Source organism: Boleophthalmus pectinirostris, unplaced genomic scaffold, assembly GCF_026225935.1.
Source record: "Boleophthalmus pectinirostris isolate CB_2022bp ecotype Guang Dong unplaced genomic scaffold, ASM2622593v1 HiC_scaffold_10, whole genome shotgun sequence".
Taxonomy (NCBI): Eukaryota; Metazoa; Chordata; class Actinopteri; order Gobiiformes; family Gobiidae; genus Boleophthalmus; species Boleophthalmus pectinirostris.
The window spans coordinates 12,980,787-13,052,875 of record NW_026570971.1 but is presented as its reverse complement, the minus strand read 5'-3'; the positions used below and the strand labels follow the sequence as shown (position 1 = coordinate 13,052,875).

Below are 72,089 nucleotides of genomic sequence, written 5' to 3'. Positions count from 1 at the left end.
GAGGAAGACGATGGCACAAAAAGTTGGACTTCTAGACACACTGAAGGAAGGTAGAAGTTACGCAGCTGTAGGCGCCATTATGGAATAAACGAATCTTCCATTCATTACATAAAGAAGGAGGAAAATAACATGGACCACAGCAGCAATAGGTTTTAAGAAGGATGCAAAAAGGGTTGTAACTGTCCTGTCTGAGAAAAGTATATAAAGTGTGTGGTGAGGGGTTTTTACAGCTTTAAAACATATATCATAATAAAGCTGACTACTTTGTGGATTTTGCCTATTGTGGGTTATTTTTAGAAGGTAACGAATGTGATAAATGAGAGACCACTGTATATAGATACATCAGCCCATAATATCGATACTGTATCTTCACATTCAATGATACAATATATCGATATTTCAATATTTTTGCACACCCTTTAAGTCCTTGGGCAAGACACTTCACCCGTGTGCTATGTGTGAATGTGGTGCTGGTGACGGAGAAACCTGATGACGCAGATTTCGCCACAACTCAGCTACGATTTGAACAAAAACTGCACTTTGAGTACCGTACACTGAAGCCTGCTGGGTCCATAAGAGCACGCCTTCTGAAAAGATCATTCCCACGCTTACATCCAGCATCTCCAACACTGACATATGACTCTGTGTATATGTCCTTTACTATCTGTGTGAGACTTTTGGAGTGACCCACAGCCCAACACAGGAGCAGCAGCTGTTGTGCCGTGAGAACAGGGAAAGCACTGCTCCCACTTTGGCCCATAATGAGAAACACGGGCCTGCTGCACACGGGCTGCTGCATAAAGCCCACCGCGTCACTCACTTTCACATGTCTGAACACATTATATGCATGTTATATCTGTCCACATGAGTCTGATTCATCATTTATACTGTTTATTCAAGTTATGAACCCCAGATTTCAGCAAAAAGTACTTCTCACGATGAGCTAGTGGGATTATTGTCTGTATAAGGAAGATAACTCAGTAGTTTTACCCACAAGGAACATAAAAAACTACTGGGCTTATGGCTGGCTGTTTTATAAGTTATAAAAAGAAACACAACTTACTTCATGTTGAGTTGTTGCACAATTTGGAGTATATGCACCACAGACTTTATCTTATAATATATTGATTGCAAAGTAACAAAATGGTTTCAAAATCCAATAAGCTTCTTGGAAATTGTTTGGCCAAATATATTAAAAAAAGGCCCATATTACACTATTTTCTGATGTTATAATGTTGTTTCCTCATCAAAAACAGACCTCGAGTTGTAGTTTTTCATTCACACATTTATAACACACAAACCCTGCATATTTAAGCTGAGTTCTTCACTCAAACAGAAAAGCCTCTCTCTTCTAAACTAAAGGTAAAAGAAGCTCTTAACTTCTTAACTAAAACTACTGCTTCATGACATCACAAGGTGGAGCAGAGCATTTTGAGCTCTGGAGACGTAGACAGATGAGTAATAAAGCATTACTCAAATATTACTCCAAGTAAGTTTTTGATGAGGTAACAACATTCTAACATGGCTAAAAGCTCAAAGAAGTCAATTTTGCACAATATAGGACCTTTAAAAATTACATATTATGCAAAAAAATGTACCATGTTAGAAAAAAAAGTTATCATTAGTCAAACTTAATTCATGCATGCTTTAGTAATCCTGTTAAGATGGCTGAGAAAAGATTTGTTTTCACCTACCCCCATCTCCATTTAGCCTGATTCATCAGCCGATTTCACTTCAGGGAAAAAGCCTGACCTCGCAGCATTAGGATTTATTCACTCAATGATAAACGGGTACTTTTTTTATTTAACCAATCGCTGCTATTTTGTCGTGATGCATGTAATGCATCAGATCCCATAGGATGAAGGGCAATAACGTCTTTCCCCTTGATAAAATTCCCCAAACATTCTCTTTCTCTCGGGAATCGTTGCCAACACAGAATCTATGGCTTCGTCTGCCATCTGAACCACTTTGTTTACTGTTGTGCTGAACCACAAAAAGGACCCAAACAGGCGCTTGAGTCTTGGCTTCACAGCTCTTCTCTAATTGGCCGGTGCGCTGTCTGCAATTTCAGGGATTCTTGCAAACCGTCTAGTGTATTCAGATTCCTGACCTAGTTGCTGGAGAGAAATGAAATTGAGCGGAGACACTAGGTGGCGCCAGCCGGGCTAATCTCCACTCATTTCTCTGTACCAATAAAAAAAAAATCTGAGGTTCAAAAAGGGCCTTATCCACATGCAAAACAAAATCTTAGTGATGTGATTTCTGGACTTTTAAGATGATCTAAATGACCTGTAAACCACTGTGTGACGTGAGTGATCAGAGGAACCGTGATCAAAAAGAAATAACATGATTTTGTGGTTTGCATATAATCCAAAAATCTGACAATAATCTCATTTGGAGTGTGCATGTAAAGGCCACTGCCAAGACATGTTTCTCCCATCTTTTTTGGCTTATGATGAGATAAAATGCACAATAATAATCTAAAACATATTAACATGTTTTATAGGTTTCAGTTCAGTTTTTGACGTTCTGAGTCTCCCCTCCTTCCCTCCTTTGCTCCTTGTGTTAAATCACTCCCCCTTCAGAGCACTGTCACATTACAATTGCCATGATTTCCGCTAATGAAACTATCACTCATCGCATCAAGTTTGCAAAGTTGTTGTTTACAGTTTTGTGTCATGTTTATGTGTATTTATCGAGAATTGTTGTGTGGGAGCGTGGGTGATGTAGGTTTATAGGCTCGTTTAAAGTTCTTAAACGTGCATGGATGACATTTAAACCTTCTGGCATGTTTTTGATGAGGAAACAACATGATAGAAAACAAATCGATTTTGGATAATACGCCCTCTTTAATAGGCCACTAAATGCCCAGAAAAACACCTCTTTTTAAAATGTTTTATTACAAGCCAAATCCTGCAAGTGCAACTAAATAAGTAATTAAGTAAATAAGTAAATAAGTGCATCGCTCATTACTGTAATTGTTGCAAGCTGACAGGAACAAAAATAAAATGATTACAATAGTCGGCTATGCATTAAAACAATTATTCTCAAAGATCACAGCCTTTTCATTTGGACCGTATTCCAGGCCAGCTGCATGTTTTCCCTGGGGCGTGTGAATAATGTTTCAACCAGAAGGGGGCGCTTTGGGCACTGATTTGAAACTGCTCGTAGGACGGCTGCTGTGAGAGAAGACCAGTTTAATATGCTTATCCTCTGACATCTCAAGTGTCACCAGCAGACGGCTACAGCAACTTTACATAAGCTCGCCTCGCACATAGAAATAAGATCCTGCTTTTGTCCTTGTCGAAATGCAACACTGTCTGGAAAGCAAAAAGGTGGTAAAGTTTTGTGGTTGGGCAGGTGAACTGTTTTCTGGTTTTCTGTGTTTTACATTAAAGGGCCCATATTACGCTACTTTTAAATCTATGTTATAATTTTGCGTCCTTATAACAAACATACCTGGAATTGTGTTTTGTTTCATTCTCATATTTAAAGGTTGTATGGAGGATTTTTTTTTGTTTTTTTGTTTCAAGTTGTCAATGATAGCATTATAGAGGTGCAGTAGCCTTGTAATTATGATGACCAAAAAAAAGAGAATAAAAATTCATCAACTCTGGACGTGGTGGGGCCAGCTAAACATTTGCCAATAGATAACGACACTGCCTCGTTATCTGTTAGCTGACAGGCTATCAATCAAACTCCCTACGTTTCTAGCGTAACTGACCTGCCTGCGCGCCGCCGGTACGTGGTTTACGTACGCCTGTCACGCAGTCCACAGACGCAAGACGCACAGACGCTGTTTACTCCACCAACGCAACAGTTCTTAGCGGCTTTTTTTTGACCTATATCTTCCTCGCAGTTAGCACAAAGTTTGTTGCAATGGCAGACAAGAATCCAGGAGCAGTTAGCCGCAAAAGAAAGTCCGTTTTTGAGGTCGCTGAAAGAAGAAGACAAGGGGAAAAGCAGCGAAGCCAAACTAAGGTGATTCTTGTAGATTCATTCCAGCGATGGCGCGACTGAAGCAGACGCAGGGTCTAAAGACTGACGCATTGGTCGCCAAATTACTCCTGGACAGGTAACTTCTGCTTATTATGAAAACGTACTTTATTTCCAAGAGCTAGTCAAACGTTTTTCAGGACACGAAAAGCGATATCCTATGTCTGAAAACGTAATTTTCAAGGCAAAGAAAGAGTCCGCTTGCTGCTGCGTGTTGTAGCTAGTTCATTCGCACTGAATCTCCGCGCAACCTTCTCTGCTCCCCTTTCCTACTCCTGTCCCCGCTGCCCGTTCCGCTCTTCCCCCTTCTCCTCACTTCTACGGGCACGGAATCTCCGCGCACCGCTCCCCTCTCCTCTCTCCTCTCTCCTCTCTCCCTGCTCCGCTCTTCTCCCTGCTCCTCACTTCTCGTCCGCGAACGAAATGTCCGCACACCCGCTCCCCCCGCTCCTCACTTCTCCGCCTTGCCTAACCAACACTGTAGTTAGTTGTTTACAAGTCATGTGCAGCTCACCGGCTGTAAACAAACCTGTTTCTGGCGTAGTGAGGAGGCGGGAGAAGGCGTTTCTACGTAGGGAGCTGTAGGGGAGGGGGGTGGTTTCACGCATGCGCAACATTTGAAAAAGGACAAACAGTCGCTGGATTTCTCGTTCCTTGGAAAATCCTCTATACAACCTTTAACACAGAATTAATGCACATCAGTGTTCTTCTCTCAAACGGAAAACACACTGTTCCACCTTGTGATGTCATGTGGTAATACAGGGAGAGCTCCACTGTGTTTTTAAACTCCATACACCTTCATTGAACTCATTTGGATGATTTCAGCCCTGGAATTGCCGATCTCTACTGAACTAAAGGTGAAAAGTAGATAACTTGAAAACTACTGCTTCTTGATATCACAAGCATTTGAGTTTTGAAGATGTAAACAGACTAATAATAAAGAGTTACTCAAACGTGTGAATGAAACAAAACACAACTCCATGTACACTACCGGTCAAAAGTTTTAGAACACCCTAATTTTTCCAGTTATTTATTGTTATTCAAGACATGCAAGTCCATTGAAGAGCTTGAAATAGTACAAAGGTAAGAACTGAACAGCCAGAGGTTAAAAAAAAAAAGATGAAAAACTAATAAAACTCAAGTCCAAGCTCTGCCAAAACTACTTCAGGAAAAAAGAACAAGATGTTAAACTTGAAAACATGGAGTGTCCAGCACAGTCTCCAGACTTAAACCTCATCAAGCTGGTTTGGGATGAACTGGACAGAAGAGTGAAAGACAAGAAACCTACAAGAGCCACACATTTATGTGAACTTCTGCAACAGACTTGGGAAGAACTTTCTGAAGAATATTTGATTTCTATTGTAAAAAGAACGAGCCACTAGTGTGTTCAGCTTTTATATTTGCCAAAGGTGGACACTTTGATGAATCAAAAGTTTAGAATATGTTTTAGTCAACAGTAAACAGTAAAAAAAATGGAAAAAAGTGTGGTGTTCTAAAAGTTTTGACTGGTATGTTTTTGAGGAGGTAACAACATTATAACAAGACTTTAAACTCACAAGAGTAAATTTAGCCTAATATAGGACCTTTAAGTATTGGATTGTTGTTATTTTAAGGAGACACTGTTGATGAAATGTTGTTGTTAGAGGTGGCTTAATGTAAATAGTTTCTTTATTGTCTTTTCTACCTGCCCGAGGACTGCACATAGACAGTGGCTTGTAGCTAAATCTGGCACAGAGTATCTTTTCTGAGATTAATGTTTCACGGTGTGCACGGTCTTTGTTTTAAACCAATCGATAAATAAAATAAGTCAATGGATGCAGTCTAATGAAGTGTTTGCAATGTTATTTTTGATACCAATACCAGTACTGAAATGGCACATTCCTATTTTTGAGTCAGGAAGAAGAGTGTTTAAAAAATAAAATAAAATAAAACTTCTTCTGTTGCAAATCATTGGAAGACTTACAAAAAAGCTCTCCAATGCTGAGCCAGAATCTTGGTTAGGACTGTAGTTCTGGATGATATGCCTATTTTGATAGAACTAACCAGAGTACCATATTTCCAGATAGACACAGGCTTGTACTAAACTGTCTTGATTTAACCTGCCCCTAATATAACGACCTCCAAATAGCCAATGTATTGGTCCAGTGCAGGTTACCGGGGTCAAACCATTAACCCTATAAGTAGCAGACACTTAAGTCAATGCTGATGAACTACTGTAAATATACTGCATTGACAAAACTCTCCTACACCCGCTGCTTTCCTCCTCGAAGTCCTGTATGATACTGGGACTTGTTTTTAATGTTGAAAAAAGATTACACAACATTTTAGTACCCTACATGTGTCAGTTAGAGTTTATTGGCAGGGATAGGGGGTAAGTGAAAATGGTAATTTTCTGTGCAACTAGACAGGATTACTCAAAATACAACTTTGAGTAACATAATAATGAGGGAACGCTTACAAAAACGTGACAAAAACCTAACAAAACTTTGTGAAGATGTGTAGGTTTGTATCCGTTTCTTGTCTCCCTGATTAGAGTTGGGTGTGATTGACAGGTGGATTAACCAATCAGACAAAGTCACAGCGTGGACTTCTGCAGAATCAAAAATCAAAAGCACCAAACCCTTATTTATTTTAGGTAAAACAAAAGTTATATTGATATTTTGCAGCTGAAGTCATTAACATTTCCTGGGGGTTTGATGCTGACTGTAGGCATGTTCTGTCTGAAGCTCTGTTACTCACATTTGACTTTAATTTGAGCTTTGTTTTAACACAATCTAACCAGTTTTTCCAACCAACAGTTTTTCAGTGAGTCACTCTCACCTTTTTGTAGAAAATGAAACACTTAAACAGGACCCTGAAAGTTCGTATTGATCACAAGCTCCTGAAAATGTGTTTAAAGCCAGTTTGTATTTTTTCTTGCGTGCTCAGACAATCTAAAAACGTATTTGGTAGTTATTGCTAATGTGTGCATTGTGTCACCATGGTAACTGATAAACATTCTGCCATAGAAATACATAGAAATACACCCCCAGCTGGATGTCACAACAAAGTATCAATATTTTGTTCTGAATGATACAAGAATTTTAAAGAGGAGATGTCTCTTGCATTTGAGAGACACAAGTTACTGTAGTTGGACGATCCCAAATGTTGACATATTTTCACGGTTTATGGTCCATTTCCAGACTCTTGGATTTAAACAGAATGTAGAAAGGACCAGCTTGTCAGGCAAAGGGAACTTCACTTTACTACAATACGTCCCCTTTAAAGGTGCACTATGTAACTTTTTGATTTTATTTCTATGGAGATGTCATTGCTCTGCCTGGAATGTTCCACAGTATGACATTAAGCATCTCTACCTTACATTTATTACATTACAAGTGGTTTTATAGCTTAAGAATACCTAAAAACAGACATTCTGACTGTGAGTGGGGTTGCCTCTCCACAGATCTGACCTGTAAGTTGGTCTAGTTGGGTTTCTGTGATAGATAGAAAGGTGTTAAACCAAACATGTGAAACATTTCAAACAAAGCAATAACATCTCCATGAAGAAAAGCATTTGATGGACCCTCCACTAGAAAAGTTACACAATGCACCTTTAACCTACAGTATGTGTGAAGCTCAATGCACCTGAGCATCGTCTCCATTAGCTACAGCAGAGGACACAGCTGGCAGTCTATACACCTGGTTTGGCAATGTTTTGACCAGTGTTCAGCTGCACACTCCATTGATCATTTATCTAGTGAGTACGAGCGTGCCTTGGCCTACAATTCCCAAACCCCTTTAACGGATCCTGCTCCATCGATATCCATTTAAAGCTTGGATTCCCAGTGTCAGCGCGCCGCACATAGATCACAGACGAATGGGCTGAGAGGCAGACCAGACCCAAGAGGCCTGGAATGAACGGGGGGCTGATTAGGAGTGGGAGGAGGAAGACAACATCGGGACTGTTTATACAACACAACACAATCACCGCAGTAACAAAAGCTGTAAATTAAAAGGATTGCCTGATGTTACAGTGGGGAAATGGACACACCCTTGTAAACCGAGCTTAATGATGTAATAATGCATACTAATAGCTCCACATGCTAACTCTGCACCATTGATTCTGTCTTATTGAGAGTGAATGTTCCAAGGATAAAGTCATGGCTTCCAATCAAGTTACCCTCCTCTTTTTGACAACCTCATAGACTATGATAAATGGACACGTTTAAAAATGCACTTTCCAATTCTCTCTGACGTTCAAAACACACTTAAAGGGCCCACAATACATAACTTTATGCCCTACATTATAATGCTGTTTCCTTGTCAAAAAATCTCTACTAAATCCAAATTAAAAGGTACCTGTTAAATTTAAAACTACCGGCTTTATAACACGGAACAGAGAATTTGAGCTTCGGAGATGTAGACAGACAAATAATAAAGGATTAGTTTACTCAAACACGTGTGAATGAAACAAAACACAACTATGTGTATTATGTTTTTGATGAGGTTACAACATTATGAAGTCTGCTACCTGTTTGTCTGCATGGAATGTTACACAGTGCGGCATTAAATCTCCATGGTGACAAGGAGATCTGTGAAGAGGCATCCCCACTCAGACTAAGACAGAAATTTTAAGGAAATTTGTAAGCAAGAGGTTAAAAAAAGATAAATGAAGAACAAAACACAAGTCCAAGCTCTGCCAAAGCTACCTCAAGAAAAAAGAACAAGATGGTAAATTGAAAACATGGAGTGTCCAGCACAATCTCCAAACTTAAGCCCCATTGAGCTGGTTTGGGGTGAACTGGACAGAAGAGTGAAAACCAAGCAACCTACAAGTGCCACACATTTATGGGAACTTCTGCAACAGACTTGGGAAAAACTTTTTGAAGAATATTTGATTTCTATTGTAAAAAGAATGAGCCACGCATATCTGCCAAAGGTGGACACATTGATGAATCAAAAGTTTAGAATATGTTTTGGTCAACAGTAAACAGTAAACATTAAAAAAAATGGAAAAAAGTGTGGTGTTCTAAAACTTTTGACCGATAGTATACATGTTGAGGGGAAACAACTATAACATGGTTGAGAGCTGCTTGAAGGTCTGCTTTAATGCCATACTGTGGAACCTCTGGGTAAACCACTCCAGTTGCGAACCCCTACCAGAAAAGTTACATAGTCCCGCTTTCACCCGTGCCTTTTCTGGCCACTCATATAAACGCACTTTTCTTTTCTATCCTCTCTCATAGTCTACAGCTTTCTCCATCACAGCAGCAGAACCGTCAAATCCCCCAGCCTCTTCATCTCATCTTCTTCACCTCCACATATTAGTGCAACAGCAACAAAACAATCTTCAGGTTATTTCTCAACCAAATTACCACAAAGGCCTTTCCTTTCTGCAGCTTTATCACGTGCGTCTTCAGACAGAGCCTATAGGATGCCATTATTGTACAGATTACCCAGAGTCCCTTGTGGACAGGCAGGCTCATGGTGTTGCGTCGAGGTGAGCTTTGTCTGATCTTCCTGTGCTGTTAGCCACTCATTCATCACCCTGACTGCAGAGAGGAGGCCGGAGGGAGAGAGAGAGTGAAGGAGAGAGAGAGAAGGGAGCAGGGATGTGACTATTTCCTCATGAGCCCTCCAGAGAACACAACCAAAACGCAACAAGAAGTAAGCCTCAAAAATGCTTCAATAAAAAGTAGTCTGCATTAGTTAAAAAGTAGTGCAGATTAGTTAGAGTGCATGAAATCACAAGAGATTTACATTTTAAAGCAGTGTAACCTTCACAACCCAAATCCGTAGACATTATTCGTAAATCACAAAATAAAGGTGGATTTGATCATTATCGAACATTAATGAGAATATTTTATTGTTGACTGAGTGATCATGTCTCTCTAAACAATTAGTATTACTCAAGTTTTAAACTAAGTAAACCAGTAATTGAAGCAGCAATAAAAGGATCAATAAGTCGCCTATTTGGACATTAAATGTAGCCCTTTTTTTTTTCTCTCTCCTAGAGATGTGTTTTGTTTCCTTCACAAATGTCTGAGTAATCCTGAGCAGTAATCCTGCTGTCCACATCCCCAAAAATCTAAATGCTCTGATCCACCTTGTGATGTCAAGAAGTGGTAGTTTTCAAGTTAACAGTGACCTTTTAATCTTTTGTTCAGTGGAGATTGGCAAGAAATAGAGATAGGGGACCTTTATTTGAAGCATACACCACCTATAAAACTACACTTTAAACATATATAATTTGCATGTATTGAAATCTTTTTTTTTTTTTTTAATTGCTCAAACCTTGAAATTCATGTATTCTAAATGTGACTCTCCACAGATCTGACCTGTATCTTTGCCTGGTGGTATCCCCTACACGTCTCCATGAAGACAGATAAGCTTAAACTAAATTTCTATGGGGTATTATCAGTTGACACATCACATATTTAGATCACCATGTTACCTTTTATTGTTTTGAAAATGCTATATTCAGTTTTGCTTTTGTTTTTTTTTCTCTATGCTAAGTCACTCTCCCTTCACAGCGCTATCACATTACAATCTGTGTGAAAATCACTAACAAAGCTATTGCACATCGCATCAGGTTTGTCAAGTTGTAGTACATACTATTACCTGTTTCATGCTTTTGTACATTTATGTGTGAAAAATTGCAAGGCCACTAAAATTAACTGAATTTTGTGAACTCCTCAATCAAAAAACATTGAAATTGATTGAAATCTGATGTATATTTTTCTCAAATTTGACAAAACTGGTACATTATTTATTTATTGGATTTTTTCCAATTTGCCACATTCACAAACTTGGGTCAGACATTTTGTTTTTCTCTCCCAAACACACTGAGGATGAGATTGGGGTTTATTGATTATTTTATGGGACAAGGTCAAATGTTAAGTGCCCCCTTATGGATAAGGTGCAGTACTTATTTCCATTTTGCTGAGTTATGATCTCTCGAGCCAACATCCAATCATGTGTACACACCTATCCACTGTTTACTCCATCTGGGATGACTGACCTTCAGACAGAGACACCTGCAATGCTTCTGATCAAATTTTCATGTTTAACCCCACATTATTGATTCTATATTAGGCTAATTGCTTATATGGGCATGTAGAGGGTAAATGTAGCAACACATATATACTGTTGTGTTGAGGAAAGCATGTGTAAAAAGCAAGAACATAGCAAGGCAAAGCAAAGTGTAGCGTGATGTAGGATTTCTATTTCTGAAAGTGCAGTCTGGTCATTGAATGTTTTATTTACCAGAGGACTCAGGCAGCACGGTCAGCAGAGACTAATCCAATAGCAGAGAGCGAGGAGCGACGTATCGACAGTGTAGGAGAGTGTGCATGGTGTGTGCTTATAGCAGGTGTAATGCACGAGGGACAACCAAAAGGTCATGACAATAAAGGAGAGGCTTTCAACAATGTGCAACTGCACTGCAGCAGAAAATATCTAATGCAAAAGGGTTCAAATGTATTTCAAAGTCCATTCATTTTCTTTCTGCTTTCCCAGGGCTGGGTGGTCGAGGCAGCAGTCTGAGCAGGGATGCCCGAAATTCCTTTTCCACACACACTTCTTCTAACTCATTCCCAAGACGGTGCCAGGCCAGTCAAGAAACATAGCCCCTCCAGCATCTTTCCTGGGGCTTACTCTCAGTGGGATGTGCTTGGAACACCTCTCCAGGGAGATGTCCAGGAGGCATCTTGAACAGGTGGCAGAGCCTTACCTGGCTCTTCTCCACATAGAGAAACAGTGGCTCACTCTGAGTTACTCCTGTGTGACTCCTCACCTCAATCTCTAAAGGAGCATTCAGGCCCTCTGTGGAGGAAATGGAGAGATTTGCCTTTGGACTCACCACAATGGTCTGACACATCGACCACATCACTGCAGATGCTGCATCAATCTGCCTGTCAATCTCATCCATCCATCCATTTTCTTCTGCTTATCTGGGGTCAAGGGGGCAGCAGTCTAAGCAGGGACTCCCAGACTTCCTTCACCCCAAGCACATCCTCCAGCTCCTCCAGGGGGACCCCAAGGTGTTCCCAGGCCAAACGAGAAACATAGACCTTCCAGCATGTCCTGGGTCTTCCCTGAGGCCTCCTTCTGGTGGAACAAGCCTGGAACACCTCCTGAGGGAGGCGCCCAGGACACATCTGGAACAGATGCCCGAGCCACCTCAGCTGGCTCCTCTCGACGTGGAGAAGCAGCGGCTCTACTTTGAGCTCTGAGATTGACCAGTAAATTGAGACCGGTCAATCTCACACTACTTCTAAATAATTTGTTATATATGTTAGAAAAATCGAACCATAAAATACAACTCACTTTTTGTGCTAGCCCCAAGCTTACACAAAGAGAACTGTGGAATATTGTGGCAGTGAAGTCGGTCAGTAATCCCCATGGTGACTTGGAAGGAGTCACCAAGGGCACTTCCCTCCTTGACACATAGTTTAGTTTTATTGAGACAAACCCACAAAGCAAATGTTTTACTGACAGGGCTGTTTCCAGCACAGAGTTAACATGCCAGTATATAAGCATTTCTTTTTGACTATTAAATCTTTTTTTTTTTCCCCAAATCTTACATAAAACACTGGAGATTACGTGTCTTGGGATGAGCTGACTGATAGTTCCCGGTAATTGAAGCCGGTCTCATTAGTAGCTTATTTAGCTAGAGGACGATTAGAGGTGGAGTAATAAAGGATTTCACAAGAATTGAATGGGTATTTTTTAATCTAATATTTTTCTGTTTTTACATTTCCAGTCCACATGCATTTCTAATCTCAACATTTTCTCCTTGTGTAGTGCCGACTAAAGCTGTGAAGATTTTTAATGAGCCCTATTTTGTTTTTGTTTTTGTTTAGTTTTTTTTCCATCCTCGCACTGAAGCATAAATGCAATCACACGATCACAAAGACAAAGACAAATGAGTATGGGGTAAGGAATACTTAAACTGCGTGGTGGAGAGAGACTGATTGAATTGTAAAGATCTCCCAAGTGTGAGTGAGGAAGAGGAGATGGAGAGGCTGAAGGCTGGTGGTTTTGCTGCTGCTGAGCGGATGAGTCGAGGATGTGGAGGGAAAATGGATCAATGAGTGTAGAATTTGATTACCATTAAACGTTTTATACTAGACAAACTGGACTTTTGTGAGCTTTAAGACATGTTATAATGTTGTTTCTGCCTCATAAATATACCAGGAGGAAACAACTTTATAACATAGATCAGAAAATGGCGTAATATAGGCCCCTTTAAAGTCCCACTGTGTAACATTTCAACAGATAAATCTTCTAAACCCTTAATTTTCATTACTGGAGTTTTTGTTGGTGACAAATACCTTGAAAAACTTGTATCACGTGACTCAATTTGGCTTTGGTGGCGACTCTTGCAACCTGGACAATATTTAAAGCCCTACTGCGGAACCTTCAAAGCTCCACTTATGATGAACTAGGCCAACAACTGAGAGAAAACTAGGCAACTGAAGTTTACTTTCCCGGCCTGTTTTGGACCGCTCGCGAGTGTCCAAGTATACATTAGCGCAAGGCGTGAAGAAACTTTCTGGGCATTGATATTTCATTGTTGTAGTCGCAAAGCTGTCCCTGAACTGAATGTATGAGATAAGTGCTTTGGAGCGAAACAAAAGAAGGCGAGGTGGAGATTGGTTTAGTGCGTGTGTGCGGAGAGAGGGGGGAGGCAGGAGGAGGGGGGCTGTGCTGGCGTCCAAGGGCAGCGTAAAACCCGGGCTGCACAATGCCAACGGGGCCGAGAATTCTCCACACGCCGGGAATCAATTTCACACGGAGAGCGGAGGATCTGCGGCGAGCGGAAACACTGCATCTACTTTTATTGGATTGGAGAGAGAGTTTTTGTAGCTGCCACACGGGCGATCCAGTCAAGTGCAGTGTGCCTGAGCCAGCGCGGAGCATGTGGCCAGCTGCGGGGACCAGATTGTCCCAGAGCAAGGGAAATGTCTTTAGTGTAAAAGTGAAGCGTGCAGAGTCACATAAAGTCCTAACTGTATTATATTTATATAATTCTTTATTTTTAGTGGAGCTGTGAAATTATGTGATAACACATTATAGTCCCCATCTGAGCTGTGCTCTAGTCTGGCATGTGAGATGGTTTGGTATAATTCATGGATAATGTTGTGGTTTGCACAAACAAGATATCAATAGACTTAAGTCTCTCCAGGATTCAAACCAGTGCAGAAGTTCGGGGGTAAATGCTTTATTTACTTAGGCCAAACCGTTATGCCCGGAACCCCCGCAGTACCTCCCCTGTTATGTTTGTTTAAGATGCTTCTGAGTGACACTTCTGTTCTGCGGATATACACAACATGAAGAACATGTTTATTAAGACAACAGTGTTCCCATAATAAACGATTCATATTTGCTCTTATATTGCACATTGACACATGACATTTATGCGTGTGTAATTTCTGCGCAAATCGGCTGTAAGTTCTGAAGTTATTAATGAAACGACGCTTGTGAATGGCAGCATCATTGATCTTGAGCTCCGTTCTGTCTGCTATCGTCAGAATAATGAGCCTTTATAATATAGGGTAATAACACGCCCCCTAGTGTGCGCCGCGTGCCAGGCGTGGAGCGCGGTAACCTTGCTGCGTCCGAAGCTCCACCGGAGGAATGAGCGCGTACCTTTGATGTCCTGCGCTTGTTGCTAATTGTTGATGCAGCCGTTGGAGTCGCACCGTGCGCTCTGGTCTCGGTTTCCTCACCTTTCACAATGACAACCTCCGAAGGTGTTGTGGAGAGTGCAGAGCAACCCGGTATACGCCTGGAGCCCATCAAGAACACACATTTACCGGGGAAGACGTCGCCGTCCCCGGGAAGACGCGCAGTCTACGGGGACACCGACTCCAAAGTGTCCGCCAACGGTGTCCACGACATCGAGGACAGGATTCTGAGAATCACCGGCTACTATGGGTACAACCCGGGCTACTCCAGCCACAGAAGTGAGTGAACATGTTTAAAAGTGCGCTCATTATCGGATGTGACATTATCGTGCGCTGTGCAGGTGCGTCAGTTTAGCATCTTTGTGAAAAGTGCATGTTTGGGTTCTGCTTCATGCGCACATGGATCAGACTTACAACATAATTTGCCGGGGCATTTTAGAAATGACTTTTTAAAATTCACTGCATTTTAAAATTTAATTATGGATGTGTTATATATTCACGGTGCGTGCACTGTGCTCTGAGCTGCAGGCGGCTGCCCCGGCTCCGGGTCATTCATCTCCCACACCACAAGATGCTCCATGCGTCCGGCACAAATAATGACCCAAACACTAATCTATCTCAAAGTTCATTGGTGCATCCTCTCACATTCACATTGGTCTACCTCCTGTGCTCTGACCGCGCGCGCCTCATTCACAGTATTTCATCAAACACTCCATTCCCTGATGGCGCGCGTGCGGCGCTGTGATGCATGTGGACATTGCGCCTGTCAAAAGTGGAGTTCTCATTTTCCTCTGTCAATGGCCCTGTGATTACTGCAGCTGCTGTTTGCTGACATGGCTGAATCAGGGAGGGCTCTGGAGATGGAGGGACATTTTGGAAAATACTAGTGACCCACTTTTGGAGATGGTGGATTCTTAATCATTTCACCCTTTGAATTGTGTCGCTCTGCTTCAGATGCCCTGAAACCCACCTTGAATGCCTTGTCAGGCAGCTCCCTCACACCTTGTTGCCTGTAATGCAATGTCCTCCTCACAAACCCATGACTTTGAATCACCCAGAGAGCAAAGCATTGTGGGTTTTTTAAGTATTAGGGCTCTGGTCTCCGCTCGTGGCTGTACACTGAAGACAGTGCTGTTGGACTGCGCAGAGAATGCCCACTGAAGGTGAGATCACAGCTTCAGAGATCTGATAAAGAGAAGGAAATGACACTGTTTCTCATTAACTGCCTGATGGTGTGAAGTAAATGAATGCAGCCAGCTTGTATTAAAGCCGCTGTTGTACAAAGTATTGCATAAGTGAAAACCGGCCTGTAGCATTGCAATAAAAAATATAGATGATGCTTTTAAGAACACTCCAAAAGTTGTAATTCTGTATTTATGCCAAAACATTCTTTAATAACTGCCACCAACCACAAATTTAACATAATAAAGAGCCCTCCTTCCTGAAATAATTTGGGTACCTGATTGGCTCAAGTCCCAGTATACATGAGGTCACTGGCTCAGTTCCCATGTCATGTTGTACTTTTGCTATATGTTATTTTTTATTTATAACATAAAACATAGGTATGTATATTTCATAAAACTAGTTGCATACTTGGAGGGTAAAATGGTGTAGCAGGTTAACGGGCCCCTATCTAACAGGGTTTAAAGCTCACAAGAGTCAGTTTTGTGTAATAAATAGAGGACCTTTAAGCGTTTGCACATGAACTGGAGGATTACTGGTTCAATTCCCACCCGAGTGCAGTCCAGTCATAGTAGACTGATAGCGACAAGAAGGGCATCTGGCACAAACAAATCAACCAAATCATTACACAACCATTCTCTGTAGCAATGTCTGACTTTTAGAGAAGCAAAAATGAAGATCAGTATCACAAAGTAATCTCCACCTTGAAACCAGACCCCACAGAGATGATAAAAAACATGTCACTAGAATAAATGACCTGCTTCCCCTTATGAAATTAGCTATCACTGTTAAAAAAGCACAATTAATCTCATGCATTATTGAGTTCCAGTGAAGGCAGGCGCTTCTGGACTGCAGATATGTAATATTTATGGCTGAATTCATAAAATCTAAAGTGGTACGAAACAAGAGCTATTATACGGGGACACGTGAGCAGCCTTATTCATGTTATTTGGAAACCAGGTGCTGATCTGGGCAAACAAAATGGCTCCAACTCCATGTATAAAAAAATCCCCCATCTGTCTCCTTTGGTTCTGAAATCTATCCATCTGCATCGGGTTATCTTTTGGATTCCTCAGAGCGGTAGCATGGCCAACGAAATTTGTCAAAAATCAAATTAAAGGACAGTTTTTCTCCCCCCATGCATCTGAGCAAATTGCCTCTTGCTGAGCGTCTCTTGAGGTCAAAATAATTTCGCTGTGCATCTAATTAAAAAGCGTTTTATCATGTGAGTGTCAGGAAATGTGTGATTTGCATGCTAGTTGTTGTTGTTACCTTTAGATTGATTTATATGGTACGTGAGGAATAACTTTGGGCCACTGTTTAAAATGAACTTGCTCTGTAAATCACATTTTTAAGACAGTAAAAAGGTAGCCAATTTAATTTCTCTCCAGCGACTAGGTCAGGAATCAGAATCCACGGACAGTTTGCAAGAACCCTGGAAATTGTAGACCACGCACTGGCCAATCAGGGAAGAGCTGTGAAGCCATGACGTCAAACTCAAGCACCTGACTGGGTCCCATTTGTGGTACAGCACAACAGTAAACAAAGAAGTCGAGATGGATGTAGACGAAGCCATACATTCTGCGTTGGCAATGATTCCCGAGATCAAGGATTTAAAGCTGGAACAAAGAGAATGATGAATTTTATCAAGGGGAACACACATTATTGCTCTTCTTCCTAAGGGATTTGGCGCATTACATACATCACGCCCAAATAGCAGCAATTGGCTAAATAAAAAAAGTACCCACCTATCATCAAGCGAACGGTCATGACGGTTTCCACGAAGTGAAACCGGCTGATGAATCAGGCTAGGAGAAAGGTACAGCACCTTTAATATTGAAATCACAAAGTCGGAACAATTTCTGATATGGAAGGGATTCTTATATTATTTTTGCCATTTAATCATTTTAATCCAATCAAATGTTCATGCTCCTGGATATGTATAAATTGCACATTGAAAATGTAAACACAATGACTAAATTCTCAAATTTATTTTAGTCTTAGGGTTAAAATATTTCTCTTTTGCCTTGCTAATCTGTTAATCTAACCAAGAATAAGATTTCATAACTCAAGAATACCTGGAAAAACATGTGCTCTTACTGTGAGTGGGGTCAATTCTCTACACATACCCTGCTTACCACCTGCTTGTTTCCATGGAGACAGTGAGGCTTAATGCCATACTGATGAATATTCTTGGCAAAGCTATAACATTTCCATGACAAGCGAGCAATGGACCAGAAAAGTCAGAAAAGGCTTTAAGGACATAAGATAAAACTGAACAAAGAAATCTGGAGTGATCAATACAAGGTAAAAAAAAGAAAAAGAAAAAAAGATGTATATACTTTTGACACATTGCCCTACTCTTTTATAAAACGGACTCTATAATTGTACTAATAATCTGTCTAGTATTTGAAGTCCCCTCGGTCCTGTCACCTTCCTAAAACAGTTACACAGAACCAATTGACTTTGTCTGTTTCTAGCCTATGGGGTAAACCTATTTTTAGCAAGACACCGTTGCCAGTTCATAATATTGCCACTTACCATCTGCGTACACTTCAATATGCCTATGAGGGAGACTGCAAAACAAGCTAGTAATACATATGTTTAGGATAACAGGGTGTCAAAATGAATTTAAAGGGCCGGTATTTTTTTTTTTTTCTGATCTATGTTATAATGTTGTTTTCTCGTCACAAACAAACCTGGAGTTGTGTTTTGTTTTTTTTTCATTCACACATGTTTAACACACAAACCCCGCATATTTACGCTGAGTTCTTCTCTCAAATGGAAAACACTCTGTTCAAACTTGTGATGTCAAGTGGTAATACAGGAACTCCACACAGCTTCATTAGAATAATTTGGATTATTTTAGCCCTGAAACTGTCAATCTCTACTGAATTTAAGGTAAAAGGTAGCTGTAGGGACAGTTCAGAATTTTGGACATAGGACCTCATTTCCTAGTGAGCCAGAGTGTTGGAGACGTGTAGAGACACTTTTTAAAATATTCCATCCAGTCCTTGTATTTGCAGAGGTCGTTGGTGCTGGGCTAGTGCATGTCAGTGGCCATAGTTATCCTCCCACTCCACAAAACACCTGAAGCAAAGCTGTTATTACGCCAGACTGTCGATGTAAATTTCTGTGTTATTAGAATAATGTTTGAAATAAAACTAACCTTGAATCGCATGTTGAGGGACTATTTTCTCATATATCAGTCCACCACTGCCAAGCTTTCTGTCAGGAAGTTCAACTTGCTGCTTGCTGGTCAGACTTAATCCTTCAAATGCAAGGTTGGTTTTACTTCTAAAATTATTCTATCGACACAGACATTCACATCGACAGTCTGATGTAATAATTATTTTGTCTCAGGTGCTTTGTGGAGTGGGTAAGACTATGTTTAGTGTCAGGATAACTATGGCCATTGACATGCACTAGCCTAGCACCAGCGACCTTTGCAAATATAAGGACTGGATGGAATATTTTTAAAGTATCTCCACACGTCTCCAACACTCTGGTTAACTAGGAAATGAGGAATTCTGAACTGTTCCTTTAATGTGAAGACTACTACAACTTCATCACATCACTAGTTGAAATAAAGCATTTTGAGCTTTGAAGATGCACAGACTAATAATAATGGGTTACTCAAATATGGCAGAATGAAACAAACACAACTCCAGGTATGTGTTTGATGAAGTAACACCATTCTAACATGGCTTATAGCTCAGAAGAGTCTATTTTTGCGTAATATCAGATCTTAATATAAAATCAACTCTTATCTAATTCAGGTATTTGTTAGGAAACATAAAAGCATGAATATATATCGCTGAATATCTATACTGCAAATGCAAGCAACACCTTTGGCTCTCAGCAAGGGGAGTACAATGGAGGCGCATGTGTGGCCTCAGCACATTTGAGGAGCAGTAACAGTGGGCTATTGTAGAAGAGATCACAAACTGCACTGTTTGTAGTACAATGAAGAGGGCTAATGGGATAAAAGGTCAGTGTTTTAACGCAGCCAATTTACTGCAAGTTACACTAGAATAAGGCCAAAGTGATACAACCATCAACATAAATAAAAAGTCCGGGGAGTAGCAAAAGTAGCAGTAGTAATGTAGAGCAAAAGTGAAAGTAACTAACATTGTCCAAGTAGTAGCAGAAGTAGTAGAAGTAGTCATAGTGGTGTAGCTGTAACAATAGCAGTAGATAGTGTAGTGGAAGAAGCCAAAATAGTACTGGTCAAGTCATGGTACTAGCAGTAAGTAGTAACGTAAAAAACATTGCCCAAGTAGAATTCAAAGTAGTAGTTGTGGTTGGTCTACTTGTAACAATAGCAGTAGATAGTACTCATCAAGTCGTGGTAGTAACAGTAAGTAGTAATTACCCAAGTTGTAGGCTAGTAGAATTTGAAGTAATAATAGTTGTAGTAGGGGTTTTAGTTGTTAACAATAGTAGTCAAAATAGCACTTGTAGAAGTAGTGTGGAACAATAGTGAAAGTAAACAACATTGCTAAAGTTGTAGTAGAATAAATAGAAGTATTAGTTGTAGTAGCACTGATATCAGTTTTAACAATAGAGTAGTTGCTTATTATCTGTAAATAGTGGTAGTGGTAAAAGTCAAAATAATATTTGTCAAGTAGTAATAGTAGTTGCATTATATTAGAGCAAAAGTGAAAGTAAACAACATATTCACAGTAGTATAATAGTATAGTATAGTAGTCAAAATAGTATCTTATCATCATTTTTTATTCCAGACATTGACACAAGAATTCTTTTGACTGTAGTCATTTGGATATTCAAAGTTCATAGTTAACTTTATTGTCAATTTCTTCACATGTCCTAGACATAGAAAGGAATGAAAATTATGTTTCTCCCTATCCCATGTGTAATAAATAAATAAATAAATATTAATGGTAATTAGGGTAAGTATCCAGTATAATAGTATAGTACAGTAGTCAAAATAGTATCTTTTTGTCATTTTTTTTTTTCCAGACTCTGACACAATAATTTTTTTGACTGTAGTATTTGGGATATTGGCATTGGTTGTGCATCAGATGCCCTTCCCGATACAGCCCTCCTGAACAAAGAAGTACATTTCCATTAGTAGTAGTAGTGCCACTTTAACTTGAGTATTACTATTGCTCTTTCTTGTCTACCTCTAAAAAACTGTACAGAACATTTTGCACCATCATGCTCAGCTGAATTCCTGTAACTGTTTTAGCTGGTGTGTGTATTTTGATTTTTGGACGGTCCCATTCTCGTGCCTGCTTCCCGGTGGTGCTATTTTTAACTGTCCTGATGCTCGGTCTATAAGTTCTGCCTGGATGACTCGGGAGGGCTCTTTCTCTCTCCTTCTCGGAGAGGGTTAAAGCTGCTGGATTATAATGGGACTGTGTTTCTAGCGCCACAGATCTGCTGACCTGTGCGCTGCCATAGAGGTGTGACTGGCCAAATGTGCACGCTCGCTTTATAGAAAGTATTATTATCGAAAAATGATCCTCAGAGGACATAAGGCGAGAAACTTTAGATTACTTGTGAATATAATACAGATATAGAGCTGTTGTGGCTGTAAAAGGATTTCCCTGATGGTTTTGCGAGTTATTACTAGTGTAGACTGTGTGTAAACAGCGCCCTCCAGTGGGAAAAGTACTCAATTTCATGGATGGGCCAATATGCTGGTGTCTGTATTGCTTGAAATTTTTATTTCATTGTTTGTATTTTATTTTTGCAATGTATGTAACAGCTTTTTAAGAAAATGAAAGGCTTAAACTATTTATTAACCTAAATGTCCTGTTTTGAATAATTAATTATATGGCTAATCATTGATTATTATTAATATGAGTGGGTAATGTAAAGGTGCAGTACACTGTATCACTTTTCTCTCCACGTGCTGGTCATTGTGGAGATGTTGTTGGTTTACCTGAAATGTTCCACAGTGTGATACTGAACTTCATCTACCTTGCATGTAAAAAAAAAAAAAGAAGAAGGATGTACCAACCCAGACGAGAGAGCCATAGTGGACCGCAGTCTGCTGTAATCTCCACCTAAAAGCCACGGACGACTCTTTTGAGGACAGTGAGGTACAGATCTTAGCCAATGAAAAGAATTGGTTTGAGAGGGGAGTTAAATAAGATAATTTTGTTAGGAAAGACAATCCATCCTTGAACAGGCCTCAAACATGATCTGTCTCCCATCTATAACTCCATCCTCAAACCCAAAACAAAGAGAAGAATAGAGGGTCAGGGTCAGAGGTGTGAAAACACCCATCAGGGGCCTGAATGATTCTGCTAATATGACCTCACACTCAGTACAGATGAATAGGCCTTGCTAACAAACAAAAACTGTAAACAAGTAGGTGTGTTAGTTTCAGAGTAGTTTCAGTGTAGTTAGCTCCTCCCTTCAGGCAGATATAAGGCAGTGTCCACCAGCATCTGACCAGAACTGAAGAAGCAGCTTGGATGAGCTACGATACGCTAAATAAGCTAAATAAACATTTGTCTAGTTGACAAATGTAATTTCTCCTTTGCCATGGATTCTGCCTGGACGACTGAGGGATTCCACACGCATGGGGAAAAAAGAAATTGAAGACCTTGAAAAACATGCATTGTTTCTCTTTGTTGACTCTCCACTGATTAGATCTGAGAACTTTCTCTCTAAAACATTTACATGGAAATAAGAAGGAAAAATGTTTGGTATTTGGGGGACTTTGGAATTATATATATATATTTTTAATATAAGTTGTTTTAGTTTTGTTTCTTCTATTTTTGTTTATATTTTTGCATATTTTACAGTGAGCAGTCAGGGCCAACTTTTTGCCTTTAATGTGGTGCAGTTCTCCTCTTGTACCACAAGGCGTCCTCATGTTTTTACTTTACCCCTTGGTCCTGGGAGTATAGTATATTGTGACTCGCTTTAATTGCCCTGAGCAGAGAGATAGGAGCTCTCCACTCTCCTCTCTACGGTCTTATATTACCGCTCTCTCCTTCCTCCCCTCTCTCTCTCCCTCAGAGGTGCACGTGGTTATGCGGGGAGAGGGAGACAGCTCCATAAACTCAGTCACAGGTTCATCTGAATGACAAAGAGTGTGAATGGGCTCCGTGCGTCAGTCCAGGGCCCGGTTGCTATGGAGGGACACGGAAAGGATGCTTTACTATTTTAGGCGTTCATTTCAGGGAGCATTGTTTTATTACAGGCTGTCCTGCAATTTTTACGACATCATAATGCAGTTTTTCTACAAACAACATGCAGGCAGGGTAAAAAAAAAAAAAAAAATCTGAGTTAATAATATAGTTAACAGCAAACATTTAAAGTTCAAAGTTCACATGTACTATACATACAAAGGAATCAAAATTACGTTTCTCTTTATCATATGCGTAATAAATAAATAAATACATAAATAAGTAATGGTAAATAGTAATGATAATTTAGGTAAGTATCTTAGTAGTATCCAAAAAGTTGGCATATGGCATACTGATGTTGTGCCCTTGGGCAAGACACTTTTATTTTACTTTTCATTTTGTGTTTTGTTTAGACACTGCAGAAATTCCATTAGCACAGGAAGTACCATGCACCTTTAAATATTAGGTTTTCTCAGAAGTGGTCATTCATAGAAGTAAATGGAGATAGGCAAAATTAGAGAACTGAATTCGTAGCAAAAATAAAAGTTATTTCTATATTAAAGGGCCCAAATTACAATATTTTCTGATCTGTGTTACAATGTTATTTTACTCACACATTTTTACACACAAACCCTGCATATTTAGGTTGAGTTTTTCTTGCAAACAGAAAACACTCTGCTCCACCTCGTGATGTGGTGGGTATGTGGTAGTGTTATAGTCAAGACTGCACTAATCGAGACCAAGACCAGTCTGAGACCACAGGGTCCCGAGACCAGGACAAGACCTCTGAGTGTCGAGACCGAGACAAGACCGAGACCACGGCCCATTAAGATCAAATCGAGACCATTTTCTACATTTACTTGTATTTTACAGATATTTTGGCGCATATGTATAAATAAATAATGTATATATATATATATATATATATATATATATATATATATATATATATATATATATATATATATATATAAATGTCCATTTAGGCAAAAAAATAAGCCAAGCAAACTTTACTGCATTTAAACACTCTGTGGCCGTTTTTGGACCACCAGCCACAGTTTGAGAAAACCTTCTTGAAGAGAACTTTCACTGGCACTTTACAGAAAACTGAAGAAAGTGGGTAGGATTTTTAAAACAGTTTTTCCAAGTTTCTAACTGGAGTTACATTCTCTAACTGGTTTTGCAGTGGGATTTAGCCTCTGCACATTTACCAAATGCATGTCATGACAAATACAGATGCATTTGTACACTTTTATTAGGCAAACTTCAGCCACATGTCACGGTAAGAAGTTAATTGTCAACAGCAGTGGTCATAATGAAATATGATTGCCCTCGTCGAGTATCACACCTCGAGTCCAAGACAAGACCAAGACCAAGCGCCATCAAACCGAGAAGAGACCAAGACTAAAAGTTAAAAAACGGTCTCTAGGCCGGTCTTGAGACTACAACCGGTCTCGCGTACTACGACATTAGTATGTGGTAATACAGGAAGAGCTCCACAGTGTTTTTAAACTTCATACACCTTCACTAGAATCATATGGATAATTTCAGCCTCTCCCTACTTAATAAAAGGTAAAAAGTATCTGTTAACTTCGAAACTACCACTACATGGCATCACAAGGTGGAACAGAGCATTTTGAGCTTTGGAGATGTAAGCTGATTAATAATAGAGTATTTCTCAAACATGTGTGAATGCAACAAAACACAACCCCAGATATGTTTTTGATGAGGTAACAGGCTTTATAACATTCTTGAAGCTCACAAGAGTCAAGTTTGCCCAATATCTAACTTCTAATGTCCTATTTTTACATATCAAAACTCACATCACATCTAATCCTCTTAAAACCATGAGATCTGAATTGTAACTGGGTCAAATCCTCACTTTTTCAGAAGACACCCAAACAATCTGAGTCTTTGCAAGTGTGAAGAAGAGACGCACTGATCTCGTATGCCTTCTGTAGTCACGCCAGAAGTTTAGCCCTGCACAGAAAGGGAGGGGCCGAGTGCAAAGGGGCCTAAAGCAAAACACTGCATTTTGGGATAACTAACTAACTGAGCTGTCAAGACGGTAACTTTGAGACGATATTATGGGATGCAAAATTGTGAGGAGCTGATCTGAGCAAGATTGCATTATGTTTAAAAGTACAGGAAGTGAAGGAAAGGGTGATCCTGAAATGGAAATTCCGAACCGCAGAATTCTCTGGGGAGGATTGTGATTATGAGGCATTCTACTCAGGCTATTTTCAATTGACTTTTATCAAAAATGATGGAGACATTTTATGGAGGTAGAAAGATGGTAGTGTAAATATTTAATGTCAAAATGGGCATTAAGATAAGCAGAGGTGAAAGTTATGTGCAATCACAACAAAACAGCTGACGGAAAGCATAAAAGCTTACAAGAAGTATATGATGAAGATGTTCAGAGTGATTCTGCAAAATTACAGGTTAGGGCTTTATTGGGGCCAAATAGGCTCCAATAAGACTAATGTGAGAGTTCTCTTGGCTCATTTGATGGAAATTGTAAATGTTGGCTTGGTGTGCATGATAATAGCATCAAAATGTACAACAAAAATGCATGCTTTTCAAACTTTTAAAAACTATACTAAATGTAATATTTGCCTACAATTACGGGTCCTTTACTTTTACTTACAATGTTTTAACTCATATTTTCTACTTTTTTAAGTGTTGCGATAGTTCACCAATATCAAATATTTTATCTCTACTTTTGTGGTTACCTAATTACACACTGAGCAGTTTTTGAAACTTATGTTTTTTTGAGCTCAGTTTTAAAGATCATATCCTAAGGAGTTAGCAATGAACATTTGAGATGTGACGATGTATGGTTTTTTTACACCATATGTGGCAGCAAATGTGGCATTAGACCTTCCAGAGGAAATACACAGATACCTTCCAGAAGAAATACTTTGAGGTAATGAACCATTTAGTCACCAACCGAAACACCAGAGCAAAGTAAGAACGAGACCTTTCCTGTTGTGTTCACTTAGTGCCCCCTGGACACTACTGTGATGCTGCAGGACACAGACGAGGGACACTTTTGGCTCTTCCACAGGATCTGCTAATCCTCCCTGACCAGTCCTGCTGTTAAACTGCACTGACACCTTTGACTAAGACACAAATGCCAAAGCGTAAATGTTGCTGCAGCAAAACTTGAATTTCCCTTGGGTTCAAAGTATTTCTCTATTTCTTTCTCTCTTTCTCTCTTAATATGTTATTTTTACTTGTACATATACATTTGTATAATTATGCTTTATTTGACACCAGTTTGTTGCTATTTTTGCCACTTATTTTATGTCCAAGTAATTTCCCTTGTGGATCAATAAAGTTTGTCCAAGTCTAACAGTCCGGGATTTTCGGTAGTGTAGTGGATACACCAGAGGCCTTTTAAAATTGCAGCTTGCATTTCCAGTCAGAATGTGTTATGTCAAAGTTATTAAAGTTGTTGTTAAAAGCCTAAACAGCTTTTTACGACTTACAAACCAGAAACGATAGAAAAATCATTACAGGATTTTGTCAATTTCTGTGGATTCATTTGTTGATTTGAAATAATTCCATTGGTATTTGAGACTGCGATGCTGAACAAGTGTTAAAGAGCGCTAAGATGCTTGGAAAGGACAGACAGACAGAGAGGGAGAGAGAGAGAGTGGTCAGGTGAAAGAGAGGAGGAAGAGGAGGAGGGGGAGGATGAGGAGGAGGAGGAGGAGGGGAGAAGCCAGCGCAGCATAATTAGCCCGGGCTGCTTGGTTACCTTCCAAACAAAGCTGCTGATTTGTGGAGCGAGGGATAGGAGAGGAGAGGAGGGAGGAGAGAGGAGACGAGACGAGGCAAGAAGTGATTGTAGCGTGCAGACACTTCTCACTCCTGCTTCAGTCTTTTTGGGAGACATTGGGTCTTCTGGATCACGATATGGGACTTATTTGAGAAGATTGATCAAAGAGGACTGGGTGAAGCTCTGGGGGTCGAAGAGGAGTGAGACAACCAGAGCACTTCAGGTCCAACTTCACGATCAAACTGAATATTTTATCGAAAAAGAAGATTTGAAAAGAGTTAAGGAAATCAAATCCACTGACGAACCAAAGAGGAGTAAACCAGGAGCGGAGGAGACTGGAGCTAAGGATGCACTGTGAAGGCCAGAGAGAGGGCAGTTTCTGACAGTGCACCGGTCTCGCCCCCAAAACGCCACACCCGCCCTGGGACAGGACAGGACCACGTGCCCGCCCCCGTGGAGGATGAAGAAGCACTCGGCCCGGGTGGCTCCTCTGGGCTCCTACAGCACCCAAGTCCTCACCTGTCCTGTGTCCGAAGGTAAGGCCCAAATACGCATCTCGGATTACGACACTGGAGAAATGAATGAGTCAAAATTGCTTAGCGTGAGAATTAGGGCTGCACGTGTTTAGTCGTTTAGTCGATTAATCTGTTGTATTAATTGAGTAATTGTATTATTTAGATGATAAGAATTTATTACAGCAGAAAAGAGATGTTAGTGTGTGAGTAAGTTAGATCAAAAAGGCCTATTAAAGGTCCTGTATTAGGCAAAAATTTATTCTTTTAAGCTTTAAGCCATGTTAGACTGTTTTTACCTCCTCAAAAACATATCTGGAGTTGTTTCATTTACACATGTTTGAGTAATCTCCAAAGCTCAAAATGCTCAGTTTTAACTCGTGATATTATACAGGATACTGGTAGTTTTTAAGTTAACAAGTACCTTTTACCTTTAGTTCAGTAGTAACTGGCAATTCCAGGGCTGAAAGTATCTAAATTACTCTAGTGAAGGTGTATGGAGTTTAAAAACACAGTGGAGCACTTCCTGTATTACATGAAATCACAAGTGTTTTCAATTTGAGACAAGAACTCTGTCTAAATCTGCAGGGTTTGTGTGTTAAACTTGTGCGAATGAAACACAACTCCATTTACTGTATATTTGTGATGAAGATTAGAAAATAGCTCTTTAAACTCATGATTCACTAGTTTAATCTGTTTTTATATGAATACACAGTTTCCTAGAAAAAATTTATTTAAATTGTGGTCAGATACGTAAAAATATGCAATAGTTTTCAGAGCTTTTGCCACGCCCCCTTTTTAGTCAAGTAAATGATGGATAGGACATGTCTTTAGTCGACCAAGAATTTCTTTAGTTGACTACAGCCCTAGTAAGAAAAAGTAAAAAGTTAAAGTTTTTGTGAGTTTATTTTCACCAAAGGAAAAAGAAAAAGTCATATTCCGCTTTGTTTGTTGTTAATTCATCAAAAACATACCTGGAGTTGTGTTTTGTTTCATTCACACTTGATTAACACACAAAAACCCTGCGTATTTCTTCTCTCAGACTGAAAACACTCAGTTACACCTTGTAATATCATGTGGCTCCACTGCTCCACTGTGTTTTCAAACTTCACTAGAAAGGTTTGGACAATTTCAGTCCTGGAATTGACAATTTCTACTGAACTAAAGGTGCAAGATCAATGATAAATTGAAAACTACAAGGTGGAACTGAGCATTTTGAGCTTTGGAGATGTAGACTGACTAAAAATGCAGGATTTATCAAACACGTGTGAATGAAACAAAACACAACTCCAGATGTTTTTAAAGAGGCAACAAGATTATAACATGAAAAAGATCACAAGAGTCAATTTTGTGTAATATAAGACCTTTAAATGTAAAGTCTGCGAGGAGAAGTGCCATTTTGTCTCATACAACTTTGACATATTTGAAAACCTGTGTCCTGTCCTTTACCACATTTGACCCACTTGTGCTTACATTTGACCCATGCTCATGTGTGCTCAGGTTAACCCTGGGCACATAGAGACTCGTGTGCACAGAGCCAGGCCCTGTCCATCACTGCAGGCTGAGACACTTGTGATAAAGTAGCCTATATGAGCGAATGAAATTGTGCGGCCCACGTAGCGAACTGCGTCATCACGGATATGCCTGTTTTATAGAGCCAGCCTTGACTGACACTGCACTGCAATGTAATCTGTCTAATGAAGTACCGTAATACTTCAAATACTACTTTATGGGTCATTGAGAGAACTACTTTGCCTGCATCAAACAATTTAGCTCACTTGGCATGCTAACAGATGGAGGTTCAATTGCTGGCTGTGCATTTGTTTGTGTCTTTGAGCAAGACACTTCACCCATCCTTGGTCATGAATGAAAAATGCATTATGTTCTCATCAGTACTAGAAGTAACAGTAATAACAGTGGTATTATTATTTGTAGTAGTGGTAGTGATAGTTGTAGTATATTTAACTACTGTGTATGTTTTATCAGTAGTAATAGTGGTAATTATTGTAGTATTAGTTGTATTTGTAGTAATAGTAATAGTTGAAGTAGTTTACTAGTTGTGGTAGAATTGTTACTGTAATTATTATAAGTTTTAGTATTGGAAATTTGTATTCAGTATTTAAGCAGTGCTTGTACCTATTATTATTATTGATAGTAGTAGTAGTAGTAGTAGTAGTAGTAGTACCAGCAGCAGTAGTAGTATTGGTAGTATTCTAGGTTTTTATTTTACTTCTGCAGCCTTTTATTCACCATATACCACCAGCAGGTACTACTACTACAGCAGAAGCAGCAGCAGCAGCAGTAGTAGTAGTAGTAGTTGTAGCAGTAGTAGTAGTAGTAGTAGCATTGGTAGTATTCTAGGTTTTATTTTTCCTCTGCAGCCTTTTTTTCACCATATACCAACAGCAAGTACTGTACGTGTTAGTAATAGCAGTAGTAGTAGTAGTAGTAGTAGTAGTGGTACTATTCTAGGTTTTATTTATTTTATTTTTATACTTCTGCAGCCTTCTATTCACTATATATCACTAGCAAGTACTGTACCTGTTAGTAATAGTAGTAGTAGTAGTAGTAGTAGTAGTAGTAGTAGTAGTAGTAGTAATAGTAGTAGTAGTAGTAGTTGTAGTAGTAGTAGCAGCATCGGTAGTATTCTAGGTTTTATTTTACTTCTGCAACCTTGTATTCACCATATACCACTATCGAGTATTGTACCTGTAGTAGTAGTAGCAGTAGTAGTAGTAGTTGTTGTAGTATTGGTAGTATTCTAGGTTTTATTTTTCCTCTACAGCCTTTTTTCACCTTATACTAACAGCAAGTACTGTACCTGTTAGTAGTAGCAGTTGTAGTATAGGTAGTTGTTACAGTATTAGTATTAGTAATGTTTGTACTAGGCATTATTAATCCCTCTGTGCCTGTTTTATTCACCGTGAGTCAGCTATTACTGCGCCTGCTTCATCGGTTGTGGCAGTGTAGTAGTGTAGTAGCAGTAGCAGTAACGTTAGTACTCTAGATTCCATTATTACCTCTGCAGCCTTGAATTCCCTACATTACTCAGCAGATAGTGTGGCGGTTTTGCGTGTGGAGCTTTTGGCTACAGGAGGCGCTTTATGAGGCGGGGGAATAGTAGCGTTATATTGTTACTGCATATTGGCACCGGCTCAAATTCCAGTGCTGGCTTGTACCTAAAGATGACAGCAGCATCCAGGATTCAGAAAGTATTTGGTGGGTAGGTAGATGCAGTACAGCAAATAAAGTAATAGAGTCTGAAAGCTGACGGTTCATTAGCCTGATGGGAGATTCGGGAGGAGATTAGAGATTTCACCATGTCCTAAAAGTGGTGTCGCATGGCAGTTAAGATAAACATTTAAAGATTTTATGAGCGTATGATTATGTAACTCACAGTGGAACTCAAAATGTCTGAGGAAATTGCAGTTTTCACTTTTAGATGGGGCTGGTGGAGATGCTTATTCTAAAACGTGCTCGCAGTTTTTGTCTTTCTGTGAGTAGTTTGCATGTTTAAATCCTCTCGTGTCTCTTCCTTTGGTTGATTTGAACTTCAAATATAGTAGTACTTCAGCTAGGTACTCCTCACCAACACTATTTTACTATTTTACACAAGATTTACTCAAGAGGATAATAAAACTCTCTCTTTACCACCACTTACAGACCTTTATTTGGTATTATATATGATTTACTGGTTGAGTTGGTTTAGATATTGGTGTGGTTTCCCAGTTATCGGTTACAATATTGAAAATTTAGCCGATATTTGCCACCAATATTTTGTATAAGCTGCACCTTCTTTGTGTGCCCATGTGTCCCAATTATGCAAGAACTTATTTCTGTTATATTTACAAAAGTGAAAAGTTAATTTGTCAGCTTCTACTTGCTATAGACTTAAAATCGTAAACGTGCATTGTGTAACTTTTCTGGTGGAGGGTTCGTCAAATGCTTTTCTCTATGGAAATGTTAATGCTTTGTCTGGAATGTTTTACTGCAGCATATTAAATCTTTCTATCTTCATGGAGACCAAGCCAGACCAAGTTACAGGTCAGATCTGTGGAGAAACTGGTCCACCCAAAGGGCCAAACACCAAGCCACAAACAAAGTGATGTGGTCTACTACTCCACTGAGTGTAGTGAAGACTGCAGTGAATGCTACATTGGGGAAATGAAACAACTACTTCACAAGAAGACTTACCAAAATAGACGAGAGAGCAACACAGGACCTCAGTCTGCTGTGCATCTTCATCTAAAAGCCAAGAGCCACTCCTTTGAGGACAGTTAGGTAGAGATCTTAGCCAGAGAAAATTATTGGTGTAGAGGGGAGTTAAAGAGGCTGTTTTTGTTAAGGAAGACAATCCATCTTTGAACAGAAATGTAAGCCTCAGACATCATCTGTCTCTCATCTACAACTCCATCCTCAAACCTAAAACAAAAAGAAGAGTAGGGATAGCAAGGTCAAGGCCAGAGGTGTGAAAACCCTCATTTTGGGCTGGAATGAAGACAATCCAAATCAAAAAACAAATCCACTTCATTTCTATAGCACATTTTACAAACAAAGCAGTTTCCAAATTGCTGCACAGAGATCATAAAATGGAGACAACAAAAAGGTAAATTACTAAATTATGCTAAAATGACAATATTGAATAGGCCTAGCTAACAAACAAAAACTGTAAACAAGTAGTTCATTGTAGTTATCTCCTCCCTTCAGGCAGATATAAGCATCTGACCAAAACTGAAGAAGCAGCTTGGATGAGCTGTGAAATGTTTTTAACCTAAATAAATGCTGACAAATTGAATTTCTCCTTGCCATAGGTATGTCTGAGCTATAAAACCACCTGTAATTGATTAAATGTAAGGCAGAGCTGTTTAATATCATACTGTGGAACATTCCAGGCAAAGCAATGACATATCCATAGAAACAAACAGGTGATGGACCCCTAAACTCCAAAAGTTACATAGACAAGCTTTAATGTCAAGAAATATCAGTTTGGGCCTCATTATTCAGACAAATTGTATCGACTCTGTATCCATCCATAACAATCCCTAAAGGGCACAAATTAGTAAGAACATGCTCATATTTACAAAAGTGAGTCACATAGAGGACAGGTACAAAGGCTGATCCCCAGAGGAGCTCCCGTGTCTCTCCTGGCACGGAGCAGGTCTGTGGATGAGAAGGTGCTTTGGATCTCAGCATGGGATTATTTGGCTCAACGTCTGTTCTTCAAACAACAACATTATTTATACTGTCAATATTTAACTGGGAAAATACATTGTTTGATGACTGAACTGATGCATTTGAAGGTTTATTCCATTTCATTCCCTTTAGGGGGTGAAGTTGGAGGTTTTTGGTAGAATGCAGATTAGGGTGAACAGAATTTCAAAATAAAAAACTGGGACATCCCCATTTGTTTGATGGTTGGGAAAAATAAAATTGTAAAACGAATGTGAAACTAAGGAAAACTGTTCTGTAGAGACCACTCAAGACTAACATGCGAGTCAATATAGTCACATTTTCTTGTGTTTTAGTCATTTTTAAGATGATGTTTTGTATTTTACCTGAACAAATTACAATTTATGCCTTTCTTTACTGTTGTCGGGTATTAAATTGGTCAAAAATAGGGACACTTGGGACATTTCGTGTATAAAACTAGGACAGATCACTGGTTTTGGATAAATCTGCTGGACCAGGGGACACAGGGTTCAAAACTGGGACTGTCCCGGATAAATAGGGATGTCTGGCCACCGTAGTCCAGATTGCAAATTCGCTGTTTCATTTCAGACCAGATTTTAACCCAAACGGATCAGAATCTTCACTATTATTATTATTTTTAATTTACAAAGCATGTTCCTTTTACTGTAATTTAAACAGCCCTTTTAAATAGCTTTCATCATAGTTTATGTGTTTTATATTCTAATTTTACATATCAATCTCTTATGTCTAATGTTAGCTTCAGTGAAACGGAGCAAAGCATCATGGTCAATGTAGTTCCCTGTGCAACAAACAATCCATGTTGGAGCAAGAAGCTTTTCAAATGACTATACCACTTTACTAGGGTGACCAGATTTTCAAAATAAAAACTGGGACATCCCTGGTTTGGGTTGGTTGGTAATAATAAAATTGTGAAACGAGTGTGTAAATGAGCAAAATTGTTTTGCACTTGTCACTAATGTGAGTCAGTATAGTCACATTTTCTTTGTGTTTTGGTCCTTTTTGAGCAGTTTTTCTGTATTTTACCAAACAAATGACAATTGATTTCTCTCTTTACTATTGGCAGGGATCAGATTGGTCAAAAATAGGGACACCTGGGATATTTTTTGTATAAAACTGGGACAAATCACTGGTTTTGGATAAATCTGCTGAGACAGGGGACACAGTGCTCAAAACTGGGACTGTGCCGGGTAAATAGGGACATCTAATCACCCTACATTATACAGGACTTATTACTGCTGATATTGTTGCCCGCCCTCTGATCCAAAACTTCATAATAAAAACTGTTTCGCAATGAAATTCCACAGGGGACTATTCCACAAACTTTCAAACAAAATTCCCAGTCAGCAGTAAGTCCCCAAAGCAATCTTCTACTGTATGTTTTCTGCAGATAACAGCCCCAAAAACTGATACGGTTAATTCTATTCATTCATTCATTGACAGTGGCTAGCTCTCAGTTAGCATCAGCGTGCATGAACAAAAGGTGATGAGCTGGCACACGGCTCACTCCAGCACATGTCATCTTTTATTCCTTGCCTGGTGTAAATTGATAAGACTTTAGAGAGGTGAAGAATCTAACTCCTTCCTTCCTCCTCTTCCTCCTCTCTCTCACTCTTTCTCTCTTTCTCTCTCTCATTTTCTCCCACTCTCTCTCTCTTTCTCTCACTTTTTCTTTCTCACTCTCTCTCTTTCTCTTACTCTCTGTCTGTCTCGCTCTCACTCTCTCTCTTTCTCTCACTCTCTCTCTTTTTCTTACTCTCTCTCTGTCTCTCTCTCAATCTCTCTCTAGCTCTGTCTCTGTCTTTCTCTCACTCTTTTTCTTTCACTCTCTCTTTCTCTCTCTCTGTCTCTCACTCTCACTCACTCTTTCACTCACTCTCTCTTTCTCTTTCTTTCACTCTCTTTCTCTCATTTTCTCTCTCTCACTCTCTCTCTTTCACTTACTCTCTCTCACTCTCTCTCTTTCTGTCTCTCTCTTTCTCTCACTCTCTCTCACTCACTCTTTCTTTCACTCACTCTCTCTCTCTCTCTCTTTCTTTCACTCTCTTTCTTCTTATTTTCCCTTTCACTCTCTCGCTTTCTCTCACTCTCTCTCTTTCTCTCTCAGTTTCTCCCACTCTCTCTCTTTCTCTCACTTTTTCTTTCTCACTCTCTCTCTTTCTCTTACTCTCTCTTTGTCTCTCTCTCTCTCTTACTCTCTCTTTTTCTCTCTCTCACTCTCTCTCTTTCTGTCTCTCTCTTTCTCTCACTCTCACTCTTTTTCTCTCTCTCCCTCTCTCTCTTTTTCTTACTCTCTCTCTGTCTCTCTCTCACTCTCTCTCTATCTCTGTCTCTCTCTTTCTCTCACTCTCTCTTTCTTTCGCTTTCACTCTTTTTCTTTCACTCTCTCTTTCTCTCTCTCTCTCTCTCACTCACTCTCTCTTTCTCTCACTCTCTCTCACTCGCTCTTTCACTCACTCTCTCTCTCTTTCTCTCACTCTCTTTCTCTCATTTTCTCTCTCTCACTCTCTCTCTTTCTCTTACTCTCTCTCTGTCTCTCTCTCACTCTTGCTCTTTCTCTCACTCTTTCTCTTTTTCTCTCACTCTGTCTTTCTCTTACTCTATATCTTTCTCATACACACACTCTCTCTATTAATTTCTCACTCTCTCTCTGTCTCTCTGAATCTCTTCATCTTGCTGTTTTTTTCTCTTCCTCTCTCTCTCCTCATTGCTTCCTTTCTCAATCCTCTCTCTGCTGCATGCTTCTAGTACTCTCTACTTCTGCCTCTACCTCTCTCTCTTGTATTCCTCTTTCTTCTCTTACCTCCCCAACTCCTCTCATTCTCTCTTCTCTCCTCTACTCTCTCTCCTCTCTCTCTCTCCTCATCCCTTCCTCTCTCTGCTTCATCTTTCTGTCTCTTCATCCCACTCTTCTATGTTCCCCTCCTTTCTCATATCTCCTCCTTCTTTTCTCTCCTCTTCCCCCTCTTCTACAGTATGTCTAATCTCTGTCTTCATCCTCCTCTTTCTCTCCTCATCTCTCTTCTCACTCAACCAATCTCCTTCTCTCTTTCTCTCTCTGCCTCCTCATTCCTTCCTGTCTCTTCTCTCTCTTCTCCCATCCCTCCCGCTCTCTCTCCGTTTCGCCCACGGACACAGCACTTGAGTGATTATAATTCCGGAGCCTGCAGAGTTAGTCCAGTGGTGCAGTGAGGCATTGGGCCAGTCCTAAGTGTTTCTATCTCTCCGTATCTCACTCTCTTCTGTCTCTCTCTCTCTATCTATCGTTCTTTCTCTTTGTGTGTGTAACAGTGTTGTGAATGTGTGTCCAAGGTTGGTGTGACTTCTACAGAAAGTCATGTGGTTAGACTTACCCGGGCAGAGGGAGTAGGGTTTCCATGTACAGGAGAGAAGAGGACATCATAAGCAGTAGGGTGGGACAGTAGAGGAGTACAGGCTCTGGGAATGAGCGAGGGAGCGAGGGAGCGAGGGAGCGAGGGATGGAAGGAGCGAGGGATGGAGGGAGCGAGGGGTGGAGGAGTAGGTCACTGACTGGGATAACTATATTATTTGGATGCTGGTGCAGAAATAGGTAGGAGTAGAAATTGTAAACAATGATAGTGATCATGTTAACACTGAATAAGCTGCACTTCAAGTTTAGTTACTGTAGTTGTATTAGTAGTAGTCACGACAGCAGCAGCAGTAGCAGTAGTAGTAGCAGTAGTAGTAGTAGTACTATGAAAAATCCCTCCGTCATCCAGGTAGAATCCATGAGTAGTAGTAGTTGTAGTTATGACAACAGTAGTAGTTGTTATAGTAGTTACAGTAATAGTACTAGTTGCAGTAGTAGTAGCAGTAGTAGTTGTACTAGTTGCAGTAGTAGTAGAAGTAGTAGCAGTAGTACCAATAGTATTAGTAGTTGCAGTAGTAGTAGTAGTAGTAGCAGCAGTAGGATTATTAGTTGCTAGTAGTAGTAGTAGTAGTAGTAGTAGCAGTAATAGTAGTAGTAGTAGTAGTAGTAGTAGTAGTAGTAGTAGTAGTAGTAGTAGTAGTAGTAGTAGTAGTAGTAGTAGTAGTAGTAGTAGTAGTAGTAGTAGTAGTAGTAGTAGTAGTAGTAGTAGTAGTAGTAGTAGTAGTAGTAGTAGTAGCAGTAGTAGTAGTAGTAGTAGTAGTAGTAGTAGTAGTAGTAGTAGTAGTAGTAGTAGTAGTAGTAGTAGTAGTAGTAGTAGTAGCAGCAGTAGTAGTTGCAGTAGAAGCAGTAGTATCAGTAGTTGCAGTAGTAGTAGTAATAGCAGTAGTAGTACAGGTTGTAGGTGGCTATAGAGTATTAAATCATCAAAACGTGTACTTTTACTCCTAGATGTAAAAAGGAAAAGTATGGGTCAAATAAGAGTACTTTGTGAAAATACTACTGAGAAACTGTTTGGATGTAACATTTGATAAAAGTTTTACAATTTAAGGAAACAAGCAGACAAAATACATCTTTTTTAATAGACTATTTCAATATTTACTTGCTACCACTTGCTTAATATAGTACTTGGACCACTGCAATGTACTAATAAAAAAGGTAGTAAGGATAGTAGCAGTAGTAGTATTTGCAGAATGCTTGCTCAAAATATTAACTGGGTGGCAAACAACTAGAGCTACAACAAAATTCTGAATTAATGTGTATTATTGAAGTGTCATTGTTGTGTTGTGTTCCAGGAGAGGATGGCTCAGAGACTCACCCAGACACTCCGGGCAGTGAGGCCAGTGGAGAGAGCCGCTCGTCCCACACCTGCACCTCCACCCTCCTGAAGGTCCTGGGCGGGCTCCTGGTGGTGCTGTGTATCTCCTCGTCCTGGGTGGGCACCACACAGGTCATCAGGCTCACGTTCCACTCCTTCTCCTGCCCCTTCTTCATCTCCTGGTTCAGCAGCAACTGGAACATCCTCTTCTTCCCCATCTACTACTCTGTGCACGTGCTCACCACCAGAGACAAGCAGACGCCCATTCAGAAGTTCAGGTTGGGGACACTAGACACATACCCTTTGTTAAAGGTCCCATAGTACACGAAGTTGACCCATGTTAGAATGTAAACAGACCTGGAGTTGTGTTTTGTTTCATTCACATGTTTGAGTAATCCTTTATTGTTCATCTGTCTACACCTCCAAAGCTCAAAATGCTTTGTTGTGATGTCATGTAGTAGAAGTTTTCAAGTTGACAGTTTTACTTTTTGTTCACTAAAGATGGGCTAGCCAGGCTGGTGTCACTCCGCTCAATTTAATTTCTCTCCAGCGACTATGTCAGGAATCAGAATACACCAGACGGTTCGCAAAAACCCCAGATGTGCAAGTCCGGGCACCAGCCACTCAGTGAAGAATCATACTTTCTGTGTTGGCAACTATTCCCGAGATTGAGGATTTAAAGCCGGAACAAAGAGAATGTTTGGCAAATTTTATTAAGGGGAAAGACATTATTGCCCTCCTTCCTACGGGATTTGGGAAAAGCTTATATATACCAGTTTTTACATACATCATGACCAAATAGCAGTGATTGGTTAAATAAAAAAAAAATACCTGTCTACAGTCAAGCGAATGAATCCTAATGCTGCTAGGTCAGACGGTTTCCACAAAGTGAAACCAGCTGATGAATCAGGCTAGAGATGGGCTGCTCTAGGACTGTAATGACCTGATTCTAGTGAAGGTGTTTGGAGTTTAAAAACACAGTGGAGCACCTCCTGTATTAACAAATGACATCACAAGGTGTTTTCTGTGTCAGAGAGAAACTCAGTGTAAATATGCAGGATTTGTGTGTTAAACATGTGTGAATGAAACAAAACACAACTCCAGGTTTGTTTTTGATGAGGAAACAAGATTACTAGTACAGCATAGATCGGAAAATAGCATAATATTGGCCCTTTAATGGTGCGGTATGTCATTGTTCTAGGATCCCCTGCTTGTCTCCTCATAAACGTTATTACTTTGCCTATCGAATGTTCCACAGTATGGCATTACATGTATCTATCTCCATGGAGACATGAAGAAGGCCACCAGGTCATATAACAGTTCTATGGAGATTGAACACATACAAGATACATATGCTTAATGCCATGCTGTGGAACATCTATTGGTAAAAGAAACATTATGTCTCTATGGAGACAAGCAACCCCCACCAGAAAAGTTACATAGTGCACCTTTAACTACTTCTGTGTACTTCTATTTTCATGCTATATATAGGGTGACCAGATTTTCAAAATCAAAAACTGGGACACTCCTGGGTTGGGATGGTTGATGGTAATAAAACTGTGAAAGGAGTGCATAATTAAGAGTATTATTATGCACTTGGGCATTCATGATTTATTTCCACCTTTTTCATGACTTACTTCTGAAAGACTTTTTCCCAGAAGACTTTCAGTGCAATGAGTACATTATTTTGTGTCCTGGTTATTTTCAAACTTTTTTTTCTGTATTTAGCTGAACAAATGATAATATTTGCCCGTGTCTACTATTGGTGGGATTCAAACTGATCAAAAATATGGACACCTGGAACATTTCTTGTAAAAAACAGATCTCAGGTTTTGGATAAATCTGCTGGGTCAGGGGACATAAGGCTCAAATCTAGGATTGTCCCGGATAAATGGGGATGTCTGGTCATTCTACCTACATATACTAATTGTAATAAGTAACTAATCCTTGTTTTTGTGTGTTTTTAAGCTAATAGCATTTCAAAATGTGAAGCAATTCTTCTGAACAGTACTTTTTATAATTGCATATGATAAATGTGATTTAAATTGGAACTAAAGACTTTTTTTTTGCTACTAAACTGTGTGTATATGGTGTTTGTGTAGCATTGTCTACTGTTCCAAGTCATTTCTTGGCAACTTTAATGCAAACTAGGTCCATTTGCAGCTTTCTGGCCAAAATACTAAAATCTAAGGGCCTGTTTACATGAGAACACTTGTGGGTAAAGTGCCTTCCGTTTAGACAGTGATGGTGTTTTGGGGACTTAAAACGCAAAAATCACATAGATTTCCTCTTGAAAACGCTTGTCTAAATGCAGTATAAAAAGTGAAGATGCCACTTTTGCGTCTTCTGTTCAGACCGTCATCATATAAACGTAGCCTCAGTTTGTGCTGTCTACTGTGGCTGCTGCAATTTCCAGTAGTTGGTGACATCACTCAACACTGTCCTGATTACAGCTAGATGTTTCTGCTTACAAACATCTGACTGCAGGAGTGGAGTCTGAAATGTGGATACCTGTTTGACCAATCACACGGTTCCTTATACCGCCAGACCCCGCCCCTCCACTTTTGTCACTCTCTCTTTTAGTCCTCCTGGTTTAGCAGCTCTATTTGAAATATGGTTGTGGGTGGAGTTTAGGTGTGTAGTCCCACTTTAACATCATTCTGAAGTGTGAGAAACCATGGTACAAGCAAACATCATTAAATGTTTTTAAAAATGCATGTAGACAATAAAATATTCATGCCCCATAAAACCTGCTAGCCCTGCAGTTTAGACCTATGCTGTTTGGACTCTTGTGTACATTTACAGTCTTTTCTAACCGCTTGATTAAAACATGAATCATATATCTGTGCAATTTACAACCCGCTCTTTATTAATGTGCAGAGAGTGCAGTAAGCTGTTTGGAGAGGATGGCATGACTCTGGCTCTGTTTGTGAAGAGGACTGCCCCCTTCTCTATCCTGTGGACCCTGACCAACTACCTGTACGTTCTGGCTCTGAAGAAGCTCACCGCCACCGACGTGTCCGCGCTCTACTGCTGCCACAAGGCCTTCGTCTTCCTGCTGTCCTGGATCGTGCTCAAGGACCGCTTCATGGGAGTGCGGGTCTGTACCACACTAAAAATATAATTTACAAAAGTTAATACAGAATTTCAATCTTGTTTTGTTGTAGTTTTGACAAGTTAAAGCCCCTGTAGCACATTTTCTTTATATTTGAGCATCAGTCTTGCCCAAGGACAGATATAATGTATAAGCAGCTCCTGAAGCCCAAATAAGTCAGCTGTGTTAGAAAGTGTGTGGTTAGTATGCTTAACCGTGATGGCAAAACTCTGCTTGGCCTCTGAAAGTTGTAAAAAGTACTTCTTAACTATGCTCTTAATGCATAGGCTGTGAAATTACTTTAAGATGAAATACTTCTGTTCTTCGCATTTTTAAAACTGTAAAATTTGGGTACCGCACCATTAGAGCTGCATTATGTAACTTTCCTGGTGGCGGTGCCTCACCTGCTTGCCTCCAGGTAGATGGCTTTGAATAATGTTCCACAGTATGACATTAAAGATGTATTCAATTCCAGAGGTTTTATAGAGTACTTTAATATTTACTTTTATATAGAAAACTACCAAGTAAAATGTATTCTTAGCAGGTAATGGGTAGAAGTAACTTGGACTACTGTCATGACCTGCTTGTCTTGTAAATGTAAATATAGGTTTAATGCCCTACTGTGGAAGTTAGAAAAGTTACAGAGCGCAACTTATTTCTTTTCTTTTTTTTTTTCCATTAAAAAATGCCCCATAAATTTTTCATTGAAATATGTATAATATCATATGATAACAAAATAAAGAAAACTGTGCACTAAAGCATTTTTCTTGAAAATTAAATATATTTAAACTGGTCAAACTGAAAGGCGCTGAACCTGATTTTTACCATCTTAGAAACAGCACTAGTTCATTTAAAACAGTGAGTAGTGCTTACTTATTCCAACTCACCTTATGCATTCCTGAGCACCCTAATTATTCACAATGATGAGTTTATAAGGGCTTTTCACAGCTCTCAGAGACCAGGATGGAGTTTTGCTTGTAACTAGCATGCTAATGTGCACTCTCTGATCAGCAGATAATAAAATGCAGATAGCACAAAGCAGACCTCAAGAGTACTGGTGCAAGACAAAGTTTACTCAAATATGTGGAAAGAATTGTGTAAAAATCAAGAAAAAAAAAAAAATCTAAATTCAAGTGATTTTATCAGTACACACATAGTGCCTGTGTGATGTGTGATTGTTGTGAGGGCACCTGGGGCTCTAAATGTCCACTTCCTCCACCTGTAGATTGTGGCTGCGATTATGGCCATCACCGGGATTGTCATGATGGCCTATGCCGACGGTTTCCATGGAGATTCCTTTGTGGGCGTGGCGTTGGCGGTGGGTTCTGCATCCACATCGGCTCTGTACAAGGTGAGTCTACGCTGCAAAAAAAATTAGTTCAACATGGTTCTGATCTGTTGTTGTTGTTGTTAAATGCCATTTGCCTGTATCAGTGTGGCATATTTCTTCCAATAGAATTAAAAATGCATTCAATTTTTTCAGAAATACAACACAGTCTTGTTCTATAACATATAAGGAGAACTAAACTGGTCAAATCTTCTCAAAGCAAAAGTATTCAGAAATATGAATTCAGAAAAAAAAACAACAACATGGGAACATTTATTTTTTAGTCTACCAAACTGGCTAATTCTGTTGAAAATCTGATGCCCAATTTAAATCTAAAAAGGGTCCATATTATGCTATTTTCTGATCTATAATGTTGTTTCCTTGTCACAAACAGGCCTGGAGTTGTGTTTTGTTTCATTCACACATGTATATATGTGGTGCACTATTATACTGAGGATTTTTGTGCAGGTGCTGTTTAAGATGTTCCTGGGCAGTGCTAACCTGGGGGAGGTGGCTCACTTCCTGTCCACCATGGGCGTGTTTAATCTGCTCTTCATCTCCTGTGTGCCCCTGGTGCTGTACCTGACGCGGGTGGAGCACTGGGGGTCCCTCTCCTCTCTGCCCTGGGGATACCTCTGCGGACTGGCCGGACTCTGGCTCGGTAAAGACTCACACATGGGGAGAAGGGGTAGACACAGATATATGGAAATCACAAAAATCTGATCTTGACAAGTTCATTTTACAACTTTAATTTGGAATTTTGTGTCTGCAGTGTTTAACATCCTGGTGCATGTTGGTGTGGTGCTGACCTACCCCATTCTCATCTCCATAGGGACTCTGCTAAGTGTGCCTGGAAATGCAGGTAACTTCTGTTTTGTATGTCATTAAGAATACAGTTGATTTAATAAACTCTGCTAAAGGGAAGTTTGCTTTTGTGGAAATATTGCTTCAGTAACAGATCATTACTGATTCAAACCAGACTTTTATGGGTAATTGATTCATTATAGCCAACAAAAGTTAGCGGAAAGTCACAGGGGCCTTATTTGTATACTTCTCAGTTTTTGGAGTCAGACTTGGATTAATGTGGTGTGATGTTGGGCAGGGGAATGCTGAGCTTATAGGTACAAGAGGCATCATTAAAGCAGATGGAAGGACTGTCTCATCAAAGAAGAGCAAATGGTGACACACACGGTGGTTTTGTCCAGTGTGGTCAGCAGTTAGGGCCACTGATAACAAAGTCATTACACAGCAGCTGCCCCTCCGACAGAGGAAACCCAATCACCAGCGTGCCCCGGGATCCCTGCTCTCTCTCACAGAGGGAGGATCGGGTTGCCACGGCGACTCTAAATGCCTGCACCTCTCTTCTTTAACCATAGAGGAGCACATGAAGGTCAGACTAGTGCAGCCTGAGGTGCAGACACAGGATAAAGTAGATGACTATAATCTGTATTTGTGTTTCATCCTCTTGGCCTGTTGGTACTTACTGTAATGAATCTCCTGTGTGTCCTCCAGCCGTGGACGTGCTCAAACATGAGGTGATCTTCAGTGTGGTGCGCCTGGCTGCCACCTGCATCATCTGCATGGGCTTCCTCCTGCTGCTGCTGCCAGAGGAGTGGGACTCAGTCACACTGCGCTTCCTGGCCAACCTGGCAGATAAGAAGTCTGAGGAGCACGGAGAGGAGCTGACCGAATCCAGTGTGGGCGGACGGAGCAGGAGTCGGGCCAATGGAGTAGTCTCCATCCCCCTAGCATAAGCAGGACCTCCATGTTCTCACAGCTCCTGTGCTGAGAGCAGCCTCATGGACCTTCTCAGGAGGACAGTTCTGTGATGTACACAGCTCCATCTGATCCACAGACTAAAGAGCTGAAGGAGGAAAGTTGTGCTTTCTGATACTGGACGCTCTTTGCACGCCCTTACTGAGCCGGACTGTTCGACAGACTGTATTCTGTGAATATAACAATGCAGGGCCAGTTTGGTCCAATCTGACACTATTCTAAAGAGCAGTGATTCTAAGTCTTCTTGAGTAGTTTAGGAAGGACATGATATTCTATGTAACAGACTGGCTCTTTGAAGTTTATAATAAAAGGTTTAAAACTTAACAATACTTTAAGACATTTATCACTCATATGATCAAATGTGACATATTTTAATTGCTTTTCATAAACTGATGTGATGGCAGCATCCAAAAAGTGGTCTGATTAATGAAGATGACTAAACAAATGTCATATATGATGATGTAATCACTTTGCATTAGGACCATGGTTCCTGCCTTGCTGCTTGGAGCAGATGGATGGAGTGTTTTTGCATTAGCTCAGGCTGCTCCAGAGCTGTGTGCAGTCAGAATAAATGTGAGTGCTGGCGTATACTCAGAATGGATGCCTATGTGTTGGCATACACCAGGCCCATGGGACATGTTTCTCCTGCTGGGCTGTGTGCTGGAGCACGCACTTGTTAAAATGACTTTCTAGTGTTGCATAACACGATGCTTAAGTGGAACTGAGTCCAAATAGTGTGAGCCATAATGACTGGTTTCTATCTCTGTGCTGTCTGCTGTAGGTCTGAGTTTAAGCACACACTACAGCTGATATCTGAAAATAAATGAGGCGAGACACACACAGGAGGAAGGCTGAGGGACAGTGAGGCGACAACAATCAAAGTGCTGGCATCGTACTAACACGGTACATACACTCAGCTGTGCTTCCACAGCTTTTAGAGAAAACATCACGGCCACAGTAGGCTACTGTACAAGTACAAACAAATATCTGTCCCACACATGTGCAATACTTGTGGTGCTAGGCTTTCACTCATACAGTAAGTAGTGAAGGTACTCTGCAGGTACTCCTCATACTGAGAGGCAGGGGCTGTCACCCCAGGGCTCCTGCAGACAAGAGTGCAGAAAACGACAGATTCTGTCAAGCATTCACTTATGACTTATATAGCATAGCCTATAGGGAGAGTTGCTATAGGAACCTTACACATTTGAAACAGTGTAAAATATAAACACACAGGAAGGTTTGTTTACTGCAATGAATAAGATGTACCCTACTATAGTAAAAGAATTGTCATTTGTACAATTTACACAGCTATTTGAGTTGTGTGTGTAACATGGGTTGCATTGGCTCCACACTGTGCCTGTGTAAAGTCGACCCATTCAAAAGTCAAAGAAAAGAGAGGACACAAGAAGCAGGAACCACTCAACGACTTAAAAAAACACAACAGAAGAGGACAATCCTACCACTACCCCAACAGGAGAGCAAACCAGGTGAGGTTAAAAAAAAAATCTAAAATCTATTATTATTATATTAATATTTTATTCATGTTGCAAATGCATAACAGTATCTAACTTTAAAGCTCTTCACTCTCCAGGCACATCAAATTAGACTAACAACATTAACTTCATCCATTCATTTGCACCTAGAAGATCACAGGTTAAAGCTGCACTGCTCTCTGCCATACTTCACTTCACTTCTGCCATATTTAAAGTTATGAGGTAAGTGCAAACTATTTGGTCATGAATTAAGTCTTTGTTCATGCTGTATTAAGGTTAATTATAAAGTGTTACCTCTAAAATATATATTCTAATTTGTCTATAGCGAATCATGGTCCCTGATGCAGTAGTCCGACCGCCTGGCTCCTCTCGTCTCAATCAGGTAAAGGCATTTGGGTTGTATATATAGCTTAAGTACATAATGCGGCATCAATAATTCAGGTGTGATTGATTTATGCTGAGGGGAAATGTGAGGGTAAGGCCTAAGATAGCAGAGGGGAGGCTGTAATGGTCTTTTATCAGAAATCTCCTGTTGTGATCTCCAGGTTTGGTTGTGTCCAGGGCAGGGTTCTGGAAGCGGAGGAGGCATCAGCATTTCTGACCAGTAAATGGTAAAGGCAAGTTAATAGTGCGGGGGTGTTCTAAGCCAAAAATGTTTTAAGATCATCTGAAAACTCAAGAAAAAAGACAAATTTGATTTAAACAGCACTAACTGGATGCACTGTTCTGCCTGAAGCTCTGTTGCTCAAGTTATACTTAAATCTGAGTTTTATTTTAACACAATCTGTTTGACCTTAATGAACTGACTTGGCTAGGATTACAACAGGAGAAGAATCAAATCATCAATATTACAGCTATTCTGTTGCGTAGTATGGCATTTTATTTTGCATGGATTCTTATCTGTTTACATTTGTTTTGGTTTGGTCTAATATAGACTTTGGTTTGTGTTATTAGGTTCTTTTTTTCAGACCAAGAGTTTGTTTTCATACCTGACAGTTTCGACAGCTCTCTAGAGGTCTTCCTCAGAGTGGTCAGGTGATGTTGCTGTGATGTGTCCAGTCACCTGATTTAAACAGGTTTGGGCGCTGTCTTCCTACCGGTGGAGGCGTGCCCATGGGACTATAAACTGGGACGAGGGGGCTTTTTTACTCTCACACACCTGGGATACTGTCCTGAGGAAGTTAGACTGCAGATGGCGCTGTTGTCCTGCCTTCACCAGTAGGAAGACAGTGACAAAACCTGTTTAAATCAGATGACCGGACACATCACAGCAACGTCACATGACCGCTCTGAGGATGAGCACTAGTGAGCAGTCGAAACTGTCAGGTACGAAAAAAAACTCTTGTTCTGAAAATTAGCAGAAGACCAAATGAACCTCATTGGACTATAGACTTTGGTTTGATTGAAAAATGTAAAACAAAAATGTATCGATACTAGAGCAGGTACCCATACTAAAAAAGTCACATTCACAGAACAGAAATGAATCTTTCCTGAATATCTTTAGAAAGATCTTGAGTTATATCAGAACAAATATAAGAGCACATAGACTAGTTTACACCCATGGACCTCTATGAAACCTTCCTGAACCACTGAGGGATACAACCACATGTTAATATAAAAGAAACTACTATAATTTACATAATGTTGAAAATCATATTCTATCATCTGAAGTATAGTATCTAAATCAAGTTTGAAATTTTAGTACCATGACAAAACTGGTATTGAAAGGGTAATTATTGTATGACAAACAGGTCAACAAACTCAATTAACTCATGTAAATTACTTGAGCGTCTATTTAGTTCCTTTCTACGTCCACAAGACTACAGTCAAAATTACACTTTCTTTATTTGCAGAACCTAACAATGGAGTGAACCACCACCAGCTCCTCACACTTGTAACCCACCCCACGCCCAGAGACCTTTTCTGGGACCGTAGCTCTGCAGAACACCTGAAGACCTACGCCTCCTGGAGAAGTGAGAAGAGGGGAGTTGGGGGGGGCTGGGTGTCATGCTGGGAGGATCAGAGGCTATCCGAGATCTGCTCACCTAAACCCATGTAAAAGCACTAGGTAATAATCTGGATCAGGCTTTAGCTAATGGCTCCCTTGGCAAATGACACCCAAGGATTACAGCTGGGGGTACAATGCTATTGGAGGAATTTAAAATGTAGAAAAATAAAGACAGTCAAAGTATTGTGAGTTGTGAAGTGTTACAACTTTACTTTTTATGCCTACAATTGTTACTGCATCTGATATCTTGTCTGGGGGTGAAGCTAAAAGTCCTGTGTGTACCAAATACTTGAATGATTTTGTATTATTTCAATTGCAGTTTGCCAAAAAAAAACCAAAACTGAAAAACATGCATTCTACTATGGGCAGGTGCTGTGGAACATACCAGGCAAAACAATAACATCTTCATGGAGATGCAGGTTGTACTTTGCTTACTGGGACATTTTTACATGATTGGCTAATGGTGCCCCCTATTGGTATTGGAACATGCTGCAATTCACACTGTTCACTCTATGGATATAAGCTATAGTACGTTTCTATTCTGCTCTTTCATCCATGTAAATGAGTGTACCACATTTCTATGAGACATGCTGTGGTACTCATGGATAATTAGTTTGAAAAGGAACATTTGCTCATTAGCAAAGCCCAAAGAGACACAGTGGACAGAACAGCTGAGTCCACTTGTTTTATGACGCGTACTGGACATGGCTTGAATATGTATGAGATTTATTTATGAAATGACTACATAAGACAAGAGAAGTACATTTATGACTGATGGAAGTACATCTTTAAAGCAACCTTATGTAAGATTTAGATTTTAAATTCATAAACATGAGCTAAATATGTGCCCAGATACAAGGTAAACGTGTTTTAATCAAATATCACTTTTAACAAATGTAATGCTGATTTATTCTTAATTACAAAAACAATGGACATGAGGGCCGTGTTTATGTTATATTTTGGTGATTTTCAAGACGATTATCCAATCAGTCTCTCATTTGGGTTGCCAGTTTCAGTGCTGAAATCCTCTAGGTTTATTGCTACAAGGTCTTATCTGAATCCTCATTCCTGAAACCCCAGCACCTGCAGCCAGTCATTGTTGTCATGAGCTGTAGTTGTAGTACCTTTTTTTTTTATAACTGTAAGAGCACATAAGCTCACCAACAACTGCTGTAATGTAATTGTCTTATGCAAAGGATTTCACAGTGTAATCTTAAGAACTCTATTATTTATTGATGTTTCATTTGTTTCATTTAACAAAAATAAAGATGTTGTCATTTTTTTTTTTTTTTTTTTTTTTGTCTAATCATAAATTGTGGCCACTGTTAACATTATGGTTGCTAGGTAACAGTTATAACATGATATAAAATAAATAGTTTATTTATTGGCCGAAATGAAACAGGAAATATTATTATAAACTTCACCAAAAGAAAAAAATAAATAGAAAAAAGTAAATATAATTAGGTGTAATTTTTTTTAATGAGTATTCTAAACTCTTATATCCTACACACTTTTAAGTTACAAGAATTCACTCATTGATTTTTTTGCAGTGACGTCAGCTGGGGATGCTCTATAATGTACTGTATTTCTATTGGCGAAATGTTTAGCAGTTTCCATGGTGACACAATGCACATATTAGCAAACACAGACAAAAAAGTTTTAAGATCGTCAACAAAAAACACAAAATGGATATAAAAAAACTGCTCTTTCTGGCCAGATTGTAACAGAGCTTCTACCAGAGCTACGTTAGTGATTTCAATTCTTCAGCTATTGATTAATGTTGATTACGGGTGAACAGTATTAATAAGGACAGGACAGAGGTGGTGGGGGAGAACACATAAGGTAAGAGGTGCCATGAGCAGTTTGTTCAGACTGATAGAGGATTGGTCATAGTCAGAGTTCAGAGGAAATCCTTGTGAGAATGTTTTGGAAAAATAGAGAGAGAGAGATACTTGATTGATCCTGAGGGAAATTCAAGTTTTGCTGCAGCAACATTTCCACTGCACTTGTCAGTCACCTTTTGTGTCTCAGTCAGAGGTGTCAGTGCAGTTTAACAGGAGGACTGGTCAGGTGTGGTCAGCAGATCTGTGTCAGGGCGGTTTGAGGAGAGCCAAAAGTCTCCCTCCTCTGTGTCCAGGGGGAACCAGGTCAACACAATAGGAAAGGGCTCGCACTCACTCCACTCTGGTGTTTTGGTTGGTGATAAAATGGTCCATTCCCTCAAAGTATTTCCTCTGGAAGATCTTCTGCCACATTTGCTGCCACATATGGTGTAAAAAGCCTGTAGCACCTCAAATGTCCATCGCTAGCTCCTTAGCCAGCCTCTTGCAGGAGCGTGCCTGTTCCCTCAGCTCTATGTCCCCTCATTTCTAAGTTTTTTTTCTTCTTTTTTCAGAATTTATCGCCAATTCTCCCAATTTGGTCGTCAGTTACACCCAACCTATTATCCAGCAGCAGATGACGGATGTAATATCGAGGTCATGGAGCAAAGGATCCTAGGTTGAAATGACTCTGAATCATCCCTTTAAATGCAGTATAAAAATAAGAATGACTTGATTTAGAGTTTAATTTTGAGAAAAAATCTTAGAAATAAGGGAACATAGGGCTGAGGGAACACAAGACTGACCCCTCTCTTGCACAGTTTCCATGGATACGAGAAAAACAAACAGTTCATTTCACACAATCCAACTGTCCCCTGTGTTCATTCCCTCAAAGTATTTCATCTGAAGCTCTTCTGCCACATTTGCTGTCACATTTGGTGTAAAAACCCTGTAGCAACTTAAATGTCCATAGCTAGCCTCTTGCAAAGTCTCCATGGATATGGGAAAAACAAACAGTTCATTTCACAAAATCTAACTGTCCATGTCGATATTATACACGAATATACAAATGAGTTTTGAATGGTAATTTTTTAATAATTCTGAAAACTCATGGGTAATAAATAGCAGACATGGGCACTTACAAGTGAAAAATATATATATATATATATATATATATATATATATATATATATATATATATATATATATATATATATATATATATATATATATATATATATATATATATCCAGAAAAGTGCAGTACTGGGAACAGCAAAGATACTGCGCAGAACTCTCAAGCTCCCAGGCCTCTGGTAGACGACCCGAGCTGAATGAGGGTGAGAGAGACCTACCACCGTGGAAGGTGAGAAACACATTTTTATATATATATATATATATATATATATATATATATATATATATATATATATATATATATATATATATATATATATATATATATAAAATGTGTTTCTCACCGTGTTTTCTCACCGTGGAAGGTGAGAAACACATTTTATATATATATATATATATATATATATATATATATATATATATAAAATGTGTTTCTCACCTTCCACGGTGGTAGGTCTCTCTCACCCTCATTGAGCTCGGGTCCTCTACCAGAGGCCTGGGAGCTTGAGAGTTCTGCGCAGTATCTTTGCTGTTCCCAGTACTGCACTTTTCTGGACTGAGATGTCCATTGTTGTTTTTCCCGGTATCTGTTGTAGCCACTCTTCCAGTTTGGGGGTTACAGCCCCGAGTGCTCCGATCACCACAGGCACCACTGATGCCTTTACTTTCCAGGCTCTCTCCAGCTCTTCCTTGAGCCCCTGGTATTTCTCTAGCTTCTCGTGTTCCTTTTTCCTGATATTACCATCGCTTGGTATTGCGATGTCAACCACCACGACTCTGCTCTGTTTCTTATCCACCACCACTATGTCTGGTTGGTTCGCCATCACCATTCTGTCAGTCTGTATCTGGAAGTCCCACAGGATCTTGGCTCGGTCATTCTCCACAACCTTTGGAGGTGTTTCCCACCTTGATCCTGGGGTCTCCAGCCCGAACTCTGCACAGATGTTTCTGTACACTATGCCCGCCACTTGGTTATGTCGCTCCATGTATGCTTTCCCTGCCAGCATCTTACACCCTGCAGTTATGTGCTGGACTGTTTCAGGAGCCTCTTTGCACAGTCTACACCGTGGGTCTTGTCTGGTGTGGTAGATCTGGGCCTCTATTGCTCGAGTGCCCAGGGCCTGCTCCTGAGCAGCCAGGATCAGTGCCTCTGTGCTGTCCTTCAGACCAGCCCTCTCAAGCCATTGGTAGGATTTCTTGATATCAGCCACTTCAGTTATGCTCCGGTGGTACGCCCCATGTAGGGGTTTGTCCTGCCATGATGGTCCCTCCAGCACCTCTTCCTCTGGGCCCCACTGTCTGAGACATTCTCTGAGCACCTCATCTGCCGGGGCCTTGTCCTTGATGTACTCAAGGAGCTTGGATGTTTCATCCCGGACAGTGGTTCCCACACTCACTAGTCCTCGGCCCCCTTCCTTCCGGCCTGCGTACAGTCTCAGGGTGCTGGATTTGGGATGGAACCCTCCATGCATGGTCAGGAGCTTTCGTGTCTTAACGTCTGTGGTCTGTATCTCCTCCTTTGGCCAGCTTACAATCCCTGCAGGGTATCTGATCACTGGCAGGGCGTAGCTGTTGATTGCCTGCACCTTGTTCTTGCCATTGAGCTGGCTTCTAAGGACTTGCCTCACTCTTTGCAGGTATTTGGCCTGTAGCCGCTTTCCTTGTTGCCTCTTCGAGGTTGCCATTTGCTTGTGGGATACCAAGGTACTTGTAACTGTCCTCAACGTCTGCTATTGTTCCCTCTGGGAGTGACACCCCCTCTGTGTGGGACTGACCTGAAAGATATATATATATATATATATATATATATATATATATATATATATATATATATATATATATATATATATATATATATATATATATATATATATATATATATATATCTTTTTAATCTCACCCATGCGATTAAAAAAATTGAGAGATTAATTAATTATGATCTGTAATTAATTAATCTAATTAATCTCATTTTAATCTCACCTAAAAATTGCTGAGAAAAGCCTTCAATTTGAGGTATTTTCATTTAAATTCATTATTACATTATTGTGGCAGATCAAAAGACTGATATAGATTTTAAAAAAGTGACTTTATAAAGTCATTTATTGTTCAACAAATCTCTCCAATTTGGCTGTTGAGCCCAAGTCTCCATGAATAAGAAACTGTTTGTTGTAAAGTAGCAAAGACGAGGAAATCTGAACATAATAACTTTTGTCTACTTAAAGACAATAAAAAGTCCAGTCTTTCCTTAACCATGTTAAAAATATTATTGATAGAGAAATGCTTTATATATGAGATCACTGGTTTTAGTCCTTGTTTTAGTCCTGGTTTAGACCTGGTTTAGACCTGCTTTAGTCCTACTTTAGTCCTAGTTTAGTCCTGGAATGGGTTAGTCCTGGTGTTAGTTCTGGTTTAGTCCTTGGTTTAGTCCTGGTTTAGTCCTGGTTTAGACCTGGTTTAGTCCTGGTTTAGTCCTGGTTTAGTCCTGGTTTAGACCTGGTTTAGACCTGGTTTTAGTTCTGGTTTTAGTTCTGGTTTAGACCTGGTTTAGTCCTGGACTGGATTAGTCCTGGTTTTAGTCTTGGTGTTAGTTCTGGTTTAGAGGCGCACAGGAGGAAGCGCGGTTTACGCAGCGTAGCGAGAAAACACGATCCACACGCGGCTCACGGGAGCACGTCGGCGTCCACGCAGTGTCTACGAAATGAAACGTGGTCCGCGCGTTCTCAGGTTAATGACGATGAAGGTGTGTGTTTGTGTTTGTGTGTGTTTGTGTGCGTGTACCCTCATGTGGCAGGTCACTATAGGACAGTAGTGCAGACATCATGAGCCTATGCACATTGTTTTCACCAGTGACATTTAAGTTGTAGGCGTATATTTGTTATTTTCTTTTATATTTCACGTCGGGAGAATAATTTCCAAGACACGAATGCGTTTTTACCTGTGCACTGCTGACTCTGTTCTACTGGCTGTTCGACCTCGTCCATTGTGCGACTGACGCGGCCAACATGACGTTTACATCGCTCTTACTGCGCGCGTTTTGTGTGGGTTTCCGACAATGAGTGGAATTACCGAAATAAAAAAATTTATAAATGTGTTTTGTGTGTGTGTGTGTGTGTGTGTGTGTGTGCTGTTGTCCCAACAACACATACAAACTGGTTTAATAATAAAGCAACTCCCATACAGAAACAGTAAAGTTAGAGATTAAAAATGAGATTAACGCGATTAAAAAACATAACGCGCTAAATATGACTGTAATTAATTAATCGCAATTAACGCGATAATTTGACACCCCTAATTATTACTATTACTAATCTGCAGTGTTGGGAAGGTTACTTTTAAAATGTATTCCCCTACAGATTACAGATTACAGATTACATATCCCAAAATGTAGCTTGTAACGTAATCCATTTAATTACTTAAAGTGAGTAATGTAATCTGAATACTTTGGATTACTTGATATTGTCATGCTTTTTAAAACTACATGAATGTAACAACCGCATCCTGCAAATTCTTGTTTGTTCCCTTCAAGTTGGCTGTTGAGCCCTAGTCTCCATGAATAAGAAACTGTTTGCTGTAAAGTAGCAAAGACTAGGAAATCTGAACATAAGATGTTTTGTCTGTCTCTCTCTCTCTCTCTCTCTCTCTCTCTCTCTCTCTCTCTCTCTCTCTCTCTCTCTCTCTCTCTGTGTGTGTGTTCGGTTCAGTTTTATTAAAACCCCGGTGCGCTGATCAAATGCGCTCCACTGAAACAATAGAACTACACTATAGAACTCAACATAATGTAATAATGAATTATTAATTTAATAAATGCAAAGTAATATAAATTAACTATCAAAATAATATACAAAATAATAATTACCCAAATTAATGTTAATAAAAATGAAATAATACGTAAAATAATATGTGTAAAATAAATCAAAGGTTACGCTAGCAGTTCTTGTGTTAAGTCAATAAATTAGTTTCACTTGTCACTTGTCTTTCCAAACGTTAAAAGTGGCCTAATGTTACTTACATCAAATCGGTTTGTCATCTACCCTCTGGTCAAAGTTAAATTTTATGTTAAAGTTAAAGTAAATTCTTCCTAAACCCGGTGAACAGGGAGCGGCACGTCCGTGCGTCGGGGTCATAGCAACGCGCGGTTTAAATCGGTCTGTTTTCACTTGAACGCTCGAGTGAGATTCTTAACCCGAAACTCTGCTGCTGGTAAAATACGTTTTTAGAGTTCTTAAAACAAATATTTGTTTAAAGAAAATACACTTAAAGTATCAGCACACTTTCTAATCCTAATTTGTTTACGCTTTTCAAGGTTTGCAACTGGAACTCTGCCTTCAACTCAGCCATGGGCCGCCGTGGTGAACACCTGACCTTCTGGGACCATCTTGGAGGTAAAATAAGTCACTGAAATATTCGTGAATAGAGATAAAATTTACTAAATGCTACAGGTTATCAACAGTTTCTACTCGGCCAATGTTAGGGTCACATGGTACCATAGGTCCAAGCTTATGAAACTGAATCATTTGAGAGGTTATGACTTTCAGTCGACGATTTCTTAATGTAGTTGAAAAATACAAAGTCAAAGGGGCCTATTTTTCTTGGTATGGGTGCAAAGTAACAGGTTATCAAAGCATTTTCTAGAGAATTGTCTTATTTTAGTTTGTAGAGGTCGAAATTCATCTGCAAAAAAAGATTGCGCACAGCCAAAGATTCTACACTAGAATATTTGCAGAGATGTAGATTTTATATTGAAAGTGATCATGTTATGAGGTTTTGGTTGAGTTTTACTTGAGTTTTAGGGATGAATGGGATTACTGAGGTGCACTGCACACTGTCAAATGCAGTATAGATTTGAGCAAGAGAAGCCAGACAGACCTCTCTGTTTAGAGTCTTGTATAAAAACTGTAGGCCTGTATTTAGACCTAAAACCTTGTTGGTATAGTAAGTCTATATTTCAGGATGTGAGCCAAGGAAAAAGGAGTTATAGGCTACTAAATTGCACTGACTAGCAGCTCTTTTCTTTCTCTGTTTATATAATTAGGCTGTGTAGAATCACTTGTGTGTAAAAGTTTGTCTGGCTGCTTGTACCATCTACACAACAGCAGGAAAACCTTTGTATGGAGCAAATTGTTAATGTTATAAAATGTTGCAGCGCCTCACGACGTGTGGTTTCCTCCTGTTGTGGACGTCCCGCCAGACGAGGGCGACGCAGGTGTGGCGGAGGTAAGTATGCCTTTTGGTCTTGCACGTCTCTTTCCGTTTTGGACAGGGGAGGTGCAAGGACAAGAGGAAGAGGAGGAGGACGATGAAGAGGAAGTGGAAGTTGGCTGGAGGGCTGAAGAGGATTGGAGCGAAGAAAAGGAGGAGGACTGGAGCGAAGAAGAGGAGGAGGAGGACTGGAGCGAAGAAGAGGAGGAGAACTCTGGCTACGTCAGTGTCTCCGAAGAAGACAGCAACGAAGATGAAGATACGGACGTGGAGGCGGAAGAGGACGACCAGGTTTTCCCTCCAGAGGAGTTTTGGGCCGGCTGGCGCCAGAGGGCTCCTCCTGCTCAAGCTGTGGAAGTGGTGGGTCGTCCCTCGGCCCCCTTTCCTCAGCAGCGAGCAGAGAGCCCTTCTCCTATGTCCAGTGGAATCTTTGAAGAGGAGCATCGCCCGTCTTCTCTCGCTGCTGTCCCCCCTGCGCCCTCCTGCAGTCCTGCTGCTTGCCTTCCCCCTGTGGGCCCTGCTCTGGACGTCCTGCCTCTCGGTGGATCCAAGCGCCACAGGGATGAAGGTGAGGATGAAGAGGGAGACCCCAGCTCCAAGAGGCTGCGTCTTTCCTCGTCTGAAGACCGCTCCCAAGGCCCTGCGCCCTCCTCATCTTCTGGGACGACTCTGAGCTTCCCATGGTACTTCCGCCCCCTGCTCCAAGACCCTGAGTCGGACGATGACTGAATTCAGTCTCTGAGACTGTGGGCTTGGTCACATCATATCGGCAACATTTACCACCTTTAACACCGCCGATTTAATCTCATGTACATAGTTTTTCAATTTATTATCTTAGCTGTGTGTTAAGTAGTAATAGACAGTGTGTGCCAAAATAATTTTTCATCTTCTGTGTGAGAGAAAGCAAGGAATAGTATGTAGGATTTGTAAAATCTTGAAATTCTAAAAAGTCTTAAAATCCAAAAAAAAAAAAAAAAAAAAGTTAAAACCTGATCAGTAAGTAAATACTGATAGATAAACCAAATTTACAATGCAGTGTCACAAATGTCCTGCATAGTATGCCTTGCATTCTACTCTGGGCATAGGTGGTGTCGTAGTAGTGGGGTCGCTGGTGCGATTCCCGCTCGTTTGCTGTGTTTGTGTGTTGAAAGAGAAGGAATATTATGTAGGAATGTAACAGACACAGCACAAATAAATTCTGTAAATCTCCTCAGTGACTAAATTCTAATTGAGAAAAAAGACAGTCTGATAGTTATGTGTCGTTTCCTGCATAGTACGCCTTGCCTTGTGTTTACTTTGAGCTGGTTCCACTCTGGCCATAGGAGGGTTAACTACTCAACTCATTAATATTATTTTTTAAAATAACTTAATTCATTTTAAGTATAACTTAATTAATTTTAAGTATAACTACAATTAAATCCCTCACTGGAGGAAATATTTCCCTGTCTTTGTTAGGAGACTTGTGTTTGTCCACTCATTCAGCAGTTGGTCAGACACTTTTTTGTTTTGCTGGTATTGTTGTTTTTTGGGGTTTTTTATTCAGTAATTGTAATTTAAGGTTAAAATGTAGATTTAGCACAACCATGGTATTTAGAACTAAGCCGTTTACGCGTCTTTCTGTTAACTGTACCTTTACTTTTACTTTATAACTATTTGTAAAATGTGGAGACTTGGGGTTGTTCACTAACTTGTCGGCTGTCAGGACACTCCCTACTTCTCCTGTTTAAGTTGTTGTTTTATGATTATTTTGTACTACAAGTAGTATACAAATGAACAAATGTATACTATATTGTAACTTTACACTCCTGTAAACAGTCTCTGTGGAGATTGTATTTTTATTTTATAATGATTTGTAAGATGTGGAGACTTGGATTTGTCCAATCACTAGAGAATTAGTGGGGCACCCAGTTTCTCTCTTTTTTTTCTTTTGTTGGTTTTGTTTTTTTTATTTTTCAGGAATTGTAATTTAAGGTTAATATGTAGATTTAGCACAACATGGTATTTAGAACTAAACCGTTTACACTACATGTGTATTAGTGTTATCGTGTCTATTCTGTAAACTATTTAAACTGATTTGTAATGTTACACTCCTGTAAACAGTCTCTGTGGAGATTGTATTTTTATTTTATTTTATAATGATTTGTAAGATGTGGAGACTTGGATTTGTCCACTCACTAGAGAATTAGTGTGACACTCAGTTTCTCTCTTTTTTTTTTTTTTTTTTTTTTTTCAGTAATTTGTAAAATGTGGAGGCTTGGGTTTGTTCACTAACTTGTCGGCTGGTGGGACACTCCCTACTTCTCCCGTTTAAGTTGAATTTTAATTGTGTTTACATGATACAACACTGTACTTGCTTCTTTGCACAGTGTATCAGTACGCAAAAGCCTCTGTTTTTCAGGATGGTTGTTCATTTAAAGGAGGGCCTAAACCAAAGTGCATCTCTATAGTATTTGTGGATTAATCCCACAGAAGGAGTGTAGATGCGCTCTTAATACTTTCTTCCTAGTTCCATAAAAAGGGCTTTAATTGGGGGGCAGGCCGCTGTGTAAGTTTGTCCAGAAATGTGTTTGAGTCAGATCCACTGTGTCCCTGGTGAGTAAAGATCAATACTAACGTAATATTTGTATTAATTGCTAAAGACTATGGTTTGCTTTTAACAGAAAGGTGCGTCTCTGTTGGACCTATCCCTGGAGTCATCCACAAAATGCAGTGAACCACCATCAGAGGGAGCCCTGATTCTAACGTCAGAACACAAGGTATTCTGAGAAATGAGACAAATAATAATGAAATAATGATAAATAATGTGTTTTTTACTTTTATTGCAATTTTAGGATCCATAATCATCGAAATCTCTGCTAAGAGGTCTACAGCTACAATGACAGATGATCCACAGACCCCTGTAAGTTCTTATTTGAAAGTACAGTTTAAATCTGTGTGGTAAAGTAGAATATAAAGTTACACTGAACTTGTGTTTTAGGATCCAAAAACATTCCTGGAGTGTGGCCCATCAGATGCTGTTGCCCATGTGAGAGGAAGAGGTGAACGAGGCCTGGTCCAATAAGAGACTCGGCCCAACACATGGGAGAAGGCCTTCAGTCTGTGTAAACTGCTGTGACTCTGAAGTTCAGTCTAATCAAAACTAAAGCACCACTCCTGATGAAGATCTCCAGAGGAACGAGAACCTCCAACAAAACTAAAGCACCACTCCTGGTGAAGATCTCCAGAGGAACGAGAACCTCCAACAGCGGTGAGAGAAAAGAACCTATACTAAGTTTTTGCAAGTTTTACAACAAGATTTTTACTCTATGATCCCTGTGTTTATATTGTGACTGTGCAGGTGCTGAGGGGCACATTGGACCTGTGAATTTAATGGAGAAACAAAAAGAAACAAATGGTTTTTGGAGGACTCAAAAACAAGTGATGAAGCTCATCAAAAGACTGCACGCCTAGAAAAATGACAGTGACGATGAGACGGACTACAGGAAGGATGTGGGACATCTGGCCTCATGGTGACAACCAAGGAGATTATTGTGGTCTTCAACAAAAATGGGCAAGACAACCACCAAACTCTGTGTCAGCACTGAGGTAGCAGAGAGGGTGATCATGACTGAGGACCTGTCCTGAGACATTCACACTGCCTCCACTCTGGGGAAAGCCCAACAACGCCTTTACTACTTGAGGAAACTGAGGAGCGCCAACATCCCCAGTTCAGTGATGGTGAACTACCACAACTGTGCCATCAGAAGTGTTCTGACATCTGGATTTTTAGTGTAGTTCTCTGCTGCTCTAAGGCCCATCTACAGGCTCTCCAGCGGGTGGTAAAAACAGAGGGGAAAATCACTGGGGTTCCTCTCCCGCAGATCAGTAGCATCTATGCCACTCGCGGTCTGCCTGACCGACACCACTCTGCTCATCACCTTTTCCACCTGCTGCCCTCAAGTACAAAGTACAGGTCCATAGAGTCCAGAACAACCAGACTGACCAACAGCCTGTATCCCTCGGCTGTGAGGATGCTGAACAGTGCCCCTTTCCCCTCTTGGCCTTTCTCCCTTGGACAATAACCACATCCACCAATAAAATATTGAACTGGACTTTGCATTGTTGCATTATTACAAATATGCTGCACTGAATGTCCTTATTGTGCAAATGTTTACACTGGAGTTATTTAAGGGGTTATTGGGTGGGGTCTTGCACCTGTAGTAATGCACTTTACATCCAAAGTATGCAGTGTTTGAAGCACTAAACGTATTTTTGTTGTTTTCTCTGACAATGACAAAAAATCTCTTGAATCTGAAATAAATAAAGATAATCATCTAAATCTTTCCTTATTCTCTAGTATATTAATAGTGTATTTATAATATTAGCTATTTGACACTACATGGCTAGTGGGAATATGCTAAGGCTGCAACTAACGATTACTTTGGCAATTGATTCATCTTGCCATATTTCTTTTGATTAATCATTTACTTGTCAGAACATGAAGGCCCCTGAACATGAGATTTTTACAACATTTTACCCAGAGAAAGCTGCTTGAGGTCATTCTGATGGGCTATATTTACAGACTGATTGAAAATAACTTCCAGAGAGCAGTTGGATGATGTCTCTGTGTGTTTACTTCAACTTCGAGGGCCAGTCTCCCGCCAAAAGGAGTAAATTGATTTTAGTACGGTACACAAACATGTCTGTCTGCAGGGAGGATTTTTCCTGTGGTTGTGTGGTTTTAACTTTGTCTTACCACTGAATCATGCAGGTGCATAATTGTTACGGTCAATAAATGTTACCACTTTATTTTGACATTAGAAAGTCCGTCCCTTTACAGCCTAGAAAGTTATTTTATCTTTAGCCTACATCGCTCTTACTGCGCGCGTTTTGTGTGGGTTTCCGGCAATGAGTGGAATTACCGCAATAAAAAATCAATAAATGTGTTTTTTTTTTGTGTAAAAAATATACAATATATATAAAAACAGATTTTATAATAATGCAACTCGCATACAGAAACAGTAAAGTTAGAGATTAAAAATGAGATTAACGCGATTAAAAAACATAACGCGCTAAATATGACTGTAATTACTTTATCACAACGCGATAATTTGACACCCCTAATATATATATATATATATATATATATATATATATATATATATATATATATATATATATATATATATATATATATATATGTACTACAGTAATATACAGTAAAACAAAGCTAACTACACAGAATATGATACTTCCATTTCAGCGCAAACTACATGACAAAATAACTTATTTAGCACTTATTTTTATTCTGACTATAATGATTCACACAAAGATCTTGACAAGACATTTAAAAAGAAAAAAATTGCATTTCTACAACTCTTATACAAATACTCATATATAAAAATACATGACTACAATTTAGTACTATATAGTTTAAAATTCATATAAAGTCTAAAAATGTAAGCTATATTTGGTACTTGGGTTTAAATATTTGAAATTACTTGAAGCTCAAAGCAGATGACTTGGACTTGACTTGAACTTTTGGGGACAGTGACTTGAGACTCGACTTGGACTTTCCTGTCTTTGACTTGGGTCTTGACTTGGACTTGAGGTCAAAGACTTGAGACTTATTTGAGATTTGCAAAACAATGACTTGGTCCCACCTCTGACAAATAGAATAACACATATTATTATTGTGAGCGGGCTTGCCTCTCCACAGACCTGATGTATGGCCTTGAAGATAGCAGAGAATCTGTTATTGTTCCACCGATTTATTTTATTTTTGTTATTTATTTTACAACAGATGAGATGACTTTTACTGTTAAACACGTCCCTCATAAATAACATCAGCTACAGTCACAAGTTACCAAATATTAATAGTTTTTCAGTTAGGCACTCTCAGCTTTTTGTTGAAAATAAAACTTGACCATGAACGCTCGTACTGATCTCAGACTCTAAAAATTTGTTGTTGTTGTTTTCAGACTTTCTTTAAACGTTTGGGCTGTGTTAGTGCTAATCTGTACATTGTGTCACCATGGTAACTGCTGAAAATTCCCTCGTACACATCCATGCAAAACACACCCAACATGTATCAATTGTTAACTTAATAAGTAAACTCAGCTGTCATTAACCTGTGTTCTATCCCACTAATTGTAAGTAGTAATAATTATAAACCCATGAAAACCCATCACAGGCATCACGATTAAAGTGCCGCACTGTGTACGACTCTTGTAATCCCCCATCATGTCCTGCAGGTGTCCCCTTCCTCACTCCTAGTCCTGGAGCCACTCCAAAGCAGGAAATCCCAGAGACTCCCCAGAACAAAGAGGAGGAAAGAGAGGAGAGCAACAAACATGAGCAAGAGCAGCTGCAAGTGTGAGTCCCTGTCACTCTACACACAGATCTGTTATTGGAATAATGACATCCAAATAAAAATACAGGATTTATATGGGACAAAAGCAGAAAGTACAAATCAATGAGTGAGTTTTTTTTTTTTTTTTTTGTTATTTATAAATGCAGATTAAACTCATGATTCTTGTAGTTTCATGTAGTCTTGTGAGTGCAGTTTGATTAGATACACAGACATAGATTTGAGAGCGTTTTTTTTTTTTTTTTTTGTCAAATAGTTGATCAGCAGTATTTATTCCACCAAGAATTTCTTTAGTTGACTGCAGTTCTAATACTGTTTAAGTCAGGATTAAAAAACATTTGAGAAGAGTTCAAATTTGTCAAATGAATCACATGTAGGGGGTTAGCAGGTTTCTACGTAATAAGACTCCAAGCAGACTCAGAGACTGGATAATAAGACTGGATAATATTCACAACTTTGTGTTGTTGACCACAAGTGGACACACAGGGAAAGGACTTCGGCTCAGAAGGAGACACGAAGCACAATGATCGAGACTGGAGAGCTCCACTCAGCTGTATACCTGCACACGTGAAGACAGAAGCTAGTAGAGACCAATACAACCAAATCCAGATCAGAGCTAGAACCACCACTGCACCAAACTCAGATCTATCAGCCAAATACAAGTCTGCACCAGAGAGCAGTGCCACTGTGAACAATGGAGATATGTTAGGAACTGCTGAAGGGGAGATTGAGAAAAGAGACCAATGCTGTTCAGTCTGTAATAGTACATTTAAGTTTAAGAGTTATCTCGAACGCCATATGAGAGTTCACACAGGCGAAAGACCATTCAGCTAATCAATCTGTAAGAACACGTTTAAGTTTAAGTCTAGTCTCAAAGTCTATATGAGAGTACACACAGGTGAGAGACCATTCGGCTGTTCAATCTGTAATAGTGCATTTAAGATTAAGAGTAATGTCAAACACCATATGAGAGTTCACACAGGCGAGAGACCATTCAGCTGTTCAATCTGTGAAAACAAGTTTAAGTATAAGAGTAATTTCGAACACCATGAAAGTTCACACAGGCGAGAGACCATTCAGATGTTCAATCTGTAAGAACACGTTTAAGTTTAAGTCTAGTCTCAAACACCATATGAGAATTCACTCAGGCAAGAGACCACTCAGCTATTCAATCTGTAAGAACACGTTTAAGCATCAGCGTAGTCTCAAACGCCATGTGAGAGTTCATACAGGTGAGAGACCATACAGCTGCTCAATCAATGAGAACGCATCTAAGCAAAAAATTTATCTTACAAGGTGAAAAGTGTTACTCTGTAAAGGCTTAAGTTTTATTATCGACAATCTAATCAAACTAGTTATTCCAAGGTACAGGTCAGATCTGTGGAGATGCTACCCCCCTCATGGTTAGAATACATGTTTTTCAATGTATTTCTGAGGAATAAAAACACATTTAAGTATGTGCCTTTATAAAATGACAATTTAAAAGTATAATTTTTTCAAGTTACTATCATTTACCACTATAGAGAAGCTTTATTTAATTATAAGCTAATTTCTGGGAAAAATCATAAAAAAAATAGTTTAATTTAAAACTTCCTCAGTCAATAAAATTTAGCTTTGCATAGAATTGTATATTTGAGTACTAAACACTTGAAAAGTCTGCCATAACACTAGCACCTGCAATGCAACTTCAAGAGCTAGTCCACTACTCATGACTTTTTGACCAATTAGCCAAGCCCTCCAAACTGAATAGCCTCTGCTCTTTTAAGTCCTCAAGGGTCTGGGGGTCAGTGGCTAATCAGACTGCTTGGAGGACCTGTGGTTTTTGCTAGTTGACAGGGTGGGGAGAGGGGAGTGGATGGATAAAGGGGGGCGAGGAGTCCTGCCAAGCACAGAAAGAGGAGCCTTTTGTGGCCGAGGCAGAGAGCAGAGCAGGCTGGTCCTTTCACGAGTTCAGGAGCACGACAGCTGAAGACAGGGGCCCCAGCCGCTAATTCTGCATCTGATGGAGAGTGACTGGAGTGGGGCTGCTGGAGTGAAGGGGGCTTGTGTCTGCAAAGGGAGAAATGAGAGGTGGGGGAAGAAATGCTGGGGCTGATATAGGACTGAAGCTGTGACTGATTTTCATCAAAAAAATATTTTACTTTATTGAATGGTTCTATACAGGGGTGGGTAGAGTAGCCAAAACTTGTACTCAAGTAAGAATAATGTTACTTCATAATGATATTACTCAAGTAGAAGTATTAAATAATAGTCTAAAAATAACTAAAAAAAGAGAAAAAAAATGGGGGGAATCCTACCACCCAAGAAGAGTAACTCAAAAGAGAAACTGTCGGCAACAGACTTATATTTGTTAATTTGTTAATTCTGGTATTTTGAAATGATAGACACAAAAAAAAAAAAATCATATCTGAAGGAAACACAAATATTAAAATTACTTCATATTGTCAACATAAAGCTTTTGTTGTAGACTTATTCATATGGGAAAAGTAACCAAGTCTTTAACTAAAGTAAGAGCACTATAACAAATAAAATATGACTCAAGTAGGAGTAAAAATATGCTGCTAATTCTCATTACTACTTTGTTTGGTGGAATAGCACTTGTGGTAAACATTTATTATAGCTCTACTTCAGTCAAGTGGTAATGTGTGAAGAAAAATCTGGTTCTAAAAGAGAATCTCTCTGTAAACAATACACACTATTCCATCCAAAAGGCAAAAACACTTTAATCGTTTCTGTGTGTAGATAAACTTTGACCCATGTTTACAGTTTGGCTGCCAGGTTAAGTTACAGTATCATCTGTCCAGAGGCAACCGGAGCCTTGCCTGTGGAGTTCCAGATGAAATACTCTTTCGATTGAAGTTCTCGAGCTAAAAAAAAAAGAATAAATGTTTGAGTAAAGTTAACTGACAGATATGATACAAAGTCTTGATACTCACTGGTGAAGATTCTGGGTTTGGCAGTGGAATAAACCTGGACTGAATGTTGGTCCACACTGCAGCCGGACAATGTCAGATCAGGCACTTTGAAATACAACTGTGAAGAAAAAAAGTGTTTACTAGTGGAGACTTATTCTATACCTTTGACCTCAGGGATAAAGTGTGTAACAGTAACAGAAGTACAAGTTCTAATAGCAGTAGAATTGGTAGTAGTAGCAGTAAGTACTTGTAGTAGTAGTTAGTAGTGTTGCCATGATACAAAAAACTTGATTCCAATACTAAGAAAAATAATTAATAAGCAATACCAATTTCGATACCACAATGAAAATAAAATAAAAAAAATTAGACAACAGAATGTGATTTTCAGCAGTAAATCATAGTATTTTCTTTCATATTACCACTTGGATTAATATCTGTGTAATCCCTCAGTTGTCCAGGGATGTTCCATAGTGGTCCATGGGTGTTTACAAGTTTATGTGTTCATATAATTTCTGATACTGCTAAAGATCATTCTAAAGTTTTTCAGGAAGGGTTAATTTCTTTTGCCAGGCCCACAGCATCTTTAAGGACCCCTCACATCCCAACCATAGACTTTTCCAACTCCTCCCCTCCAGAAGACACTTCAGAAGCCTTCGGACTAAAACCAGCAGGTTCTGGAACAACATCTTCCACGCAGCTGTTTCCTTACTGATCTCTAACCCCCGCTAAACGCCTATGTCCCCCTCCCATGTCACCCACTTGCCCTCCTCCCTCTTCATCTCCCCCATGGATCTTGAACGTACCCTGTCCAATCCAAACTACATGTATATACCGGCAATGCTGTATATCTCTGCATATCAACTTTATATTTATTTATTTACAGCGCACCTGTTCATATATATCTTTTGCGCTTTTTTTTTTTTTTTTATTAATCATTGCATTTATATAGCGCCTTTTAAGATAGGAGGGAGGGAGGTAGCACTCCACTGTGTTTTTAAACTCCATACACCTTACCTAGAATTATCTGGATAATTTTAGCCATGGTATTTCCAATCTCTACTTCACAAAAGGTAAAAGGTAGCTGTTAACTTGAGTTTTGGAGATGTAGACAGACTAATAATTCAGGGTTGCCCATGTGTGAATGAAACAAAACACAACTCCAGGTATGTTTCTGAAGAGGTAACAGCATTAAACATGGCTTAAAGCTCACAAGAGTCAATTTTGTGCAATACAGAACCTTTAACATTTCACTCATTTAGAAAAGTGTCTATTGCTTTAAAGTTATGGTGCTAGTAGTCATTAATATTATCGTTAATTGCTTATATTTTCTGTAGCAATATATCAAACTTCAAAATGTTATTGTGACAGACCTGCTATGTCACCAAACCTACTCACCTTAATATAAGCGGTCAATCCACTGCACAAGGGGTCTGTAGGTCCTAGCAACGGCCCGCCAAAGCCGATTTTGCCTTCCAGTGAAACCTCCCGAGACTTTGAAAACTTCTGGCCTACAATAAATATAGATCAATTTCAGAAAGTATACTTTTTATTCATTAAAAGGTGAACTATGAAACGTTTCCAGTAGAGGGTGCGTCACCATGGATATGTTTTAAAATGTCTCACAGTTTGGAGTTAAACTTATTTATCTGCACAAAGACAAGAACCACTGGACCAAGTTAGAGGTCAGATCTGTGGAGAGGTAAGCCTGCTCACAATAAGAATACATGTTTCTCAAGGAATTTTGAGCGATAAAACCTGTACTTGTGAATATGCTAAATAGACAAACTTAAAGAGGGAGTATTTTACTTATAAGGGGTATTATTTGCTAACACAACATATTTAGATCACAACTTTTATTGTTTTGAGAATGTTATACTCAAACAACGTATTATAGTTTATAAATTTCACTTTCATTTTTTGATACTCTGAGTCTCCTCTCCCCTCCCTCCCCACACTAAATCACTTCCCCGACCAGCGCTATCACAACACAAAACAGCGCACATCCCGCTAATGAAACTACTGCACATCCCATCAGGTTTGCAAAGTTGTCGTGTACATTATTGTATCATACTTTTGTGTATTTATGGAAAATTGTTGTGTCATCAATCAGTTTCACTTCGTGGAAACCGTCTGACCTCGCAGCATTAAGATGCGTTCACTCGACGGCAGGCGGGTACTTTTTTATTTAATCAATCACTGCTATTTGGATGTAAAGTATGTAATGCACCAAATCCAGTAGGAAGAAGGGCAATAACGTCTTTCCCCTTGATAAAATTCACCAAACATTCTCTTTGTTCCAGCTTTAAATCCTCGATCTCGGGAATCGTCTCCAACACAGAAGGTCTGGCTTCGTCTACATCCGTCTCGACCTCTTTGTTTACTGTTGTGCTGTACCACAAAAGGGACCCAGACAGGAGCTGGAGTTTCACCTCATGGCTTCACAGCTCTTCATTGATTGGCCGGTGCGCAACCTACAACTTCGAGGGTTCTTGCAAACCATCTAGTGTATTCCGATTCCTGACCTAGTCGCTCGAGAGAAATGAAATTGATCGGAGGCACTAGGTGGGCTAGTGGGCTAATTATTGCACAGAATCTCACATCTAACCGCAAGGAGGGTTTGAATAGGTCCAGGGAGATATCATTAAAATATTCAAACATGAGTGGATGACATCTAAAACCTCTTCAGGCATGTTTTTGATGAGGTAACAATGTCATAAAATGGTACATGCATAATACCCCCTCATTAAATGCCATACTGCGAACACAACACATCCAGCAAGTGGTGGACCCTGTACCAGAAAAGCTACAGAGCGCATCTTTAAATTCTTAGACACTACTAGTATACCTATAATCCACACTAGCAGGTTCTTTTCCTTAGAGACATCCAACTGTCCATGGCTTACTTTAACATCCACAGCACTCATCTGATCTCTGCAACAAGAATGGTGCGAAAATTATGAACAGATGCCTATTGACGTATACATATATTTTCTGCCTCTAAAACGAACGTTGTGATGACTCTAGTATTATAAAAGTAAGTGAATACCTGTTGAAAAATGGCAAGTGGGCTTCACAGTAGTCAAAGCTGTTCTTCACGCTCTCATGAAGCTTTAAAGTGGCTGATATGTGCAAAAGGCTGTCTTCATTCTTCAGCTGATAAGAACCAAGGATTGGTGGCACCGGAACCTGATAGAAACACAGAAATTAATGAATAAATAAATCATAATGAATAATTACACTAACAACAACGCATGCCAATGTGCACTTCCCAATTATCTGTCAATAAAGAGTTGTTTTGACCTTGAGAGCTGCTTGTACAATATATCTGTACTCTAGTATCGATACCTGTGCAAATGTGTATCTACATTTGATAGTAGTTTTAGTATTTTAGTAGCTGATTTTCGATACTTTTGACAGCCCTATTTAGCACATGGTAGAGTTTACACATGTCTTACCTGGGAAGTATAGCTGCAAAGTCTGAAGGGTTCTAGAGGAGGGGAGAAGGGGAACTTGTAGGGTCCAGAGAAGGCGGAGCTGTCGCTGCTGTCCACACTGTTGGCTGTGAGGATGCTGGAGTCTAGGGACGTAACACAGGGATGAACCAAGATGTCCTGCAGCGGAGAGCCGTTAGGGGGCAGTGTCAGGGTCACGGTGACGTTAGGAAGGACACCCTCCACTTCACACTGTAGGAAAATATATAAAAGATATCAAAAACATTGTATCCTTGTCTGTTCAATTTATAGATATGTATCAGTTGTAAATTGTGGTACAGGTGACAGTGGGTTTATTTGAAATTGAGTTTTGGTTAGGTAAGTTCTGCTTTTACACAGGATTTTTGTGCACTAAAACACCCATAATGAAATTAAAGAATGGACACAAGCACACACACAGGATAAAGTTGCATAGTGAACTTTGGTTAAATCCTGTTTAATCCAAGTTTAGATCTTGGTTAGTAATCCAAGTTCAGAACTGCTGTAGACAAATTACCTTGCACTTACTTTACACGTGACAGTGCCATAGACATCCCACAGGTCTTGTCCGTTGGGGTTCCCATACTGCATAGAGCGCACCACCTCAGTCAGGGCCACGTTCACCACTGCTCTGCCTCGGTGTAGTCCTGTCTTCCAGGCAGGCTGCTTCTGGTTCCCCACAGGTATGACCCCTGTGGAGGGAGCAGGAGATCCAACAACAGGGACATCCTGGGGAGTTCCCAGGGGGCAGATCTGCAGCAGTACAGAGGGCAGAAGAGCCAGGCGAGAGGCCAGTCCTTCAGGGTCAGGCTTACCTCCAGAGCTGAGGAGAAACGTCTGGAGGCCTGACAGAAGTGTAAGACCCTTGGATACGGAGAGCAGGCTGGACAGGGGTGGATGTGGTTTCATGGGAATATCTACTAAAGGCAAACATGCCAGAATAAGTGGTCCATGAGAAACAGCCAGCACAGGCCAGAGGGTGTCCTGCTCATGAGCGCTCACATGCAGCTCCAGGGCCGGGGAGTGCGGGCAGTGTGAACAATTGTCCCGCTGAGACACATAGGACTTGTCTGGGTCTGACAGCCCCAGCTCAGTTAACAAGAGCTGCAGCATCACATCCTCATCAGGGACAGGGACATACGCTGTCCCCGCCAGCAGCTTGGCCCGGTGTTCCACAGTGGAAAATCTCCTGTGAGGGGAAAAGAAGACATGAACTTTCTGATATACACGGGTATATCAAGGTGGAAGCCTCTCAGTTTGAAGGAGATATTATTAGTGAAACAAACAAACAAAACATTTCAGATTGTATTAATTAAAAGCTAAATAAAAGACAACTTTTGCTTCTTTTTGCCTGAACAAATACAACTCTATAATACCCGCTTTTTAAATGGCTTGACGTCTAAATTCAAAATCGACTTACTTGGAGAAGCGTAAAGACACATGTTCTCCCTTTTCTAGGGAAATTATCCACAGAGCCCGGATGCTCATGTCTCCAGCTTCTTCAACATTCAGATACCATCCTTAAAAAAAAAAGGACAAAATACAAACAAAAGCACAATCTTTAATCCGCTGCAGAGCAGATATTTTCATCAAAACGCTGTAGATAATCGTTGCTTCCTGTTTTCTCATGTGACCGTTCTCAGCTGATGCTGCGCATGCGCACTCGCTCGCAGCTGTCCCACCCTCAAACAGGAAGAGGCTCAGCGCTAACAGCGAGTGTCAACAAAGGACATCTCTGCAGATATCACCAAATCAATGTGGAGGTCTGCGTGCTGGTGTGTTTCGGGATCCTAATCCTACATTACATTTGACCGCGGCGCCAGCCTTTTCTGGACGATGGCGACCACCGCTCAGCTGTTCGAGGTAAGAGCAGTTCCGGAGCTGGGCTAGCCGCTGATTAGCTCAGCAGCTAAACATGATCAATGGATCTGTTTCTATTCAGTTTGATCTCTGCTATAATAAAGTATATGCATGTGTTATGCCCTGGCATTTATAATGCAATTGTAAACAGTCAGTAAGTCTTCGTATAAACAGATGCGTCAACTTTACACAATGGTACAAAAGAATATTCATAGTCTATTAGAAACATCATAGATCAGTAGAATCTTATGAATGAGTGACATGAATATTTGTGTTGGTGGTTTGTAAGAGCTGCCCTCACATCCTGACCCATGTCCTGACCGTGTCTCTGCAGGAGCCCTTTGACGCAGATGAGTACATTGAGAGGCTGGCCTGGAGGACTCCAGGAGGGGGCTCCAAAGGAGGGGCAGAGGCCTTTGACCCCAAAAGGTAAGTAGAGAGCGCTGTGTCACATGATCTGGTCGGACATTACAGAGCACATACAATGAAAGACACCGTCACCTCTTTACTGGCAACACATGTGTTTTCCTTTAGCTGCATCTGCACTTTCCTTCGGTCAGGTCCAGGTGAATTCACTATTTTGTGGCATGTCCTTCTGTCATTTTAGTTGTTGTCGTGATCCAATGCATAATTCTATACTATCTTAAATCAAAAGATACTTACATACATAAACATATATTGCAGTTGTATCACGTATTTTTCTAATGAATAATTACCGATACAAAGCTGAGCTCTGGTGGTGGCTGTGATGTTTATGCTTGGGTTACTGCTCATGAGCACAAATGCCATACCAGTTTAACTACTCTGCAGCATGCACTCTTATCTGTTTCCTCCATTAAACTGTTGGCTCCACAGCACCTCTGAAGCTCACCAAGCCGAGCCCACATATCAGAGGAGGCCACTGCTCTGTGCGTCACCAGTACAGAGACTGTCTACGGAAGCATGGGAGATGTCTTAAGCTCCACCAGTGGAGGGAATTAGCCAGGAGATTAGAGACTCATGGTTTTGGGATGTTTCCTGCTCTGAGATGTGCTGCTGACTGGGAACATTTGCTCTGCGTCCTGATGACACTTTAAATGCAGCTGACGAAGCTGCTGCTGCTCAGAGCTTCTTAAATCTAGGGCCCAGGAATTAAGCAGCAGCACTATTCTGTAATCACTAACTATAAGTGCGAGGTCAGTAGGACAGGTTTAGCCCCCAATCCAAATGACTCCAGCAGACTACACAAGTCTGATGGTCCCCTCATCTGTTTTTGATCTGATGTTTTTCTAGACTGTTAGAAGAGTTTGAGAACCACATAGAGGAGCTGAAGCAGCTGGATGAGAAAATCCAACGGAAAGTGGAGAAACTGGAACATCAGTGTCATCGAGAAGCCAAGGAGTTTGCTCACAAAGTGCAGGATCTCCAGAGGAGCAACCAGGTGTGGAACATGTCCTGGTCCATGTCTTTACTTAACATCACACCCCTCAGCCTCATGTGATCCTTGTGTCTGATGCTGTGAATGCAGGTGGCCTTTCAGCACTTCCAGGAGCTGGATGAACACATCAGCTATGTGGCCACTAAGGTGTGCCACCTAGGAGACCAGCTGGAGGGGGTGAACACGCCACGGCAGAGGGCTGTGGAGGCACAGCGCCTCATGACCTACTTCAATGAGTTCCTGGATGGAGACCTCCGCAGTGATGTGTTTCATAACCCTGACAAGGTGAGAGCCCTGCAGGTGTTCTTATGCACAGTGTAGGCTCTGACAAGTACCCAGCTGAGACAGAGCTGGAGGTGAGAATCTACAGGATTAGGAGGCAAACCACCCATATTAATTTGTCAAGTTTATCCCTTTAGTTGGATCCCTGGGCTAATTTGGATTATTAAAGTGTCATTTGCTGTGTGACAATAGCTGTCTGATTGACTAACATGGATGTCAACATGCTCATGTCAACCTTAATTACATTTAGTGGGCTGTCGAGGAGAGGAAATGTGGTAGGTTCTCAACTTTGAGTCACATTACTGCAACATTCATGTAGAGGATAACACATATTCAGAAGGGCAAATGACTGTATTGTCTACATAAAACTCAATATTGTGAGATAAGTAAACGCTGAGCCTAAAAGTTGGATGTTGCCGTTGCAGTAGTAGAGAAGAGCCTGTCAGCAGAAACATCATTAGTGGATGCTGCGCTGGGAGTGTGGGGTCAATCCCACAGACGAGAGCTCCAAATGGAGCCTGTTTTTGCAGAGCACCGTCCACACACTTCCTGAGCATACCTCCAGATGAGGAGAGGAGGAAAGCTGCAAGTGAATAGCTGAAGGGGTATGGCTTTGCTAATCCTTCTGAAAGGGAGGGCTGGGCCGCCAGCGTGGAGACAAGTGCTGCTAAACCCTGACTGCAGGGAGACGGCTACATTACTTACATGGGATTTAGCTAATCTTAGCTGGGGGACAGATACTTAGAAAACCTTCGCCGAGCAGAAAGGCT

The 72,089-nt window shown here is 40.1% G+C and overlaps 3 protein-coding genes across 3 annotated transcripts in view; 2 read left to right on the top strand and 1 right to left on the bottom strand.

The window, feature by feature from the left end:
• The first annotated feature begins 14,719 nt into the window (after positions 1-14,719).
• slc35f4 (solute carrier family 35 member F4) lies at positions 14,720-43,348 on the top strand. Its single transcript, XM_055159644.1, has 7 exons — positions 14,720-14,948; positions 37,151-37,451; positions 40,054-40,273; positions 41,493-41,618; positions 42,063-42,255; positions 42,367-42,456; positions 43,107-43,348. Exons 1-7 carry the CDS (start codon positions 14,720-14,722, stop codon positions 43,346-43,348), a joined length of 1,401 nt encoding a protein of 466 aa, XP_055015619.1.
• Positions 43,349-64,080: 20,732 nt separating this feature from the next.
• On the bottom strand, positions 64,081-69,390 carry ap5m1 (adaptor related protein complex 5 subunit mu 1). The gene is made up of 8 exons (XM_020919729.2): positions 69,181-69,390; positions 68,289-68,949; positions 67,746-67,973; positions 67,337-67,476; positions 67,136-67,221; positions 65,686-65,798; positions 64,312-64,408; positions 64,081-64,242 (listed from the first exon to the last, which is right to left on the bottom strand). Exons 1-8 carry the CDS (start codon positions 69,246-69,248, stop codon positions 64,160-64,162), a joined length of 1,476 nt encoding a protein of 491 aa, XP_020775388.2. The 5' UTR covers positions 69,249-69,390; the 3' UTR covers positions 64,081-64,159.
• A 44-nt stretch (positions 69,391-69,434) lies between these two features.
• exoc5 (exocyst complex component 5) overlaps positions 69,435-72,089 on the top strand; it is a 9,014-nt gene continuing 6,359 nt past the window's right edge. Inside the window, exons 1-4 of the mRNA XM_020919468.2 lie at positions 69,435-69,623; positions 69,955-70,049; positions 70,893-71,040; positions 71,128-71,322. Of these exons, the coding sequence (XP_020775127.1) occupies positions 69,597-69,623; positions 69,955-70,049; positions 70,893-71,040; positions 71,128-71,322 (465 nt within the window). The 5' untranslated portion in view covers positions 69,435-69,596. The remainder of the gene's footprint in view (positions 69,624-69,954; positions 70,050-70,892; positions 71,041-71,127; positions 71,323-72,089) is intronic.

Excerpts from the sequence above, each read along its gene's own strand:
- slc35f4 (XM_055159644.1), top strand. The coding sequence starts at position 14,720 with ATGACAACCTCCGAAGGTGTTGTGGAGAGTGCAGAGCAACCCGGTATA. Across the intron at positions 37,452-40,053 it reads ACGCCCATTCAGAAGTTCAG|AGAGTGCAGTAAGCTGTTTG; the intron begins GTTGGGGACACT and ends ATTAATGTGCAG. Across the intron at positions 42,256-42,366 it reads ACTGGCCGGACTCTGGCTCG|TGTTTAACATCCTGGTGCAT; the intron begins GTAAAGACTCAC and ends TTGTGTCTGCAG.
- ap5m1 (XM_020919729.2), bottom strand. The coding sequence starts at position 69,248 with ATGAGCATCCGGGCTCTGTGGATAATTTCCCTAGAAAAGGGAGAACAT. Across the intron at positions 67,222-67,336 it reads CACTTGCCATTTTTCAACAG|AGATCAGATGAGTGCTGTGG; the intron begins GTATTCACTTAC and ends TTCTTGTTGCAG. Across the intron at positions 64,243-64,311 it reads CAAACCCAGAATCTTCACCA|CTCGAGAACTTCAATCGAAA; the intron begins GTGAGTATCAAG and ends TTTTTTTTTTAG.